Source organism: Coregonus lavaretus, assembly GCF_964263955.1.
Source record: "Coregonus lavaretus genome assembly, chromosome: 3".
In the NCBI taxonomy this organism is placed as follows: Eukaryota; Metazoa; Chordata; class Actinopteri; order Salmoniformes; family Salmonidae; genus Coregonus; species Coregonus lavaretus.
This window is the reverse complement of record NC_139990.1, coordinates 73,501,599-73,573,687: the sequence shown is the minus strand read 5'-3', so window position 1 is coordinate 73,573,687 and position 72,089 is coordinate 73,501,599. Positions and strand designations below refer to the sequence as shown.

The 72,089-nt window shown below is 43.2% G+C and overlaps 3 protein-coding genes across 4 annotated transcripts; all 3 read right to left on the bottom strand.

Annotated features, from left to right (window-relative positions):
- Positions 1–33,464: 33,464 nt before the first annotated feature.
- On the bottom strand, positions 33,465–37,979 carry LOC311115429 (alpha-N-acetylgalactosaminidase-like). Its single transcript, XM_084157307.1, has 9 exons — positions 37,846–37,979; positions 37,252–37,408; positions 36,711–36,851; positions 36,203–36,414; positions 35,917–36,011; positions 35,148–35,309; positions 34,624–34,821; positions 34,226–34,366; positions 33,465–34,039 (listed from the first exon to the last, which is right to left on the bottom strand). Exons 2-9 carry the CDS (start codon positions 37,404–37,406, stop codon positions 33,815–33,817), a joined length of 1,329 nt encoding a protein of 442 aa, XP_084013433.1. The 5' UTR covers positions 37,407–37,408; positions 37,846–37,979; the 3' UTR covers positions 33,465–33,814.
- Positions 37,980–52,951: 14,972 nt separating this feature from the next.
- On the bottom strand, positions 52,952–55,720 carry LOC311110811 (uncharacterized protein). 2 transcript variants are annotated; one of them, XM_084153378.1, is made up of 2 exons: positions 55,566–55,720; positions 52,952–55,307 (listed from the first exon to the last, which is right to left on the bottom strand). In XM_084153378.1, exon 2 carries the CDS (start codon positions 54,780–54,782, stop codon positions 53,283–53,285), a length of 1,500 nt encoding a protein of 499 aa, XP_084009504.1. In that variant the 5' UTR covers positions 54,783–55,307; positions 55,566–55,720; the 3' UTR covers positions 52,952–53,282. The 2 variants fall into 2 exon arrangements, with proteins under 2 accessions (XP_084009504.1, XP_084009503.1); XM_084153377.1 differs by having other exon boundaries at positions 52,952–54,796.
- Positions 55,721–67,474: 11,754 nt separating this feature from the next.
- LOC311123868 (uncharacterized protein) lies at positions 67,475–70,343 on the bottom strand. Its single transcript, XM_084158227.1, has 2 exons — positions 70,068–70,343; positions 67,475–69,297 (listed from the first exon to the last, which is right to left on the bottom strand). The coding sequence occupies exons 1-2, from the start codon at positions 70,084–70,086 to the stop codon at positions 67,784–67,786; spliced, it is 1,533 nt and encodes a 510-aa protein (XP_084014353.1). The 5' UTR covers positions 70,087–70,343; the 3' UTR covers positions 67,475–67,783.
- Between the last annotated feature and the right edge of the window lie 1,746 nt (positions 70,344–72,089).

The window sequence follows — 72,089 nt, the reverse complement described above, 5'->3', positions numbered from 1 at the left end:
AAATATAAAATATATTTTGATTTGTTTAACACTTTTTGGGATACTACATGATTCCATATGTGTTATTTCATAGTTTTGATGTCTTCACGATTATTCTACAATGTAGAAAATAGTAAAAATAAAGAAAAACCCTGGAATGAGTAGGTGTGTCCAAAGTTTTGACTGGTACTGTACATAAAACTTCCCCTCCAGACAGATGATATGGTTGACGTGCATTCTGTATGTATATGAGATAACTAATAAGAACCATGAAGGCACACTTTTCGGTGGGCTTGTGAGAAAATGAGCGGCAACTGGAGGAGAGTCAAATCCCAGTGATTGAGTTTACAGTCCAGACAGGGAGATCAGAGGGGTAAAGGATGGGGGGGAAATCTGCAGAGATCCTGTGCATGCGGGAGTCGTCTGCAGGATTAGGGAGTACGAGCACACTTTCATCAGCAGGTAATCCAGCACAGGCTAGAGTTTCGTCCAAATAACTGACAAACCATTCACACAGACACAGTGGAGCTCCGCTTCAGTTTCCCAGAAGGAGAGAGCGGAGAGAGCAAAGAGAGAGAGAGAGAGAGAGACAGAGAGAGAGACTAAGAGATATATACAATCAAATTTCCCTAGATCTCATGAAATCCACATAAGAACTTCTTTGGCATGTGTTTGTTAGTACAGATCAAGCATCTTACGCTTGTTCTTCAAGTTGGACCCATTAACCTATTAATTAAGTTTAAAAGCAGTAACCTTTTCTCAAACTGACTTTTTTGTCACTTGTCTGAGTGCAAGAGGAATTCAAGTAATTATTATCTGTCTTTCCAGTGGAACATGGAGTGACCAATGTGTTACACACCACAGATGGTCTAACTTGTATCACCTCAAGGCCGAGTTCCTCAGTGTGCAGAATCCCACAATACATTTTTCCACAACCTTGAAATGTTCCCTTTCAGAGCTGTTTCTTCCCCAACCAGCCTCTATAATTAGCCAGAGCGGAACACTGCAGTTCCCTTATCAAATGTCTGGAGAGAACGTGAATGGAAAACTGAATGATCGGAAAATTATTGGACATTTCTGAACTTGTCAATGTTTTCCCCGTTTTTTTCCCCATTTGTCTTAAAACATGTGGGACATACATAACATAACCACCTGCAAGTCAAGAGGTCTTGTTGTGTCATTTGCTCTTTCTCACGATCACATGATTCAACCTCACCCTCATTGTGACTCTGGTTCAAATCATGGTAAACATCTGAGTTTGTCTTAACTTTTTGGTTCAAGAGGAAAATACCACATTTCCAAATATATTCCTTTCTAATATTAAAAAGGGTTAGTAGAAGCCTCTTATTTGCCAGTGAGGGGTGTTTAGACAGTGAATATAATAAAGGTCTGACTACCTCATTCATTCATTACATTCAACAGTCAGATTCCACGCGTTAAGTGAAAACACTAGCTCTATCGCCTCTCCTCTCTCCTCAAGGGTGGTCCCTGTAAGTTGGGATGGAGTCCTGCAGCCGACGAAGCCTTCCGCCTACTGAAGGGACATTTCACATCCGTCCCGTTGCTCAAACACCCAGATCCTATGCTGCCCTTCGAGGTGGATGCAGGACGTCAATCGCTACATCAACTTATGTTGTGTATGTGCCCAAACTAAATCTCCCCGGCACGCTCCAGCAGGGCAACTCCTTCCCCTTCCCGTGCCTCAGCGTCCCTGGTCTCATCTGTCCATTAATTTTGTCACTGCTCTCCTCTCCTCTGATGGTTTCACAACCATTTTGGTGGTTGTGGACAGATTCTCGAAATCCTGCCGTTTAATCCCTCTCTCTGGTCTCCCTACCGCTCTCTGGTCTCCCTACCCAGGAGCTGGGGAGGTTCCTGGGGAGTCACTGCCAGGACCGGCAGGGGGAGTGGAACCGATTCCTTCCCTGGGTGGAGTACGCTCAGAATTCATTGCATCACTCCTCCACCGGGCTGACTCCCTTCCAGTGTGCTCTGGGTTATCAGCCAGTCCTGGCTCCATGGACCCCGAGCCAGATCAAAGCTCCTGCGCTGGACGAGTGGTTCAAGCACGCAGAAGAGGCTTGGAATAATGCCCACGTGAGGCTCCAGCGTACCGTCCGCCGCCAGAAGGAGCAGGTGGATCGCCACCACAGTGAGGCTCCCATGTTCCATCCTGGTGATCGCGTCTGGCTCTCCACCAGGAACCTCCCATTCCGCCTGTCCTGTAAGAAGCTGAGCCCCCGGTTTGTGGGGCCGTTAAAGGTCCTCCGGAGAGTAAATGAGGTGACATATACGTAGATTACAGCTCCCCACTAACTACCGGATCTCACCCTCTTTCCATGTTTTCCTCCTCAGGCTGGTGCTTCCTGGTCCCCTGGCTGAGGCCGTCCCCCACGACACCCCTCTGACTCCCCTGGACATCGAGGGAAACCCTGCCTATGCCATCAGATCCCTCCTGGACTCCCGACGTCATGGGGGTCGGCTCCAGTACCTGGTGGACTTGCAGGGGTTTGGTCCAGAGGAGCGCTGTTGGGTTCCGGTGGACAACATTCCCAACATCATCCGATATTTCCACCTTTGCCGACCGGCCCGGCCCGCTCCTCGCCCTCGGGCCGTCCCCCTGCCGGCATCGTCCTGCGGCTGGAGCCGCACGTCGGGTGGGGGATACTGTCACGTCTACTCCTGCTCCGGCACTCGATGTCGTCGGTTTACTAACCACAGGTCCTGGCAATCCATCATTATGCACACCTGGACATTATCACTATCCTGATTACTTCCCCTTTGTCTTGCACTCCCTAGCATTACTCTTCAGACAGTATTGGTTCTGTGTTCATGTCCAGATGCTTTTCTTGTTTTGTATTGCTCTATGTTCTTTATTATTAAACTCACCAACTGCAGCTGCTTCCTGACTCCCAGCGTAATTGTTACACCCGTTCAAAGACACTTTAATATTTTGTCTTGCCTATTCACTCTCTGAATGGCACACATACACAATCCATGTCTCAGTTGTCTCAAGGCTTAAAAGTCCTTCTTTAACCTCTCCTCTCCTACACTGATTGAAGTGGATTTAACAAGTGACATCAATAAGGGATCATACTTTCACCTGGATTCATCTGGTCAGTCTATGTCATGGAAATAGCAGGTGTTCTTAATGTTTTGTACACTCAGTGTGTATATATATATATATATATATATATATATATATATATATATATATATAGTTCAGTGCAGATAGTTCGGGTACCATTAATTGACTATTTAGCAGTCTTATGGCTTGGGGGTAAAAGCTGTCTCGGAGCCTGTTGGTACAAGAGACGATGCTCCTGTACCATTTGCCGGACAATAGCAGAGTGAACAGCTCTTCAATGGGTCAGGACTATTAGGATCTAAATCAGCACACTTCTCATCACCATTATGGTTGTTAGGCTCATCATTTTTCCAGAACTCTGTGGTCAGTTGGGTGCCATCCGCCCATTTCCAGGTCCACTCTTCATCTCTGTCAGTCAGACCAATCCAGACTTTGCTTTCCTTGTATAAAGACAGACAGTCCTCTTGGGCCTAATTCCAGTGGTTCACCTCAGTAGAGATTATGTACACATGCAGTTGCAGTAACATTTTACAGTTACATTTTAGTCATTTAGCAGACGCTCTTATCCAGAGCATTTTTGGATGTGTTGGTCTTCATTTCTACATCCATTGTCATAGACCTCGTGGATTTCATCATCATCTGCACTGGCAAACTTTGCCATGCCTTATACTGTAACTAGATTTGTATTTTTCACCACTGTGAAAAAGACAGTTCTCAATGTTCTTTGTCTGTTCTTTCTTGTATTCTGTATGACTTAACCACAAGAGGACAGGAAACTGTCACACCAGCAAGACAATGAAGGCACTGATGAGAGTGTGGTGGTTAGAGTGTTTCCATTTCACCTCTGATTCGCAGGTTAGCATTTTTCGGCATGGATCTTGTTCTGGTGGTCACTAGCTGGCACAGCCACAAAGTAATACAATCTAACCTTAACCCTAACCTTAACCACACTGCTAACCCTAGTACATAACCTTAAATGAAGAACAAAAAGCTATTTATGTTTTCATAACATTTTACAATATAGCCAATTTTGACATTGCAGCTGGCCCATCTAAAGGGAAATCACTCAGTTCAGCTCCAAGGCAAGATTAATGACAATAAATGTCAAACTGCCTGTCATTCCTGGACGGGAGCAGAGAGGGAAGGTGTGAGTGAGGAGGGGGGAAAGAACAGATGACAAAGCAGAAGGTTCCAGCCCTGGCAAGCCTCACCATGAATGTCAGCTGCCTCTGAATAGCTGAATGAGTTATTTTTTACATTGTTTATCAAGGTTGGCTATTTATGCATCTCACTCGCTCTCTCTATCTCTCTATCTCTCCCCGTAATGACTGTGCACATACTATCCTACAGTGACATTGGCGCAATTGGGAGCGAGTTTTTAGAGCAACGCAATATGACGTCCACACTAATTCTGCTAATAAACCCAATAGCCTACAGCATAACATATGGTATTGTCTTTCCTCTTAATTGTCCACAGGACCCCGATCTCCTCTGAATTCGGGTCTATACTATAATGGCCAGTTGGCTTAAAGTGAAGCTGAGAAGATGATTTGAAACTTGAGTTGCGGTAAATAGGCCCAGATGAAAGGCAGATGGAGGGAGAGGGGAAGTAATTGCCTCTTGTGAAGCGTGAGGAGGACACCTTCTCCTCCTGAACTCTCATATCCCAATCATTTAATGAAACAAAGCAGGCTGCAGATTACATAAAACAAGCCTTTCCCTCCATACCAGATTGAGTCTTTATTTATTTACCATGATTAAACGTAGCCACCAGGAGAGATAAGTAGTATAGACGCTCCTGTTGGCTGTTACACTGCACACTGAAGGTCAAAAGCGTTTGATATTTTTGGAAAACAACCTGAAATGTCCTCAGATAAAGTTAATGGAATTGTGTAAGGAAACATATTTCCTTGACTTTAAATGTGCCGACGTACCCATAACTCAAGTGTTAGCATAAAAACATTCAACAACCAGTGCATGGCAAGACAAGCATGTTATCATTTCCTCAGGTAATGTATAACTAGGTTTACAGTACAATTATCAGGCTCTTAACAGGGCAATAAATCGCTCACTAGCAGAAAAAAACTTCCACGTGTATTCAATTTAATTGAATACACGTGGAATGTCACAGCAGTGAAAGCTAGTTTCACATTATCCTTCATAAATCAAATCAAATCAAATGTATTCATAAAGCCCTTTTTACATCAGAGAGAGAGAGAGAGAGAGAGAGAGAGAGAGAGAGAGAGAGAGAGAGAGAGAGAGAGAGAGAGAGAGAGAGAGAGAGAGAGAGAGAGAGAGAGAGAGAGAGAGAGAGAGAGAGAGAGAGAGAGAGAGAGAGAGAGAGAGAGAGAGAGAGAGAGAGAGAGAGAGAGAGAGAGAGAGAGAGAGAGAGAGAGAGAGAGAGAGAGAGAGAGAGAGAGAGAGAGAGAGAGAGAGAGAGAGAGAGAGAGAGAGAGAGAGAGAGAGAGAGAGAGAGAGAGAGAGAGAGAGAGAGAGAGAGAGAGAGAGAGAGAGAGAGAGAGAGAGAGAGAGAGAGAGAGAGAGAGAGAGAGAGAGAGAGAGAAAGAGGAGCATTAGAGGGAGCATACTTAAGTTAACATGGGACACCAGATAAGACAGGAGAATTTCACCAGATAGGACAGACTGACCCTAGCCCCGGCACATAGACTATTGCAGCATAGATACTGGAGGCTGAGACAGGGGGGTCGGGGGACACTGTGGCCCTGTCCGACGATACACCCGGACAGGGCCAACCAGGCAGGATATAACCCCACTCACTTTCCCAAAGCACAGCCCCCACACCACTAGAGGGATATCAACAGACCACCAACTTACTACCCAGAGACAAGGCTGAGTATAGCCCATGAAGATCTCCTCCACCGCACGAGCCCGAGGGGGGCGCAAAACCGAACAGGTAGATCACGTCAGTGACTCAACCCACTCAAGTTGAGTATAGCGAAAAAAGCCTGGCATGATGTAACACACCCTTCCTAGGGACGGCATGGAAGAGCACTAGTAAGCCAGTGACTAGTAAGCCAGAGAATCCCAGTGGAGAGAGGGAAGCCGGCCAGGCAGAGACAGCAAGGGCGGTTCGTCACTCCAATGCCTTGTCGTTCACCTTCGCACCCCTGAAGAGATGAGTCTTCAGTAAAAACGTAAAGGTTGAGACCGAGTCTGCGTCTCTCACATGGATAGGCATACCATTCTACCGCCAGCTGTTTGCTTAGACATTCTAAGGACAATAAGGAGGCCTGTGTCTTGTGACCGTAGCGTACGTGTATGTATGTACGGCAGGACCAAATCGGAGCGGTAGGTAAGAGCAAGTCCATGTAATACTTTGTAGGTTAGCAGTAAAATCTTGAAATCAGCCCTAGCCTTAACAGGAAGCTAGTACTGGAGTAATATGATCAAATGTTTTGGTTCTAGTCAAGATTCTAGCAGCCGTATTTAGCACTAACTGAAATGTATTTAGTGCTTTATCTGGGTGGCCGGAGTGAACTAGCCTCTCTGTTTTGTCAGAGTTTTCAGGTTTAAAACAATTACGCCATCCACTTCCTGATGTCTGAAACACAGGCTTCCAGAGTAGGCAATTTTCAGGCTTCACCATGTTTCATCGAAATGTACAGCTGTGTGTCGTCCGCATAGCAGTGAAAGTTGACATTGTGTTTCCGAATGACATCACAAAGAGGTGGAGTATATAGTGAAAACAATAGTGGTCCTAAAATGGAACCTTGAGGAACACTGAAACTTACCATTGATTTGTCAGTGGACAAACCATCCACAGAGATGAAATGATATCTTTCCGACAGATAAGATCTAAACCAGGCAAGAACTTGTCTTTGTAGATCAATTAGGGTTTTCAATCTATTAAAAAGAATGTGGTGATCGATGGTGACAAAAGCGGCACTAAATTCAAGGAGCACGAGGACAGATGCAGAGCCTTGGTCTGATGTCATTAAAATGTAATTTACCACCTTCACGAGTGCAGTCTCAGTACTATGATGGGGTCTAAAACCAGACTGGAGCATTCCGTATACATTATTTGTCTTCAGGAAGGCAGTGAGCTGCTGCGCAACAGCTTTTCAAAAAATTTTGATTCGATATAGGCCAATAGTTTTTTACATTTTCCAGGTCAAGGTTTGGCTTTTTCAAGAGAGGCTTTATTACTGCCACTTTTAGTGAGTTTGGTACACATCCGGATGATAGGGAGACGTTTATTATGTTCAACATATGAGGGCCAAGCACAGGAAGTAGCTCTTTCAGTAGTTTAGTTGGAACTACAGTAGGCAGCTGGAAGGTTTAGAGGCTATTTTTGTGAATGTGTCGAGAGATACAGGATTAAAAACGTGAGTGTCTCCATTGATCCTAGGTTGTGGCAGTTCTGTGCAGACTTAGGACAAATACGCAGATTCAAAGAGGAGTCCATAATTTGCTTTCTAATGATCATGATCTTTTCGTTGAAGAAGTTCATGAATTCATTACTGCTGAAGTGAAGGCCATCCTCACTTGGGGAAAGCTGCTTTTGTAGTGAAAAATAACCACTATACTTAATTACAAATCAGTCCTTCCAGAGTGTTTGTGGGATTAAGAATGACTTTATTATAATGTCAACAAAGCCAGGCCAATCTGCAGATTCGCCCCCTCTCTCTCTCTCTCCCTCCTAGCTATATAGTCTCCTTCCCCCACCCTAGTTTAAAATCCCTCCATCTTAAGTTTCCCGCTCTTTATCACTCCGCCCACTTCCTTTGTCTCTGAGGGCAGCTAAATTCGACTTTCATTAAGTTCAGAATCACATAGTACTACAATCAATCAATCCTTATCTTGCAAAAACACTCATGTTTAGTTTAAACTCTGTTCAACCCCGGCTCTTTTCACTGTGTTTGAAGATAGAAACAAAAGGCCCAAGCCAGTTTCAGTCTCTGATATGATAAGACAGCCATGGATCTAAGTAAGAGCAAGCAATTTGACCCTGGGTCAGCTTCCCTCTTTCCCCCCCCACACACAGTGAAATGACCCAATTAAATTCCTGGCCCAGTAACAAATAATTCTAACTCTATGCTCGTGATTAACCCAGTTTTATCTCATAGTCCATTAAAAATACACATCACTTTTTAGTTAGCTTTGAGACAGTATCAAAAATAAATGTTGGATTGTTTTTATTCTCCTAAATTAGGTTGGAAAAGTAGGCTGATCGAGCAGCAGTGAGGGCTCTTCGATATTGCACGGTACTGTCTTTCCAATCTAGTCAGAAGACTTCCAGTTTGGTGGAGCGCCATTTCCTTTCCAATTTTCTGGAAGCTTGCTTCAGGGCTCAGGTATTTTCTGTATACCAGGGAGCTAATTTCTTGCGACAAATGTTTTTTGTTTTTAGAGGTGCGACTGCATCTAGGGTATTACGCAAGGTTAAATTTACATCCTCGGTTAGGTGGTTAGCTGATTTTTGTACTCCGACGTCCTTGGGTAGATGGAGGGAGTCTGGAAGGGCATCTAGAAATCTTTGGGTTGTCCGAGAATTTATAGAGCGGATTTTGATAATACTTGGTTGGGGTCAGAGCAGATTATTTGTTGCGATTGCAAACATAATAAGATGGATGTCATATAATCCAGGATTATGAGGAAAAACATTTAGATCCACAATATTTATTCCACGGGACAAAACTAGATCCAGGGTATGACTGTGGCAATGCCTAGGTTCGGAGACATGTTGGACAAAACCGACTGAGTCGATGATGGCTCCGAAAGCCTTTTGGAGTGGTCTGTGGACTTTTCCATGTGAATATTGAAGTCACCAAAAAATGTAATATTACGTGCCATGACTACAAGGTCCGATAGGAATTCAGGGAACTCAGTGAGGAACTCTGTATACGGCCCAGGAGGCTTGTAAACAGTAGCTATACAAAGTGATTGAGTAGGCTGCATAGATTTCATTACTAGAAGCTCAAAAGACGAAAACACTGTATTTTTTTTCTTGTTAATGGAAATTTGCTGTCGAAAATGTTAGCAACACCTCCGCCTTTGCGGGATGCGCGGGGGATATGGTCACTAGTGTAACCATAAGGAGAGGCCTCATTTAACACAGTCAATTCATCAGGCTTGAGCCATGTTTCAATGATTAGTTCATTGACTATGAATGCCTTGGAAGTGAGAGATATAACGTTAAGTAGTCCTATTTTGAGATCACAATCTCTTTCAATAATGACAGGAATGGAGGAGGTCTTTATTCCAGTGAGATTGCTAAGGTAAACACCACCATGTGTAGTTTTGCCCAACCTAGTTCGAGGCACAAACTCAATGGGGAAAGCTGTGCTGACTACACTGACTGTGCTAGTGGCAGACTCCACTAAGCTGGTAGGCTGGCTAACAGCCTGCTACCTGGCCTGCACCCTATCTCATTGTGGATCTAGAGTTAGAGCCCTGTCTATGTTGATAGATAAGATGAGAGCACCCCTCCAGCTTGGATGGAGTCCATCACTCCTTAGCAGGCCAGGCTTGGTCCTGTTTGTGGGGGAGTCCCAGAAAGAGGGCCAGTTATCTACAAATTCTATATTTTGGGAGGGGCAGAAACCAGTTTTCAACCAGCAATTGAGTTGTGCGAGTGCTGTAGAGCTCATCACTTCCCCTAATTGTGAGGGGGCCAGAGACAATTACTCGATGCCAACACATCTTTCTAGCTAAGTTACATGCTGAAGTTAAGTATGTTGCGCTTGGTGACTTCTGACTGTTTCATCCTAACATTGTTGGTGCCGACGTGGATAAGAATATCCCTATACCATCTACAATCGCCAGTTTTACATTTACATTTTAGTCATTTAGCAGACGCTCTTATCCAGAGCGACTTACAATTAGTGAGTGCATACATTATTGTTTTCATACTGGCCCCCCGTGGGAAACGAACCCACAACCCTGGCGTTGCAAGCGCCATGCTCTACCAACTGAGCTACATGTGTTTTAGCCTCAGCCAGCACCATCTTCAGATTCAGCCTTTATGTCGGTACCCTTGACCCCTGGTAAACAATGTATGATCGCTGGATGATTATTTTTAAGTCGAATATTGCGGGTAATGGAGTCGCCAGTGACTAGGGTTTTCAAATTGTCAGAGCTAATGGTGGGAGGCTTCGGCGGCTCAGATCCCGAAATGGGTCGAGGAGAGACCTGAGAAGGCTTGGGCTCTGACTCTGACTCATTGCTTAGTGGGGAAAACCAGTTGAACGTTTCTATTGGCTGAATGAGTGACACCGGTTGAGCATGCCGCCGAAAGCATTTCTTTCCAAAAGCCATGAGAAAATTGTCCGGCTGCTGGGACTGTGCAGGGGGATTAACACAACTACCTGTATTTACTGGTGGCACAGACACTGTATCATCCTTTCCTACACTTAAATTGTGGTCCTCTGTAGCTCAGCTGGTAGAGCACGGCGCTTGTAACGCAAAGGTAGTGGGTTCAATCCCCGGGACCACCCATACACAAAAATGTATGCACGCATGACTGTAAGTCGCTTTGGATAAAACCGTCTGCTAAATGATTTTCATTGTTTCGTTTTCTACGTTTTTGTTCTAGATCGTGTTGATCTATGTTGGCCAGGGTGGTTCCCAATCAGAGACAGCTGTAGCTCGTTGTCTCTGATTGGGGACCATACTTAGGCAGCCTGTTGGCACCAGTTAGTTTGTGGGATCTTGATCCGTAAAGGTTCGGTGTGTGTAACCTCAGGACTTCACGTATCGTTGGTTTATTGTTTTGGTTTTGTTCGTGTTGTGTAGTACTAATAAAGATGTACGCTTATCACGCTGCGCCTTGGTTCCACGAGTCTTCAGTCAACGAACGTGACATCTGCCTTATAGGCTGTTTCATAGGGAAAGGTCATTGCAGGCAGATTAGAAGTCAGTGCATTATGTATATGATCAAGACTGGATGCGCTCTATTCCTGTCAGGCTGATCAGATTCAATAGCAGTCTCAGAGGCTGATAAGTCAGGATACTGCCTTGTAGGCTGTTTGCAAGGAGCCTTACATATGAAACAGCCTCCAAGGAAGCATCCTGACTTATCAGCCTCTGAGGCTGAAATTGAATCTGATCAGCCTTTCAGGAATGGAGTTCACCCACTGTAAATGTAAATATGATCCACAAAACTTGAAGTGTCCCTCGGGTCTCAGAGGCCATCCTGCTGACCCTTAATAATGCGGTCATTAAAGGTAGTCATAATGGTTCTTAATCCTGTGACTGGGACCATGGAGGACAACAGAGCTTGTTGCACTCTCCAGTCATACAGTGCATTCGGAAAGTATTCAGACCCCTTGACTTTTTCCACACTTTGTTACGTTACAGCCTTATTCTAAAATGGATTAAATAAAGAATTTTCCTCATCAATCTACACACAATACCCCATAATGACAAAGCGAAAATAGGTCTTTAGAAATAAAAAACAGAAATACCTTATTTACATAAGTATTCAGACCCTTTGCTATGATACTCGAAATTAAGCTCAGGAGCATCCTGTTTCCATTGATCATCCTTGAGATGTTTCTACAACTTGATTGAAGTCCACCTGTGGTATATTCAATTGATTGGACATGTTACGTGTGACATGTTTTTCTTTCTCCCAATCTTCCTTTGTAGTGTGTGTGTGTGGTTCAGAGTGGTTGTTCTGTTTGAGTGTTCTGGTTATTACAGGTGTGCTGAGTTGCGGCTGACGATGGTGGGCATGGCTTCTGTCCGGAGTCCTGGCAGCTGTGGTTGAATGACTGATTGACTAGAGTATATAAACTGTTTGCCGTGTGAGCTCAAGAGGAGAGAGAGGGCACTTTTTGTTTGGCTGTTTGGCTGAGGATTTGGTTATTGGTTGTTTTGATTTATCTTTGTTTGTGTTCCAACCTGTCCTCCTGCTGTATTCCACCCTACCAGGATCCTGGAGAAGGGAAAGGTAGTTCTGCCCATGGGTGTACATTCACACGTAGATGACCCACTGTTTTATACACTAGGTTAGCCGGGCGGGTGTCACCCCTGTATTTGTGGTAACAGGTAGGAAAGCGGGTTAAGGCTTAGAGTGTGTTTTTATTTTTTTTATTTCACCTTTATATAACCAGGTAAGCCAGTTGAGAACAAGTTCTCATTTACAACTGCGACCTGGCCAAGAAAAAGCAAAGCAGTGCGATAAAAACAACAACACAGAGTTACATATGGGGTAAACAAAACATAAAGTCAAAAATACAACAGAAAATATATATAAAGTTAGTGAGGGGGGGGGCATGTGCAAGTTGCAGCGGAGGGTGCAGCGTTGGTGGCCGGGGTAGGGGTTGCCAGGTGGAAAGCATGGGGCTGACGAAGTGCACCACTGGCTTGGTGCGGGGAGCAGGGACGGGCCGAACCGGGCTGACGAAGCGCACCACTGGCTTGGTGCGGGGAGCAGGAACAGGCCGGACCGGGCTAACGACGCGCACCACAGGCTTGGTGCGGGGAGCAGGGACGGGCCGAACCGGGCTGATGAAGCGCACCACTGGCTTGGTGCGGTGAGCAGGAACGGACCAAAACGGGCTGACGACGCGCACCACTGGCTTGGTGCGGGAAGCAGGAACGGGCCGGACCGGGCTGGCGACACGCACCACTGGCTTGGTGCGAGGGGCAGGAACAGGCCGGACCGGGCTGGCGACGCGCACCACAGGCTTGGTGCGAGGGGCAGGAACATGCCGGACCGTACTGGGGACACACACCACTGGCCCTACGCGGGGATCAGGAACGGGCCGGACCGGACTGGCAACACACCCCAGTACCTCTCGCCGTGCCTCTACATTCTCCTTCCCCCTGGTGACCAGTGACTCCCGTAACCTGGCGGCCTCCTGCTGCCCCGTCGTCCACGGCGTGAGCCCCCCTCTAAAAATGTTCTGGGCGTCTCTCCTCCCCGTGGGCCAGGCCTCCATGGCTCTCGCCAGACTCTCGCTCCTCTGCTCCCAAGTCCAGCCTCTCTCCTCCTCCCGCGGCTTGACCCAGTCGAGGTGGATATCCGCTAGATTCACCTCTGGCGTTGGCTCCTGGACACGCTGCTTGGTCCAGTTAGGGTGGGATCTTCTGTCACGATCGTCGAATACAGTGGACCAATGCGCAGCGTGATAAGTGAACATACTTTTTTATTTGAGTCACCACACGAACAAAACAACAAACGATAACGTGACGTCCTTCGGTTACACAAACCAAAACCAACACGGAACAAGATCCCACAACACACTGTAGAAAACAGGCTGCCTAAGTATGGTTCCCAATCAGAGACAACAAGCAACAGCTGATACACGTTGCCTCTGATTGAGAACCACACCGGCCAACATAGAAACAAATGAACTAGAAAATCACCCTAGCACACAAAACACATAGAAACAACACACCCTGGCTCAACATAACAGAGTCCCAGAGCCAGGGCGTGACACCTGGTTTGTTTCTTTATGGGTGTTGTATATTATTTTGTTTAGTAGCTTACTAAACTTCGCCAGAAGGCTAACATTAAGTTCTGGTTGTTGTGTCTGGTTATTTTAGTTAGTTACACCCCACATTTCTTCCCCATCCATCTAGTTTACATTGTATGCGCAGGCACGGGCATTTACATCTCCTCCTCAGACGAACTACACCGAGGGAAGAACGTAACAGGACATGATTTGGAAAGGCACACACCTGTCTATGTAAGGTCCCACAGTTGACAGTGCATGTCAGAGCAAAAACCAAGCCATGGGGTCAAAGGAATTCTCTGTAGAGCTCCGAGACAGGATTGTGTCGAGGCACAGATCTGGGGAAGGGTACAAAACAAATTCTGTAGCATTGAAGGTCCCCAAGAACACAGTGTCCTCCATCATTCTTAAATGGAAGAAGTTTGGAACCACCAAGACTCTTCCTAGAGCTGGCCGCCTGGCCAAACCGAGCAATCAGGGAAGAAATGCCTTGGTCAGGGAGGTGACGAAGAACCCGATGGTCACTCTGGCAGAGCTCCAGAGTTCCTCTGTGGAGATGGGAGAACCATCCAGAAGGACAACCATTTCTGCAGCACTCCACCAATCAGGACTTTATGGTAGAGTGGCCTGACGGAAGCTACTCCTCAGTAAAAGACACAAGACAGCCCACTTGGAGTTTGCCAAAAGGCACCTAAAGACTCAGACCATGAGAAACAAGATTCTCTGGTCTGATGAAACCAAGATTGAACTCTTTGGCCTGAATGCCAAGCGTCACGTCTGGAGGAAACCTGGCACCATCCCTACGGTGAAGCACGGTGGTGGCAGCATCATGCTGTGGGGATGTTCTTCAGCGGCATGGACTGGGAGACTAGTCAGGATCGAGCGAAAGATGAACGGAGCGATCCTTGATGAAAACCTGCTCCAGAGCGCTCAGGACCTCAGACTGGGGGTGGTTCACCTTCCAACAGGACAACGACCCTAAGCACACAGCCAAGACAACGCAGGAGTGGCTTCGGGACAAGTCTCTGAATGTCCTTGAGTGGCCCAGCCAGAGCCCGGACTTGAACCCGATCGAACATCTCTGGAGAGACCTGAAAATAGAGAAGAATGGGACAAACACCCCAAATACAGGTGTGCCAAGCTTGTAGCGTCATACCCAAGAAGACTTGAGGCTGTAATCGCTGCCAAAGGTGCTTCAACATATTACTGAGTAAAGGGTCTGAATACTTATGTAAATATCATATTTCCGTTTTTAATTTTTAAGAAATGTCTAAAAATGTCTAAAAACCTGTTTTTGCTTTGTCATTATGGGGTACTGTGTGTAGATTGATGAGGGAAAAAAACAATTCAATCAATTTTAGAATAAGGCTGTAACGTAGGGGTCTGAATACTTTCCAAATGCACTGTATATCACCCATATCAGTCCCCATGAAGTTGATATCCTCTGCCTTTAAACATTAACCAAGCACTATCTGCCTTTATCTCAGAACCCTGTCAGAAATGTGATCTGGGGGGTTGATACAGCATTAGGACAATGTTTGGGCTTTGACATGTGACACTGGAGGGTATCCAAAGTGGCTATCACAGAACAAAATTCTGCCCTGCATCCCTGTCTGCCACAGTTACAGGGGGTGTCATTCTCTTTGTGTTACACTTCTCCTCTTAACCAATCACTGACCTTTCCAACTGCCACTCTCGGGGAAGGTTGACCAATTAGAATCAAACTTTTCGTTAACCTTTCTGTGTCTTGACTGGAATTATCACCATGTCTGCTACCCTTTCCTCAATAAGCAACAGGGACGCTCAGCTGAAATGTTGAAACGTGATCAACACGCCAAAGCACAAGAATCTCGCGGTGCAGATACATTGTGGTGAACGAGGGCATTCACGTTCGTATTTGAGTGAGTGTGTGAATTTCAGTGTCTGTGAATTACTTTACAAATGTGTAGTTAAATATCACACGGATATCAAACGCGCCTTTTCAATTACATCCCTATATTTTAGAATGTTTAAATCAGTTTTATAAACAAGGATCCATGTTAGCATTCAGACAAAAAAAAGATCACATAAATCAGGAGCCAAAAATGCACTTTTGTTCCCGTCGTTATACTGTATACATCAACTGTTTGAATACAGTACTTGTTTCTGTGTGTGACCATAGCTGAATTGGTAACTGTTTATCTCTGGCTGTAAAGTGGACATGTCTCCTATTTGGCAGAACGGCCAACTTTCCAATATTGACTCTGTCATCGTGCAGACATGTAAGGCGGCCAGAGCAGGCATCGTCAGACATTATTGTGAGAAGCTTTGGCCTCTGTCCATTGGTTTCTATGACAGCCATCATGTCAATCAAGACCTTTGGCTGTAAGGTGAGTCAATGTGTGAGTCATCCAAATGCTCATACCCCGTCCTAAAGGAGGGGTTTACGATGTATAGTGGATTCCCTCTTTAACTCCGGCCAAATGAGCTCAAAGTGAAGTCATTGTGCCCCTGAAATAATTGCTGCTCCCTGGGGAAGGCCTATGACATAACCCTTGAGATGAGTGAATTGACTGAGAGGAAACAATAATGGTCACTGGGATCTTTCTTTTTCTTTTATTGGTATGATCTCACTTGTTCTTTATGAATAGTGGTTGATCCCTGATGGCTTGTAGACTAGTTGCTGTCTCACAGTGGCACTTGTGGTCACTGGACGTCAGACGGACGGACGTCAGTAAGGTCACTGGACCTCTGCACGAAAATGAGAAGTGATGAGTCAGGAGAGGTGTGTGTGTGTGGCCTGTGATAGAAGCAATGTGGAAATATATAGTCATTAAATCATTAAACCACACTCGCACGCATACACGCACACACCTACACACACATGCACACACACACCTGGCCCCACACATACAATTCTGTATGCAGCCGTTTAACATCAGATGTTCTTATCACATCAGCTGTTATTTTTATTGGATGCCTCAAAGATTTATAAACTCTACTGTATAACTTTATAAACACCCACGTCAAAGCTGCAGTAGGACACTAATGTCAGCGTGGCAAAGCTCTGGTTAGAATGATTCATCACTGCGATGACCTAAGGGTGCAATTACTAGGGACTTGAGCATCCCAGTCCACTGTCATTCCACTGAACCTTACAGCACTAGCATCAGAACTCTGTGATCAGCACTCTGATATCATTTGGCACTTTATAGTTGACGTAACTCCTATGGCATAGAGACTCTTGTCTGGACCTGAATTTGAACCGTCCACTCCACCCATCAATTTACCAGTACTACCAACACTTTGTACTGTTTTAGGCATCCCTACCAGCAAATAGGAATCATAGCCACTGCCTCTGGTTTTTCTTTTAAATATATTATATGAAAGTCCACTGTGCTCTCACAGCATTAGCATCAGCACTCTGATGACATTGGGCACTGCATAACGGAATGTTCATGGCATTAGACTCTTACCATTATCAATTTACCAGTATCAGTCATCCCTGCTAGCAAATAGGAATCACAGCCAATATCTGTGATCAAATTAACAGTTCACGATTCTGATGAGTTTGTAACTCTATTCACTATAATGTCATTTAAAATGAGTGATATAGGTTGCCCATAGATACCTTATGGCTGATGGCAGAGCCATGAGCAGAGATGACAGTATACAGTAGGTCTATTCTACTCTAGCAATGATCAGTGATGAGGATGCACACAACAGTGTGGTCAGATCAGCCAGCAGTGGTGAGGGCAGTTTTCATTAGTGATATGGGAGCCCATTACAGGTTGGAAGTATAAACTAGCCTCGACCAGGAGGATAATCTTATCGACCTATAAAGAAAGGAGAGGACAGAGAGAGGGGAGTAAGAGGAAAGAGAAAGGAGAGTGAGAGATACAGTAGTGGAGGCAGCTTGGGGAGAAGGTAACCTTTATTCCTTATTTTGACTTCATTCTACCATTTGGGATGTGATTTACAAAAGTGTACAAAATATTAGGAACACCTGCTCTTTCCATGACAAACTGACCAGGTGAAATCAGGTGTAAGCCATGATCCCTTATTGATGTCACCTGTTAAATCCACTTCAATCAGTGTAGATGAAGGGGAAGAGACAGGTTAAATAATGATGTTTAAGCCTTGAGACAATTGAGACATGGATTGTGTATGTGTGCCATTCAGAGGGTGAATGGACAAGACAAAATAAGTGCTTTTGAATAGGGTATGGTAGTAGGTGCCAGGCGCACCAGTTTGAGTGGATCAAGAACTGCAACGCTGCTGGGTTTTTCACGCTCAACAGTTTCCTATGTGTATCAAGAATGGTCCACCACCCGAAGGACATCCAGCCAACTTAACAACTGTGGAAAGCATTGGAGTCAACATGAGCCAGCATCCCTGTGGAATGCTTTCAACACCTTATATTTATATTTATTAAGGATCCCAATTAGCTGCTGCCAGGGCAGCAGCTACTCTTGCTGGGGTCCAGAAACATTGAGGCAGTTATATATAATAAAATATATTACATGACATTACATTTCATAACACTTTTCACAACACATTAAGTGTGTGCCCTCAGGACACTACTCTACTACCACAAATCTACAATACAAAATCGATGTAGAGTTCAGGCCCTGACGAATTGAGGCTGTTCTGAGGGCAGAAGGGGGTGCAACTCAATATTAGGAAGGTGTACCTAATGTTTTGTACACTCAGTGTAGCTACATATGTACAATGTCTTTACGAAGCATTGCACAGTATGAAGTGATAGTGATGGATAAGCACCAACCACCACACAAAAAAAGTATGTTATACGTGAAGTTGGCATTTAGGAAAGCCCCTGTAGAAGTGGACCACTGTGAACATTTCTATTAACAAGGGGATGATTGTGGTATTGAGGCTAGGCGAAGCATGAAGCGTACAGTATTACGGTTGGTAGCAGTGCTGCACTGCACGTCCTCTGGACTAACGGGCCTTGCACCCCCTCTCCCCAATAGTCTACCCCCGGACTCTGTACACAAAAGTACGCCCACTACCCTGACCTATGACACACTAGCCCAGAAACCCCAATTGTACAATCTGATTATCTGATCCTCATCATTATTTTCACCTTACTTCCTGGTCATGGGTAATTCAGAGTTCAGTGTGAAATCTCGAAACTGCAACTATCAGCCTTGCATGTCCACACCCTTCCTTCATTGCCAGCTGGAACCTGAGGTCCCAGTATCAGTCTGACGGTGGATGGCATCATACAGTAAGTTCAAGGTCTGTTCCATAGGCGTACTTTAACTTCCATGCACCATATCAATGTGCTGTTTGTACTCCTGTGAGCCTACAAAGTCATTTTATGAATGGTTGAATGGTGAAATGCTGCAATTGCTTCCACTTCTTCAGATCAGATCCAATAGTTATTTTGTCACTTCATCCCTAAGAACATTACAATAACCAGATAAGAGCCAAAACTGAAATCTGCACTGCTTGTTAGCATGCTCTATGCTGCATTGCTAGCATGATCTATGCTGCTTTGCTAGTATAGGCCACCCAGCAAACATGACCCGATTGGCCCTATGTGGGTATTTGGTGGGCAAGGTGGGCACGGGCTAGCCCACAGCAATCCCACATCTGCCCAACACGGGGCTCCTACGACCACAACAAGCCCATACCAGCCCGACATGGGCTAGCCCACACCAATCCCACATCAGGCCAAAATGGGCTAGCCTACACCAATCCAACACAGGCTAGCCCACACCAGCCAAACACGGGCCAGCCCACACCAAGCCCAACATGGGCTATCCCACACCAAGCCCACACCAGCCCAACATGGGCTAGCCTACACCAATCCAACACAGGCTAGTCCACACCAGCCCGACACGGGCTGGCCTACAACAGCTCAACACAGGCTAGCCCACTCCAGCCCAAGACGGGCCAGCCTACACCAAGCCCAACACGGGCCAGCCCACACCAAGCCCAACATGGGCTATCCAACACCAAGCCCACACCAGCCCAAGATGGGCCAACCCACACCAGCCCAAGATGGGCCAACCCACACTGTTAATGATATTTGAAAAGACTTAAAGTGCATTCGGAAAGTATTCAGACCCCTTGACTTTTTTCACATTTTGTTACGTTACAGCCTTATTCTAAAATTGATTAAATTGTTTGTTTTTCCTCATCATTCTACACACAAAGCCCCATAACGACAAAGCAAAAACAGGTTGAGAAGAATGGGAGTTCGCCCCAGTTTGAGGTCCTGAGCGCTCTGGAGCAGGTTTTCATCAAGGATCTCTCTGTACTTTGCTCCATTCACCTTCCCCTTGATCCTGACTAGTCTCCCAGTCCCTGCCGCTGAAGAACATCCCCACAGCATGATGCTGCCACCACCATGCTTCACCGTAGGGATGGTGCCAGGTTTCCTCCAGACTTGACGCTTGGTATTCAATCTTGGTTTTATGAGACTAGAGAATCTTGTTTCTCATGGTCTGAGAGTCCTTTAGGTGCCTTTTGGCAAACTCCAAGAGGGCTGTCATGTGCCTTTTACTGAGGAGTGTCTTTTGTCTGGCCACTCTACTATAAAGGCCTGATTGGTGGAGTGCTACAGAGATGGTTGTCCTTCTAGATGGTTCTTCCATCTCCACAGAGGAACTCTAGAGCACTGTCAAGGCCTTTCTCCCCCGATTGCTCAGTTTGGCCGGGCGGCCAACTCTAGGAAGAGTCTTGGTGGTTCCAAACTTCTTCAATTTAAGAACGATGGAGGCCACTGTGTTCTTGGGGACCTTCAATGTTGCAGATCTGTGCCTCCACACAATCCTGTCTCGGAGCTCTACGGACAATTCCTTTGACCTCATGGCTTGGTTTTTGCTCTGACATGCACTGTCAACTGTGGGACCTTATATAGACAGGTGTGTGCCTTTCCAAATCAAGTCCAAGCAATTGAATTGACCCCAGGTGGACTCCAATCAAGTTGTAGAAACATCTAAAGGATGATCAATGGAAACAGGATGCACCTGAGCTCAATTTCGAGTCTCATAGCAAATGGTCTGAATACTTATGTAAATAAGGTATTTCTGTTTTATTTATTTGCAAACATTTCTACAAACCTGTTTTCACTTTGTCATTATGGGGAATTTAGTGAGTATTGAGGAAAAAAATTATTTCAGCAATTTTAGAATAAGGCTGTAACGTAACAAAATGTGGAAAAAGGGAAGGGGTCTGAATACTTTATGAATGCACTGTAAATAAGTGCATATTACATATGAGAAACTTAACAGTTTCTCTTGTAAAACAATATATGTATGATAGCAACAACTTAGTTGTCTTTCTGATACAATGTATCGCGTTCCCTAATTAAGGCTTGAAAATTATGAAATGTATGCATTGAATTAAACTGTAATTCATAAATCATAAATAAATACATTCCTAATAAATGGCAAAGGTGCATCGGCCCAATGTGAGCAGCCTAAATGGGGCCAATATTTTTGCCTGCATTGGGCCCACATCGTGTCAATGCTGGGAAAAGATGGGCTTATTTCAAGCAAAGTAAGGGCTGCCTTCACCGGATATGGGCTGCCCACACTGGGCCACACTGGGCAAATGCCTTGGGAGCCAATGTGGTGCCGATGAGCAAAGGTGCATTGGCCCAATGTTGGCAGCCTACATGGTTTGCTGGGTGCACTCTATGCTGCCTGATCTACATTATGCTACTTTGCTAGCATGCTACTGTATGCCCTACTTTGTTAGCATGCTCTAGGCCAGGGTTACCAAGCAGGCTCTGTGTGGTTTGGTTTTGCTAGCCTGCTCCACTCTGCACTGCTCTCTGAGCCGGTTACTGGCAGGTGGCTCTGACTTTGACCTACTCTCTCCTGCCAGAAGGCAGCTGACAGGCTGGCCCTCTGCCACCAAGGGACTTAAGCTGCTGCAACGTGCAGCCGGCCATGTAGACGCCTGGGCGCAAGCTCAGGGAAGAGGCTTGGCTGGGGTGTGAAAGGGAGGGGGGTGGGGTGGGGTGGAGTGGAGTGGTGTGGTGGGGGCGTTAACCAAGTCTGTCCTCACAGGTCAAGACAAGCCACTGCTGGGCAAACCCAGAGACCCATTCATAAAAACAGAGAATACTTACTGGACTGTATGCTGATGTGTATATGATCAACTACTGCCTCCAACCACTACCACTGCCAGCAGCTCTAGGATATTCAGGCCACCCACAGAGTGACGTCCTGCTTCACCAGAGGTTAAATGTAATGGAGTTACTTCAGCATGGTATTTATTGTGGTTGTGTGGTCGTGTTGGGTTCACCCAAGTGTGAGGACTGTATTGTGTGTTGTAATTGGTTATATAATGGGTCATTTGAGGTTGTTAATTGGTTTGGTTGTACGTGCCGGCAGTCGGGTCCAGAGTGTCAATCTGCATCACTGGGTCCTATTTGCAGTGCTCTAGTGCCAGGACGGGGTGGCACGAGTGCCACCAGGCCTGGTCAAAATGGTGAGGGACCCAGAGTTTTGGCAAAGTATTTGTCACAAAATAGGAACCAGAACTACCACAACACCACCTTCTCACCCTCCCTGCTGATCTCCAGTATGACATCAATATCTAAACATGACAGTGTAAATGGAAACAAAAAGGCCACAAGAACCGCTTCAGTCAACTTTTTTTGAAAGGAGAGTGGTAGTGGAAATCTACAGTCGTGGTCAAAAGTATTGGTCTTCACAAAGTTCGCTGCTTCAGTGTTGAGATATTTTTGTCAGATGTTACTATGGTATACTGACGTATAATTACAAGCATTCCATAAGTGTCAAAGGCTTTTATTGACAATTACATTACGTTGATGCAAAGAGTCAATATTTGCAGTGTTGACCCTTCTTTTTCAAGACCTTTGCAATCCGCCCTTGGCATGCTGTCAATTAACTTCTGGGCCACATCCTGACTGACGGCAGCCCATTCTTGGAGTTTGTCAGAATTTGTGGGTTTTTGTTTGTCCACCCGCCTCTTGAGGATCGACCACAAATTCTCAATGGGATTAAGGTCTGGGGAGTTTCCTGGCCATGGACCCAAAATGTCGATGTTTTGTTCCCTGAGTCACTTAGTTATCACTTTTGCCTTATGGCAAGGTGCTCCATCATGCTGGAAAAGGCATTGGTCGTCACCAAACTGTTCTTGGATGGTTGGGAGAAGTTGCTCTCGGAGGATGTGTTGGTACCATTCTTTATTCATGGCTGTGTTCTTAGGCAAAATTGTGAGTGAGCCCACTCCCTTGGCTTAGAAGCAACCTCACACATGAATGGTCTCAGGATGCTTTACTGTTGGCATGACACAGGACTGATAGTAGCGCTCACCTTGTCTTCTCCGGACAAGGTGTTTTCCGGATGCCCCAAACAATCGGAAAGGGGATTCATCAGAGAAAATGACTTTACCCCAGTCCTCAGCAGTCCAATCCCTGTATCTTTTGCAGAATATCAGTCTGTCCCTGATGTTTTTCCTGGAGAGAAGTGTCTTCTTTGCTGCCCTTCTTGACACCAGGCCGTCCCCCAAAAGTATTCGCCTCACTGTGCGTGCAGATGCACTCACACCTGCCTGCTGCCATTCCTGAGCAAGCTCTGCACTGGTGATGCCCCGATCCCGCAGCTGAATCAACTTTAGGAGACGGTCCTGGCGCTTGCTGGACTTTCTTGGGTGCCCTGACGCCTTCTTCACAACAATTGAACCTCTCTCCTTGAAGTTCTTGATGATCCGATAAATGGTTGATGTAGGTGCAATCTTACTAGCAGCAATATCCTTGCCTGTGAAGCCCTTTTTGTCCAAAGCAATGATGAAGGCACGTGTTTCCTTGCAGGTAACCATGGTTAACAGAGGAAGAACAAGGATTTCAAGCACCACCCTCCTTTTAAAGCTTCCAGTCTGTTATTTTAACTCAATCAGCATGACAGAGTGATCTCCAGCCTTGTCCTCATCAACACTCTCACCTGTGTTAACGAGAGAATCACTGATATGATGGCAGCTGGTCCTTTTGTGGCAGGGCTGAAATGCAGTGGAAATGTTTTTTTTAGGATTAAGTTCATTTTAATGGCAAAGAGGGACTTTGCAATTAATTGCAATTCATCTGATCACTCTTCATGACATTCTGGAGTATATGCAAATTGCCATCATCAAAACTGAGGCAGCAGACTTTGTGAAAATTTGTATTTGTGTCATTCTCAAAACTTTTGACCACGACTGTACTCTCCTTAGGTATTTTTATTGTTTTATCGACAGGGATAGACTTGAATGTAGGCCAAGAGGAGACAGATATGAGGGGAAACAGTGTAGAAGAGCAGTGGGGTCAGGATTCGATCCCATGCAGCCAAGGGATTGTATATGCGCCGAAGGCAGTGGCTTTAATCAAATGACCATCCTCTTGCACAGCTTTAGCAATAGGAGAAAAGTCCTAAACATGTTTTTTATGATCTACTGAGATAAAGCGAGATGACATGAGGCATTGCGATTCGGGATCAATTGAAAAGACATGCAATGCAGGACACCATTTTGAATTGTAAGAAATTAAGAACATAAGGAATGTTTTGAAAGTCCCAATTAAAAGAGAGGGACAGCACTAAAAAGAAAACAAATCCCCTATACGTTTATCTTGAGTTTAACACAAGGCTCCCTACAGTCAGACCTCCAACTGCCTATCCCCTCTTATATACCCCTCACCTCTCACCTCTGTCCTGCGAACACAATATTTTAACAACATAAAAGTTGTCCAATAGGAGAACGTTCAGCCTACGTGGAACTGTATGTTAGCTGTGTGTCAGCCCCGCAGCAGTGGGTTCTAGGAAAGCAAGCGTGAGATTCTTTCATCTTGCTGGTACTACTTTATCATGGTGAGTGTGACCCTTGGCCCCATCCCTGGCACCTCCCTTCCCCTACCCTTACCTCAGACAGTGGTCAGTAGTGTCAGAGGGCGGAGGGGATGGAAGGTGCAGGGGCCATATTAAGGGCAGTAAGTCAATGATGGGCTGGATTAGTGCCGACGGCAAGGTCACCCAGGTTAATCTCCGCGGGATGTTTTGGATCAGAACACAGTGATCCGGTAATCAGTATCCAAGTGCACACAGAGGCAGAAAGCATTAGAGGGGCCATACAATGCATGAGCACTAAAACAAATAGCTGCACTAAAACAAATAGCATTGCACTAACACATAATGTCACTCTCATAAAGGCACCTGGGTCTGGGTCTAGTCTCCTCATCGATTTTTCTTTTCCAGCCTCCCCGTTGACTGTAAACTATGGCAACACTGTGCCCTATAGGACGTTCTCTGTACTACAACCTCAGAGGACACAGGCACTGACCTGGGTTTTCAATTGGATATGCTCTATGGATGTCTTCAGAAAAATAACTTGAGATCACACAGTTGGAAGACCTTTTCCCTCATGTATGTAATCTGTGGAATTTGGTTCCATGCAGGTCTTGGCCGGGAAGTTTCCCAGATATATATTGAAAACCCCCAGCATCTTCAGAAATATTGTAATCCACATGAGAGGAGAGGTTTAATTTAGGAAGGCGAGCTCTGTACAGATTATTGTCTTTGGCTTATATTAAATGTCCTGTACAAGCTACAGGAGAGGATACATTTGAATGCTGTGAGGTCAGGGATGCGCTCTACCCTGGCATGTTTATTTCCCCAGGGAAAGATTCCTTATGGAAAGCGCCCACTCTTCCAAACTACTTAAGGCTGTCATTTAGCACACACACACACACTCACATGCACACACCCAGGCACACCCACACACATAAATACCCACACACACACCCCTTTTCAGTGATTCCAGCTAAAATAACAGCAGATTTACCTAGCAGCCTGTAGGAATTTCAGTAACAAAGCAGAAAGTTTAAGAAACACCTGAATCCTATTTGCGGAACAGTCTCCCGGTTTATTTGAACAGATGACCTTCCTTCAGGGGCCATAAATAAAAGCAGGCCAGGACGCCGTAATAGGGCAGAGATCTGCGGGAAGAAGCTGCCGGAGAAGAAGATGGGGTGGAGACGTGAGGAGACAACTAGACTGGCTCATTGTCAGATGATATATCTGGTTTTTAGTCTGACTCAGCTGCTTTGGAAGACTAGGCTATATTTGAAAAGCGCAAGATGACACGTCTGTGATTGTAGGTGCTATGATGTGGGTGTTTACATCAGGTGCTGTGATGTGGCTAGACAGCAGAAAATGGTGGTTGGGATAGTGGGCTATTTTTGTATATCCTTTCCACCATGTCAGCCATCATTGTGATGTGACTGTGAGCTGCTCCAGCCCTTTCAGTCACTCTCACTGTTCAACCTCTCCTCTCTTAACGGGCATGGCCTATTTCATCCACCTGCAGCTCCCTGAGAATGAAACAGACAGAGGAAAGAAAGAGAGGCTTTTCTTCAAAGGAGCAGTGTGAGGGAGGCAGGATAAAGCCATCTCTTCACAGCAAGGTAGCAGGCGAGAATGGCGGAGGGAGTGAGAGAGAAAGAGGGAGAAAGAGTCAGAGAGACGGAGAGAGGAGAGAGAGAGAGAGAGAGAGAGTCAGAGGAAGAAAGAGAGACAGTGTCTATGTGAGTACAGGCAGGGATACATTTCTCAATACCAGCCTGTCTCGCTCCCTCAATTCTCTCTCTCTCTCTCTATCTACACTAGCCTAATGAGACAGTGTAACAATGGGGCAAGTGTTGGATTTCTGAGACGAGATTCCGGACCTCGGAAGAGAGCGGAGGGGTTTGATTCCCACATGGGCCCTAATCAGACACTGCACATGACGAACATCACCAGTGTCATTGTATGTGTGTGCGTGTGTGTGTGTGTGTTTGTGTGTATGTGTGTATGACTGCTTCCCTTGATGACATCTACAATTCAGCATTTCGGAAACATTGAACTCAGATGAACAGATGACACCAAACACAATGGGTACCTCAAAGTCAAAGTCGACCACAGCGTTTGTGGAGCAGCTGCCCTTGCCAAGCTCCGATGGGTTCCGCAACAGAATGACAATCGGCCCCTTCATCTGTTCGCTGTCATAGATGGAGCAGGAAGGACCGGCCCATTTCACCGAAACAAAGCAGTTCACAAAGTCCCCTACTGCTCAATCTTTCCATCCTGCATCAGCAAAAAATATGATCTAATTCCTAATCATTATCCAAAAGCTTCTGAATGCAGCACTGTAATTGTTGCATGTGTCTCTTGTACGTGAGCCCATTTTGTTGGCCTTGTGTCTACTTGGCAGATGCACTGGATGATGCAATTTAGATTTCTCCCTCTCTGTGGTTTTAATTCAGTTCCACAAGGCATTCATAGATCTACTACTGCTGTGTGACAGGCTGATAACTGTTTATGAGAACTGCTCATAGCCTTATCCCATAGAATCCCCAATGTGCAGCATCCACAGAGCCCACATCACAGGGCTGTATAGGCCTGTGTGACATCCTCTATGAGACCTGGGCACTGCATGCCTCCTGTTTCATGACACAATAAAGACCTGGCTGAGCATTGGAGATGCCTGGGGCTGCAGATGGGGATGGCAGTGGATGTCATATATTGCACAGAAGCCCGGGAGACACTGTCCTACTGGGAGGCATCTGCTGTGTGACATCTGCTGTGTGACCTGGCTGTTGTGACTTTCTTCCGAGTTCAGGAGGATTTCTGTGGTAATGTATGGATGAACAGTCTAAGAGTTCAGGAGGATTTCTGTGGAAATGTATGGAGGAAAATCTGGAGGTAAAACATACAGTAGACCTACACACTTGCCACAACATGCTAAGATCTGAGCTCTGGTTGGCTAGTTTGCCTCTTCCTCCTGCCACCTCTCCCGTTTACCATTATTGCAGACCTGAAAGTTACTGAAATTAACTAAAAATGAGGCATAAGAATTCTGTTAGTTAGGATTACGGTTACGGCTAGGTTTAGGCTTAGTTAGGGTATGGGTAAAGTGGTTAAATCGCTTATTGCTGCCCAAAAACACGGTTTGCCTCTAGAATTTAGGATAATGTCTGTGGTAGTGTATGGAGGACAGTTTGAAGGCCTTCTTTGAGATCTGGACTGCAGTGTAGCACAGCCAACACATAAACCTGCTAATTTCAGTGTCATATAGACAGAGTGGAACATAATGACATGGCATGGCATGACACACACACACATGCACCAACAGTGAAACATTTTGTTCTGCTTACTGTATGGGCACAAGGAAAATAACATACACAGACACACACAGACAAAGCACTGTGGACAGAGATGCTCTGTACCAGGAGAGGATGCCAGGACTCCTGCCAGCCTTGATGCTCCCTCCTTACACGTACGCCGAAACAGAGGGGGGCCAGAGGAGGGAGAGAAGAGGACCATTTGGAAGAGAGAGAGAGGAACAGGCTAAAATAAAATTGTATGTTGACTGGAGGTGAGTAAGGGTGTGTGATGGTTTCCCTGGTATAACATGTACATGTGTGTGAGAGCCTCTGAGAGGTATAGATAAGTGAATTGGTGTCCCTTGTATAACATGTGCATATGTTCATGTGATTTGATGTGCGGGTTTGATCATGTTTAATTGAACCCATCTCAGACGGGTGGCCCATCCTCTTCTGGCTGTACCGGGTAGATGTGTGTGTGCATGTGTGCCACCTTCACAGAACTGAAATAAGGCATACCTACCTAGAGGTTATACCAACAACAAGACACCTACTGTATCGCTTATCCACAAACCCTATCAGACCGGCATTGACTGGGAAGACCAATCTCATCTCTCCATACTGACACATCACCAGCAGTTTATCCCATCACCAAATAAACATGCTTGGCCTATTCTGGAGCACAACATCTCATTTATTGTGCAACCTAATCTACAGTGAGATAGCCATGCTGGTGTTTCAAGGGTAAAGGGAACCCACTAAAGGTTGTTGTGGACCTCTGTCTACACTGCCACTCAGTGGTGGAGAGGGGGAATATTTATATTTTATTTATTTCACCTTTATTTAACCAGGTAGGCCAGTTGAGAACAAGTTCTCATTTACAACTGCGACCTGGCCAAGATAAAGCAAAGCAGTGCGTTAAAAACAACAATAACACAGAGTTACACATGGGATAAACAAAACATACAGTCAATAACACAACAGAAAATCTATATACAGTGTGTGCAAATGTAGTAAGTTATGGAGGTAAGGCAATAAATAGGCCAGAGTGCAAAATAATTACAATTTAGTATTAACACTGGAGTGATAGATGTGCAGAGGATGATGTGCAAATAGAGATACTGGGGTGCAAATGAGCAAAATAAATAACAATATGGGGATGAGGTAGTTGGGTGGGCTAATTACAGATGGGCTGTGTACAGGTGCAGTGATCGGTAAGCTGCTCTGACAACGGATGCTTAAAGTTAGTGAGGGAGATAAGCGTCTTCAGCTTCAGAGATTTTTGCAGTTCGTTCCAGTCATTAGCAGCAGAGAACGGGAAGGAATGGCGACCAAAGGAGGTGTTGGCTTTGGGGATGACCAGTGAAATATACCTGCTGGAGCGCATACTACGGGTGGGTGTTGCTATGGTGACCAATGAGCTAAGATAAGGCAGGGATTTGCCTAGCAGAGATTTATAGATGACCTGGAGCCAGTGGGTTTGGCGACGAATATGTAGTGAGGGCCAGCCAACGAGAGCGTACAGGTCACAATGGTGGGTAGTAAATGGGGCTTTGGTGACAAAACGGATGGCACTGTGATAGACTACATCCAATTTGCTGAGTAGAGTGTTGGAGGCTATTTTGTAAACGACATCGCCAAAGTCAAGGATCGGTAGGATAGTCAGTTTTACGAGGGCATGTTTGGCAGCATGAGTGAAGGAGGCTTTGTTGCGAAATAGGAAGCCGATTCTAGATTTAACTTTGGATTGGAGATGCTTAATGTGAGTCTGGAAGAAGAGTTTAAGGTCTAACCAGACACCTAGGGATTTGTAGTTGTCCACATATTCTTAGTCAGACCTGCCGAGAGTAGTGATTCTAGTCGGGCAGACGGGTGCAAGCAGCGTTCGATTGAAGAGCATGCATTTAGTTTTACTAGCGTTTAAGAGCAGTTGGAGGCTACGGAAGGAGTGTTGTATGGCATTGAAGCTCGTTTGGAGGTTTGTTAACACAGTGTCCAATGAAGGGCCAGATGTATACAAAATGGTGACGTCTGCGTAGAGGTGGATCTGAGAGTCACCAGCAGCAAGAGCTACATCATTGATATACACAGAGAATAGAGTCGGCCCGAGAATTGAACCCTGTGGCACCCCCATAGAGACTGCCAGAGGTCCAGACAACAGGCCCTCCGATAAGACACATTGAACTCTATCTGAGAAGAAGTTGGTGAACCAGGCAAGGCAGTCATTAGAGAAACCAAGGCTATTTAGAGGGGGATGACCGCAGCAGCTTTCCAATCTCTGGGGATCTCAGATGATATGAAAGAGAGGTTGAACAGGCTAGTAATAGGGTTTGCTACAAATTCTGCGGCTAATTTTAGAAAGAAAGGGTCCTGATTGTCTAGCCCAGCTGATTTGTAGTGGTCCAGATTTTACAGCACTTTCAGAACATCAGCTATCTGAATTTGGGTGAAGGAGAAGCGGGGGGGGGGGGGGGGGGGGGGCATGTGCAAGTTGCAGCGGAGGGTGCAGCGTTGGTGGCCGGGGTAGGGGTTGCCAGGTGGAAAGCATGGCCAGCCGTAGCAAAATACTTATTTAAATTCTCAATTATCGTAGATTTATTGGTGGTGACAGTGTTTCCTAGCCTCAGTGCAGTGGGCAGCTGGGAGGAGGTGCTCTTATTCTCCATGGACTTTACAGTGTCCCAAAACTTTTTGGAGTTAGTGCTACAGGATGCAAATTTCTGTTTGAAAAAGCTACCCTTTGCTTTCCTAACTGATTGTGTATATTGGTTCCTGACTTCCCTGAAAAGTTGCATATCGCGGGGGCTGTTCAATGCTAATGCATTATGCCACAGGATATTTTTGTGCTGGTCAAGGGCAGTCAAGTTTGGGAAGTCCCAGGGGCTATATCTGTTCTTAGTTCTGAATGTTTTGAATGGGGCATGCTTATTTAAGAGGGAGAGGAAAGCACTTTTAAAGAACAACCAGGCATCCTCTACTGACGGAATGAGGTCAATATCCATCCAGGATACCCGGGCCAGGTCAATTAGAAAGGCCTGCTCGCTGAAGTGTTTTAGGGAGTGTTTGACAGTGATGAGGGGTGGTCGTTTGACCGCGGACCCATTACGGACGCAGGCAATGAGGCAGGGATCGCTGAGATCCTGGTTGAAGACAGCGGAGGTGTATTTAGAGGGTAAATTAGTCAGGATGATATCTATGAAGGTGCCCATGTTTACGGATTTAGGGTTGTACCTGGTAGGTTCCTTGATAATTTGTGTGAGATTGAGGGCATCTAGTTTAGATTGTTGGACGGCCGGGGTGTTAAGCATATCCCAGTTTAGGTCACCAAGCAGTACGAACTCTGAGGATAGATGGGGGGCAATCAATTCACATATGGTGTCCAGGGCACAGCTGGGGGCTGAGGGGGGTCTGTAGCAAGCGGCAACAGTGAGAGACTTATTTCTGGAAAGGTAGATTTTTAGAAGTAGAAACTCAAACTGTTTGGGCACAGACCTGGATAGGATGATAGCCTGCAGAGCTCTATCTCTACAGGAGATTGCAACTCTGCCCCCTTTGGCAGTTCTATCTAGACGGAAAATGTTGTAGTTTGGGATGGACATTTCCGAGTTTTTGGTGGCCTTCCTAAGCCAGTATTCAGACACTGCTAGAACATCAGGGTTGGCGGACTGTGCTAACGCAGTGAATAACTCAAACTTAGGGAGGAGGCTTCTGATGTTAACATGCAAGAAACCAAGGCTTTTACAGTTACAGAAGTCAACAAATGATAGCGCCTGGGGAGTAGGAGTGATACTGAGGGCTACAGGGCCTGGGTTAACCTCTACATCACCAGAGGAACAGAGGAGGAGTAGAATAAGGCTACGGCTAAATGCTTTAAGAACTGGTCTTCTAGTGCGTTGGGTACAGAGAATAAAAGGGGCAGATTTCCGGGCGTTGTAGAATAGATTCAGGGCATTATGTACAGACAAGGATATGGAAGGATATGAGTACAGTGGAGGTAAACCTAAGCGTTGGGTAACGATGAAAGAGATAGCATCACTGGAGGCACCGATTGAGTCGGTCTCCGCGTGTATGGGGGGTGGGACAAAGGAGCTATCTGAGGCAAGTTGAGTGGGACTGGGGGCTCTACAGTGAAATTGTATAATAAGAACTAACCGAAACAGCAATAGGTAAGGCATATTGACATGGGAGAGAGGCATAAAGCAATCACAGTTGTTATTCGAGAGAGCTAAGACAACAACTGGTAATATAGAAATAAATGATGTATCATTAAGGCAAAATGTTGGGAAATGTCAAAGGTAAAATATAGTAAAGTTTTATAATCCAGATGCATGTCTAAATAAGGAATATAGCCAATACAGTGTGTAACCATGCTTTAATAAATGTATGTATATTGTTTTTTAAGAAAGTGTCTGAGTCACGCCACCAATATAAAGAGATAAGGGAAAGAGGCCTCAACTGGAAAGCGCATGTAGCCCTTGTAGAGTAAACAACATGTGTTATTGGACTTTGAAAGATAACGGTGGCGTGACAGTGAAAGATGTTAATAATTTATCTTAGGGGGAGTAACTGTATATTCTATGTAAGCATGACTATGCATTTGTATGTGTATAAAAGGAGATCTTCAAGACAAGGGCAAGCAGGTGCTCCATGGAGCAGCTCGGCTTTGTTACACAATAATAAAGTCAAATTTTTGGATTCACAAGCTCCAGTCTCTTGAGATATTTTTGAGTTGACTACTTTTGAGTCAAATATTTCTACGACAGTAATGGCAACGAAAGTTTGGGCTGCGGCTAAACAGATAAACAGGACAGATAAACAGGATGGGGTACCGTGTAAAGGAACAGTCCAGCAGGCAACAGCTGTGTAGCTGAGTGATCATAAGGTCCAGTGAACAGCAAAAGGAGAGTCCGGGAGCAGTTCGATGGCTGCTATTGCACAAGCTAGCAGGAGGCATGGCTGATGATTGCGTGTGCTAGCGGGCCGGGGCTAGCAGATGGATCTTTGTGGTCATCGCAACGGGAAGCCTGTTGAAACCACATCAGACGATTACGTCGGCAGATCAGTCATGATGGATCGGCGGGGCTCCGTGTCGACACTAGGAGGTCCCTTCCGGTAGATAGCCGGGAGATGGGCCTGGCTCGAGGCTAGCTCAAGGCTAACTGGTGCTTGTTTCGGGGCAGTGGTGATTAGCCAACAACAACATCCATTCGGTTGCAGCTAGCTTGTTGCGATGATCCGGTGTTAGGTCCAGTGATTCAGTGATTCCGGCAGAAAATCTGATATGTTCTGGGTCGATAACACGCTGTGCAGACAGTGCAGACTGGCCGATAATAGACCAGGCTAGAGCTGGCTGGTAGGTAGTGCCGATGGCCACGGACAATGGTGAAAACCACTAACGGTGGCTAATAGCAAGTAGCTAGCAAGTAGCTAGTTAGCTGGCTAGTTTCAGACGGAGGTTCTTGATAAAAAGGTATAAGAAATAATAGAATCCGTTCCACATTGGGTGAGGCGGGTTGCAGGAAAGTATATTTAGTTGAAGGATGAAAAGTGAGATTGAGAAATATATACGAAAAATACAAAAAACTAAAAAAACAGGCTATTTACACGAGCACACTACAGAAACACGACCGCACTGCTACGCCATCTTGGATTTAAAAAATGACTGCTATGGGCAAACACTTCCTCTTTTGACACAGCTCCAAACCTTGTACACTGTTGCATGACTGAAAGTGCAAACATTGAAGTCTCTTTGCATATTTAGGTCATCATCTTACTCTATGCAGTCTCAATTCTGCACCTCAATGCACCCTCCTCTTTTTAATAGATAGGTAAGATATGAACCCCTCCTTCCTGTTAGAATAAAGGTCACACAACAAAATACAAAAACTACTTTTTATCAATTTTCAAACATTACACATGGTTTGATCTCTCTTGGACAGACGCACATAACATAAATTGTTGCAGACAAAGAGGGTGATGGAGCTACCGACCTGCTTCCGCCACTGGTTCTAGTATCTTTTCTCTTACGTCTACCCCAAGAACTTAATTGAGTAGTGGGCGCAAGATTTTAGTTCTGTGTTGCCGAGTTTACACATGGGTTAAAATACAACAGTGCAAGAAAATCTATATATATTCTCCCTCATTCAAATATCTTTGATTGAATCTGGATTGATGGAGGACTTCTTAAAACAACAGATTAGTCTTCCTGCTTGCTTACTTCATGTCCCCTCAGAGCAGACTAGGAGGCACCACCCTCGGCTTGTGGAAGCGGAGCGAGGAGGACATCCTGTATTTCTGTCGGACATAGGGGTATCTACCATCGTCCTGTGGCTGCTCATAGTGCATTTTGGGATAGACGTACCACATGACGACTCCTGAGGGGTTGATGGAGACGGTGAACTCTGTATTGGCAGAGAGTCCACTCAATGTTTTCCCAGTGAACACGTCATAAGCCTGAAAGATACAGAAGAGTACAAATGAAGAGGTACAACACTGTGTCACTTACAAAAACACAGCTCACACTTCTACTTCTCTCAACAGGAATAAATACAGTCATCATGTGCTGGAAGAAATAGAGTCATCATGCGCTACAATGTGTTTGGAGAGAACTAGGAAAGGAACCAGGAAAGAGGAGCACACCTCATAGCTGCCTGCTGTGTAGTTGAACTTGGCCAGGGAGGTGTGGTAGCGATAGGGCATGTCCTGGCGACGGCTGAGGAACACCAGAGCACTGGCCGACTGGGAGAGGGGCCGCCAATACACTTCAATTTGACTCCTCTCCTGAAAAAAAGAGACAGTGACATACAGACAAAGAAAAGGAGCGTTAACAGTGAATTTCGTGCAGAGACCGTAGTCTAGCGGTAACGCTCCCTGCCAGTCACATACTCTACTCCCAATCAGAGACCAGGGTTCAATCCCCTTCCTACTGTTCTCCCACTTGCCTGTTTCCCAACTGTCTGAATAAAGTGAATTTCATACTGCCAGCATTTATCTATGTGACTCATAAACAAATGTGTAATTTTGTCAGTGAGGGTCACCTGTAGCAGGCGTCTTCCCTGGACACCCATAGGGTCCTGGTTGATGGCGATGGCGGCTCTGTTTTGCAGGATGGCCCTGGCCTCACTGCTTAGGGTTCGAAGGTTGTTAGACATAATGAGAGGTGCAGCCATGATCGCCCAAAGAGCCATCTGAGAGCGTGATTGGTCAACACTGAGGCCAAAGTTTCCTATGATCAGCTGGGAGAGAAAAAATATAAATATGTAAGGTTAATGAGTTGTACAACAATACTGATGGTGGAACAAATACACATATTAAATAAATAAAACCTAATGTGAGCGAGAGTGACGTCTTTCCAAATGCAGGAACAAGGTGAATATCGACAAGAGAGGTGGACGGGGTAAGAGTGACACTTGGCAATAAGAGGGGACAATCTGCAAGTAATGTGTACAGGCTTCAGTAAATGTAAGATACAGTAAGATACAAACCAAAGTAAACGTGAAATAGGGTGAAAACTAAGTAAGGGACAGACATTGGTCAGACATAGGAAAGACAGTTGACAGACCATGTCAGGATCGTTCCAGCGTCCAGGGCCGGCTTCAGGCTGCAGTGTCTCCTGGTTGTCAAAGAACCAGTCTGTAATGTCTTGTACACTGTCCCATGAGTCCTGAATGTCATCATAGTTACGCCACAGGTTACAGATCTCCCCCAGCAGAGTGTAATTCACCTGAAGAAGAAAGAGACATGGACTGTATGAGTGTTTGTGAGCAATAAACATACATTTACATACACCTTGATTTGTTTCTAAAAGGGTACAATACTGTAAAGACATTAGATTTGATACTGTTGCCTGCCTTTACATCTTTGGAAGACATCCTGATCCTTCAGAAAAAATACATAATTATCAAACAACTCTAATCAAGAATGATCTGAGTGATGGATTAAACGTGAAGGAGCAACAGTTTCTCATCTAACTACAGCAGTGCTGTCCCGTATTACCTGTAACCATGGGAATGAATTATTCAAAGAGAAGGGTCATCCGTTACCTTTTCCTCCAAGCCTTAACTGTAATTGTAAAACCCAAAATCTTTGCAACACATAGCTATTCACTAACTCTTATTTTTCTTCGATCTCCTTCTGTATTTTATTATTTTCATGACAGCACAGTAGGAAGCAAAGACTAGGGAGGCAGGTATGTAGAGGGAGACAGAGAGGAAGGGCACAGACAGTCAGCCGCGCCATGGCTCAAACCCCCGTTGCCAGGGGACATGCGTGGTCCCTTATTTATGTTATTGTCAAATGGGTTGTGTCACTGGTAGCATAATGAAACATACACTGGGAGGGAGTCCACCCCGATAGGCTGGCCAACTACAGGAGTACCCAATTGGACGGCCTGTTGCATTCAAAGCCTTGGACATGAGAGGGTAACCTGTATGACAGAAGAACATAGTACACGTCAATAGAAATCCACACTATACCCATCTATTTCCCTCTACCCTCTCTTGCACCCCTCTCTTTAAACACCACCTTGCCAGTCTAGCCAAAGGACCACCAATGCTGATACACTCTATATAGTAACCCCCAATGTACAGTTACAGTTCACCCTCAAGATTCACTCACCCTTCTGTTGCTCCTCTTCATTGGAGTAACAGCCGTCCAACTTCAGGAAGTCCACACCCCAACTAGCGAACGTCTGGGCATCAGTCTCAATCTTGTCCAGTGTGGTGCCAGGGTACCCTCCACAGGTGTGTGTACCCAGGTCCCCATAGATGCCCAGCTTCAGGCCGCGGTCATGGAGGTACCTCGCCAGCTTGGCAATGCCCCCAGGGAACCTGGGGTTAGAGAGATGGCAGTGAAGTCATGGGTCTCATACCTAATACTGTCCTTTCATAATGTTGTAGTAGATAAGACCTCAAACTGAAGTCAATGTCCTATGCTAAGGTATTAATTACAAGCAGCACAGTTTTAGTACACCAGATTTAGTCTTTAATTAAGGTTGAATGGGAAGAAGAGAAGGAAGAGGAATGCCAAAAATGGAGAGGGTTATGAAGCGGTAGCAGGCCAAGAAAGGAGGAAGAAAGTCAAAGATGGAGAGAGTTAGGAGGAGAAGGGTGAGAGAGAGGCTAACCTTTGTGGGTCAGGCTGCAGCCGTCCATCTTTATCCCGAAGCATGGAGGACCAACAGTCATCTATCATGACATGATCATATCCCATCTCTTTCCACCCATCCTCAGCCAGTCTGTCTGCCATGTCTCTGAAGAGATTCTCACTGTAGGGAGAGGGACAAGTTTATAATATTAATATATTCATATTTATGCAATTATATTATTCGATCAATGTAAAATGTTCAGCATCCTATTAATATCAGAGTCAGAATCTACAAGTAACCCAGGCCTATATACACCTCAATAGTCTCGTCCACCAGCTTGGTCACTCTGTCGAGTTATACTCTATTGGCCAGTTTACCGGACAAAGATTAAGCCTAGTCCTAGACTAAAAAGAGATTCTCGATTGAAAGTGCTTATTAGCCCAAGACTAATCTTAATCTGTATACATGGAAGCTGCCTGATATGCGGTTGCAATTAGCCTGGGGATGAGGTTAATAGCTCTACAATAGGAGTGACTGCAGAGTCAGTCTGTAAAACTTTGCATAATCTACCATTATGTACCTGATGCAGTTCTTGGGGTCATTCTCACAGTCGATATTACAGCGAAAACGCTCCCAAGACATCCATCCCATGGGTGGGGTCCTCATCAAACCATTGTCCAGAGCAGAGGTAGCTGAGGTTAATGCCAGCAGGAAAATCACTGGCAACAGCTTCATCTCTGAGGAGAAATAGTGATATGCAAAGCTACTGTAAGGTTTGTCCTAGATGTTTATATTTAGGTCACAGAACAAACTCTGCAAAACAAACAACAAATTGTATTGCCCAGCAAAGAGAAACTGAAACACCACCCATATTTGATGCATAAATAATTTTTTGTGGTGTCTACAATACTGATCTTGGTTTACTGGGAAAGTGAAAAAACTGTTTAGCCAGAAAGCAGGATACTTTGCCCTGAGTCTGCACATGGGTTGTTAATTACATACCATAATAACAGATTTATGCATAGTTCCTAATAATGGAATTATGAAGCCTGCATGATTCTGGTCAATCAAGGACCAGATCACCAACAACACTGAAGCAGTAAAAGGAAATAAGTCCTTATTCAATAACGTTGTATTACAAATGATATTACAAAGATAAATTGGGGTACAATACCTGCTCAATGTTTCACTTTTGCAGTCAGTAAACCCACTTTATTGGTGCAAATTCCTCACTGTAGCTTTCTTTCTCTTTTCTATTGCTAGTCTCTATTTCCTGTACGCAGAGCCTGGGTCATGTGACTTCTCTCTGTCACACGGCAACCAGAGGGGGAGGGATTGCTGGCTACAAGTTTAGCAGCACATAGCAATTGAACTACTAATGCTGCTTCACACATATTTTGTGCACAGCTTCTAACGTCTCATATATCAAATTACCATTAATGAAACATGAGTGATTTTAATAACACCATATAATTAAATTAAATTAAATTAAAAAGGCTTTATTGGCATGGATATGTTTACATTGCCAAAGCAAGTGAAATAGATAAAACAAAAGTGAAATAAACAATCAAAAACTAACAGTAAACATTACACTCACAAAACTTTCAGAGGAATCAAATGTCATATTATGGCTATTATTAGGGATTTATTATTCTTCTAAACTGATAGGATGACTAACTTAGAAAGAATGCATTCTTGACTGGGCTAATGTAGGCTGTGACACCTGGCAAGGCTGTGATTGATATGAAGAGAAGATAAGGATTGTGTCTTCAAATACAAGACTATAATGGTTCATTGTGATCTATGAGTCTTCCTTTGACATGGGAATGATGTCTAAGGGAGCTGGCTCTGCTCACTATGACAGGTTGTTATGATAATCTTGTGTCTGCCTGGAGTGTGTAACAAAGGGCGCCGAAGAGATGAGACCAACCCCCTGCATCAACGTATTGGCTGAGATAGTTTAAACTGCTCAAGTCTTTACTCTAATTGGCCAGCAGAGAAGTGGGAAACTTTCTCTGTCAGTGTATTTGAGTATTGTTTTCTGGAACAAGGAGTTAGTTGTCTGGAATGTCCTGCGAGACATATCAGAGAGCCCGTATATACGAAACATCATATTTACCATTGAAGGTTTTTGCATTAATTAAAATAACTAGTATACCTTAGAAGTCGTGTTGACCTCTTTTGTTCCTAATACCAGATTTGAATTGACGCGACTTTGACAATTGGTGATACCCGTCGTGATCTGGTAGAAGGGACTTCGCTGGGTAAATGTCCGGCCCATTTGGTCAACTCTTTAATCGAACCGTGTGTTTCACAAACTGCCCGGGCTTCTACAAAGGTAAGCAGATACCTGTTGTTAAATAACCAAAGATCTGCAAATTGGCTTTATCCAAATTAATTTTGTGAAACACCTGTCTGATGTAAGTGAACTAAATTATGAAACTATTATGAGTAGATAAGCACAATATTGTGACATGTAAACCTCTGGTGAATGTGATGTTAAAACATTGGTACCATTGAGTATTGTTTCTTTGACACATATCCAGAAGAGATATGGCTAGGTTCTGAGAAAATACTGAAGTCTCCAGGCTAGGATCACCAGGGGTGAGAACTGGAGATACAGGGAATTATTGGCTAAGGGCGTTGACTGCTGACACATATCCATCAGAGATATGGCTAGGATCAGAGGAACGCCAAAAATTTTAGTTGAGTATTGTTTCTTTGACACATATCCAGAAGAGATATGGCTAGGTTCTGAGGAAAATACTGAAGTCTCCAGGCTAGGATCACCAGGGGTGAGAACTGGAGATACAGGGAATTATTGGCTAAGGGCGTTGACTGCTGACACATATCCATCAGAGATATGGCTAGGATCAGAGGAACGCCAAAAATTTTAGTTGAGTATTGTTTCTGAGACACATATCCAGAAGAGATATGGCTAGGTTCTGAGAAAAATACTGAAATCTCTGGAGCACAAATGGTGTAACTGTGAGATACAGGGGTTAATTGATCAAAGTGTAACGTTGTGGCACATATCCACTGAGATACGGCTACGATCATAACGGGCACTTAAATTTTAGATAGTGTTACACTACTGACAAGTATCAGAGGGCGAGATACAGCTAGAATCAGGGGGACACTGGGTGTTGTTGTATGCATGAGTGCGCGAATGATCACAGACTAAATAAAATAGTGAATAGGGGTTATTAAAAAATAATAAACCTGTATATTAAGACGTCTGTGGCTGTCCAAACGGTATAATTTGGGAATAACTGTTGGATTTGTGGTTGCTTAAACCATATAACCCGTTAAAAACAATTGGGAACATAAAGCTAAAGTGATGAATTGTGTGACTGAACTAAAACGGTTGAATTGATATATTGAAATATAACGTTTGGTGTTTGAAATAGCATAATACTGCTTTTGAATAGTTGTGTCGAAACAATTCGGTTTAGTATTTGATTTGAGGTTTGATGTTTGACATAGAATAATACTGGTTTTAGGTGCTTGGTTTGGGCTATTTGGTTTATTATTTGATTTAACGTTTGATGTTTGACCGTGCAAAATACTGGTTAAACAATTAGACCGAAATAATTCAGTTTATAAACGTGCACCAACTTTAACTAATTAGGTGGGAATTATTTGATTTAAATAAATAGACTGGAGTACTTTGAGTAACGGCGGAATATTGGAGGCGCGCTGGGACGAGAAGCAGCTCCTCACAGCTCCTCAAAAAGGTAGAGTTGCGAGGGGAGGGGCTGGAGAGAGCGAAAGTGTGGCTTTTGGAGCCATGAAAAGACTGGGAGATGGCTGGGAACGCATGTGGGTTTCTGATGAGAGAGTGTTCTAAACTTGCTCACCGAGCGTAGACGTGCGTTTGGTGAGAGAGTAGAGAATATTCACATTTGCGTTTTTGGTAATTTGGCAGACGCTCTTGTCTAGAGCGATTTATGGGAACAATTGGGGTTGAGTGCCTTGCTCGAGGGCACATCGGCAGATTTTTCGCCTGGTCGGCTCGGGGATTGTAACCGGCGACCTCTCGGTTGTTGGCGCGGCGCTATTGGTCACTAAACTGCCAGCCGCCCCATATGAGTTTAAGATTGTGGCGTTGTTGGATAATATGATGGCGGATTAAACTGACCATAAGTAATGTTGTTTTAGACGTAATGTATAATATAGTACAAAACAAATAGAGGGTTAAATTGAACTAATTATCATGGTAGAGCTAACGTAGTACAGTGAGGGAACTTCATTTTGTGTCAGAGGGTAAGATGAGATCATTAATGGTACTATTAGTGGAAATCTATTTATCATTTCAAGGTATGGAGTAATAATCTGCATTTATGAGTGTGAATTCCACGGCTGATGTGTTGATTGAATGGGTACGATGGAGTATTTGGTTTGGTAATGTTGAATGGACTATTTGTAGCGAGCGTGTTTAGGGGGTAAATAGAAAAACTAAATTATACAATAGGGAATCAAAGAGAGAGATAGTTTTTTGCTGAGGTGAAAGCTACTGCGATTTTCATTTGGTGACGTCACTTGCTCTATGAACTGGAAGTAGTTACTTTGAGAGCATCGCAGATGGTGTGAAGTGACTGGCGTTGTCCCTGGTTCGAACACAGGTAGGGACAGTAGACAAAGCTTTCGCAATGGGGCTATATACCTAAATTACTATGTGGATTGAGAAATGTGAAAGATTGAATTAGATAGCTTAAATAGAACTATTCTAGAAAAGTCTATGAAAATATGTAATAAGGTTACCATGCGCTCTCCCCGAAGGAGCAAGGGGAGGGTGAGAGACAGTATAGTTCAGATGATAAGAATGTCATTAAGCGTATGCTGACCAACGATAGCAAGTATTTGTTTTATTAATTAGGGCATAATCAGAGAGAACAGTTAAATACATTGAATAGCGAACTGAAATGGGTTAGCGGGGAAATACAAGATAGATGGACCATTTTGAAACGATAATTTATTTTGGTTAGGATGAAAGTATGCATTGGCTGTTGTGCTGGGGAATGGCGCCAGCCTGTAGTGGGTTATGGATTTGTTACATAAACTTATATTTTGGACTGGGGTGATAAAATAGGCTACAATTGTAGCATAATCAGAAAAAGGACACAATTTAATGTGAATTAGTTATTACAATTGTTGTTGATAGTTGTTACGGTTATTATCATTGATCCAGTAATGATATAAGGATAGTAGAGGAAGACAGGGGATTTAATCTCATTTAGGGAAGTTATATTAGGAAGAAAATACCATTAAATGAGGGAACATTTGATGTAACTGTGATTGTATTGGCTAAAAACTCAAATATGACATATACAGGGAGGACAGGAACAATGAAAGGGAAGACAGGTTTTCCTAGGGAGTTGAATAAATAATTGATAAATGGATCATTTGAGATGAGATCACATGTAGCAGAGTTAGGGTAATCAATTAAATAATCATAGTATACTCGAGGAATTTTGAGTGGTTTAATGGATTAGTTAGGAGGAATTAGAATGATACAAACAATTATTAATGGGTTAAGACTGGGAATATCTATCATGTTTTGTGTGTACTACCATCTTTAGAATATAACTAGGAGAAAGAGATTAGCTCATCTCAGTTAGGCAGAATTTAGGTCATAAAAGTGAGCTATCAAATTGAGTGAGGCCTGGCTATTTGTGATTGTTGTTTTTTCAAATTGGGTTAAAATGGGTTCACAGAGCCAGAGGCTGTACAGAGAAAGGTGGAGCCCCCATGTTGTCCTAGTGAAAGAACATTCAGAGGAATGTTTATCACTAGGTAAATATATAAAACAAGGGAAGAACATTACTGACTGGCAGAATACACAAAATGGGGATCAGTATGGCCACTCCACTGGGAGATATAGAATAAAGTAGAATGGGAGAGCAAAAACCCAGCCCAGTGTCCATCTGGAGATAAGTTTTAACGGATGACAGGAAGAGATTTTCTTAACTCAGGAACAGGAGGCTGAGTTAGCAGCAATTCTGTTCAAATTATGGTCACAAGGACAACAGATGTAGGACTAATAAAGGGGGTAGCTCCAGTACAAGTGATTCCTCGATTCGATAATAGACCATACCAAAAATGATACTATGAAACCAGAAGCAATAAAAGGGATAACACCTACATTTGAGCATTTACTTAAGGGAGGGGTGATAATTCCTGGAGATGTGGTACAATGCAACTCTCCATTATTTCCTGTTAGAAAGGAGGCACCTAGCGCCGACTGGAGGATGGTCATGGACTTACAGTTAGTTTCAGAAAGTCTTACAATCTTTGCCCAGGCTATAACTAATAATTTGGGAAAGTTTGAACATAGGGAAGGATGCAAATGTTAGTTTATATAGATGATATTCTATTGGCTAATCCCACTCAGGAGGGATGTAAGAGGGATACAATCCAATTGTTAACCTTCCTGGAAGAACAGGGACACAAAGTGAGCAGAAAGAAACTTAAACTTTGGTAGATCGAGGTCATTTACCTAGGACACACTATAACACAGGAGGGGAGAATGTTAAACTCATCCATAAAAACTGCTATATTTGGAGCGCCAAAACCGTTAAAACAAAAAACAAATGATGAGCTTATTGGTAATGATAAAGTGCTGTAAAGTTTGCGTACTCCATTATGTACTGCATACGGGTAAATTAAGTGATCTTATCTATGGGAAGGCAATGGTAGCCCATGGTAAAGTAATTTGGAACTCTAAGGAGACATACATACATCAGGGATGTTATCCAAATGGTAGAGAGTAACGAGGGATATGACATTGGTAGTGATTTAAAGATGATGAGGTTTTTTGGTGGGCTATTAGATATAACTGGGTTAATCATGAACATAGATATTTTATTCTTTGTTGCTAGACAGAAGACTTAGGTGACTTAAAAAATAGACTTGTCATGTCCAACAATTAGTCTTCAGGTCAAGCCCGGGAGAGCCTGGGTAGAACAGAGTTTGAACTAAACATAAGTGTTTTTATAAGATAAGAGATTGATTGATTGGATTACTAATTGATTCTGACCTGGATGAAAGTTGAATTTAGCTTCCATAAAAGACAAAGGAAGTGGGAGGAGCAATAAAGGAGCAAAAGATAATCTAAAAAATGAAAGGCATGGCAATAGGATGATAAATTACATAAGAAATGGTTTAGAAAGGTGGTAATATTGACACTTGGGCAAATCATGTGTCAAAAAGGGGGATGGTTGGATTAAATATTAAATATATACGAAGGAGAGGACAAAATACTTTAAAAAAAAACATGTATGATAGTTTATTAACCACACCTGTATGTCAGAGGTTTTGTGCCCCACAGGTGAACTAAAGGAGAAGGTGACCCACTCTATCACACCAGGAGACTGGGTGTGGATCCAGTCCCTAAAAAGAAGAAAAACTGGAAGCAGGCCTGTTGGGAAGGGCCCTATCAAGTCCTATTAGATCAATCTGGGTGCATGTCACACACTGCAAAAAGGTAAACCCAGTTACACCTGATGAACAAACACAGAGTTAGGAGAAAGATCCGATCACCACTATGGTCCGGGGGTTGCCTCCTTAACGAAGATTCCCTTACCCTGTCTGATCATCCCTGTGTGAGTTTGGTAGAAGGTAAAGTAATGGGTTGGCGTCTGACATGTTCTCAGGGCAAGGGTGGGGATTCACAGGTCTCCTGACGGTAGGTAGCTGTCTGATTGTGGGGGCCATAGTCCTAACACACACGGACCCTCCTGTTTCAGCCGAAAGTAGTAGTTAACCTAAAACAAGTTGATAGAATAATACCGGAGCACAGTCTATGAAGGCATAGGAGACAGCTAGACGTAGGGAAAGGGGAAGATTAAGGACTTTAGGGGAGGACATCACTATATGTGTGTCGCCGTGTACATCCTGGGACTATGTAGTTGCTCATATCGAGAGCGTGGGGGATATGTAAATCTCCATACACAGTTTGGGGACAGGTGTAGTGTTGTGAGGGTAGGGAATTACCAGAAATGGCAGTGCGACCCATAGAAGGGTAGGTACTGTCTGAATGTCTGAAGTACGCAAAAACAGGTTTTTCCTCCACGCAAACCACCTGGGAATGTGGTGAAAGAGTCTTGTAGTAACTTGAACTATCAGTATCCCCGATAACAAACTCATTCCGACCTAGGTTGCCTACGTTTGAAGTCTCAGGGGATTCTAATCGTTTTTCTAGGACTAGTAAGATAGGATACAGAGTAGGGCATCTTAGCTCTGCTCCTACACAGAGAATATCACAACTGAAAGAAAACATGACTAATATTTCCTTTTTGTTGCAGCCAGAGGATTGTAGGAACTAAAGCCAGGCCCATGCTGACATCTGATTGGTTGTGTGGTGATAACTGATTGTGAACTCACCTACATACGCAAACAATCAAATGTGTCAGAGACTGGTGAGTTGTCAAATAGAAAGTAGGACCTCCTCCTGGGATCCTTTGATGAAAGGATCCTGTGATGGGATAGGAGTACCTCGAGAGGTTACAGAACAATTCAAAGCTAGGAATCAGACCACAGTTGAGTTTGAATCAAGTATTTTTTGTTGGTCAACAATTAATAAAAACTTAGATTGGATAAATTATATTTACTATAACCAGCAAAGATTTATAAACCACACTTGTGATGCAATAAAGGGATTAGATGAGCAGACAGCGGCAACTATCTTAATGACAAAGCAGAATAGAATAGCGTTAGATATGCTTTTGGCTGAGAGGGGCGGAGTTTGTGTTCTGTTTGGATCTATGTGCTGTATTTTCATCCTCAAACAATATAGCACCGGACGGGTCAGTGACAAAAGAGCTTCATGGGAGTAACTACACTGACAAACAAACTGGCTGAGAGATCTGATATTGATAGCTCCATAAACGGTTGGTTTGATAACATATTTGGTAAATGGAAAACTATTGTTGTAACTATTCTGGGTGAAGTTATAGCTTCTATGGGTATACTTGTTCTTTGTGGATGTTGTCTTATTTCCTGTGTCTGAGGTTTGGTGAGAAAGGAGATGGAGAAGGTGATTTCCCACAGATGGTGAGATAAGGCCCAATCCTGGACTCCAACCTAGGAATGGAGGATATGACCTACCAGGCTTGGTGGAGTGACACTAGAGGGTGTCTAAAGGGGGCCAAAATATACTTCTCTGTTTGTGTTTTATGTTTTAATAGTCTTATGTTTTGTGTTCTATTAATCCTGTGTTTTATGCTTTATTAATCAAGTTAACCATGTGAATGTTTGTCTTTTCTTATGTGATGGTTTGAAGTTCCTTGGTGACTGGTAACAATTTGCAAGTGGGGTGTAGATGAACTGAGGGTTTGCATTTTTAGTAACATTATGGCCTATTAATAAAAGTGTGATTTTTTTGTTTGTTTTGTATTATAATGAATGAAGATCTGTGTTTTCCTATTTTTGAATCACACCTTATTTGGTGTGAAAAGGGGGACTATTAGGGATTTATTATTCTTCTAAACTGATAGGATGACTAACTTAGAAAGAATGCATTCTTGACTGGGCTAATGTAGGCTGTGACACCTGGCAAGGCTGTGATTGATATGAAGAGAAGATAAGGATTGTGTCTTCAAATACAAGACTATAATGGTTCATTGTGATCTATGAGTCTTCCTTTGACATGGGAATGATGTCTAAGGGAGCTGGCTCTGCTCACTATGACAGGTTGTTATGATAATCTTGTGTCTGCCTGGAGTGTGTAACAAAGGGCGCCGAAGAGATGAGACCAACCCCCTGCATCAACGTATTGGCTGAGATAGTTTAAACTGCTCAAGTCTTTACTCTAATTGGCCAGCAGAGAAGTGGGAAACTTTCTCTGTCAGTGTATTTGAGTATTGTTTTCTGGAACAAGGAGTTAGTTGTCTGGAATGTCCTGCGAGACATATCAGAGAGCCCGTATATACGAAACATCATATTTACCATTGAAGGTTTTTGCATTAATTAAAATAACTAGTATACCTTAGAAGTCGTGTTGACCTCTTTTGTTCCTAATACCAGATTTGAATTGACGCGACTTTGACACTATGTACCGTGTTATAACGATGTGCAAATAGTGATAGTACAAAAGGGAAAATAAATGTACACACTGTAAATATGGGTTGTATTTACAATGGTGTTTTTTTCTTCACTGGTTGCCCTTTTCTTGTGGCAACAGGTCACAAATCTTGCTGCTGTGATGGCCAGTGGTGGAAAAAGTACTCAATTGTCATACTTGAGTAAAAGTAAAGATATCTTAATAGAAAATGACTCAAGTAAAAGTGAAAGTCACCCAGTATAATACTACTTGAATAGAAGTCTAAAAGTATTTAGTTTTAAATATACTTAAGTATCAAAAGTAAATGTAATTGCTAAAATGTGCTTAAGTATCAAAGTAAAAGTAAAAGTATAAACCATTTCAAATTCGTTATATGAAGCAAACCAGACGGCACAATTTTCTTGATTTTTTTTAATTGACGGATAGCCAGGGGCACACTCCAACACTCCAACATAATTCACAAATGAAGCATTTGTGTTTAGTGAGTCCGCCAGATTAGCGGCAGTAGGGATGACCAGGGATGTTCTCTTGATAAGTGTGTGAATTGGACCATTTTCCTGTCAAAATGTAATGGGTACTTTTGGGTGTCAGTGAAAATGTATGGAGTAAAAAGTACACTATTTTCTTTAGGAATGTAGTGAAGTAAAAGTAAAAGTGCAGAAACCCCAAAAACTACTTAAGTAGTACTTTAAAGTATTTTTACTTAATTACTTTACACCACTGGTGATGGCACACTGTGGTATTTCACCCAATAGATATGGGAGTTCATCACAATTCGATTTGTTTTCGAATTCTTTGTGGGTCTGTGTAATCTGAGGGAAATATGTGTCTCTAATATGGTCATACAAGGAGGTTAGGAAGTGCAGCTCAGTTTCCACCTCATTTTGTGAGGAGTGTGCACATAGTCTGTCTTCTCTTGAGAGCCAGGTCTCTCTAAATACCAATGCTATGCTCACTGAGTATGTTCAGTTGAAGTCGGAAGTTTACATACACTTAGGTTGGAGTCATTAAAACATGTTTTTCAACCACTCCACACATTTCTTGCTAACAAACTATATTTTTAGCAAGTCGGTTTGGACATCTACTTTGTGCATGACACAAGTAATTTTTCCAACAATTGTTTACACTGTTTACATTATTTCATTTATAATTCAATGTATCACAATTCCAGGGGGTCAGAAGTTTACATACACTAAATTGACTGTGCCTTTAAACAGCTTGGAAAATTCCAGAAAATGATGTCATGGCTTTAGAAGCTTCTGATAGGCTAATTGACATAATTTGAGTCAATTGGAGGTGTACCTGTGGATCTGTTTCAAGGCTTACCTTCAAACTCAGTGCCTCTTTGCTTGACATCATGGGAAAATCTAAAGAAATCAGCCAAGACCTCAGAAAAACAATTATAGACCTCCACAAGTCTGGCTCATCCTTGGGAGCAATTTCCAAACGCCTGAAGGTACCATGTTCATCTGTACAAACAATAGTACGCAGTGGTCTAAGGCACCGCATCGCAGTGCTAACTGTGCCACTAGAGATCCTGGTTCGAATCCAGGCTCTGTCGCAGCCGGCCGCGACCGGGAGACTCATGGGCGGCGCACAATTGGCCCAGCGTCGTCCAGGGTAGGGGAGGGAATGGCCGGCAGGGATGTAGCTCAGTTGATAGAGCATGGCGTTTGCAATGCCAGGGTTGTGGGTCAGATTCCCACGGGGGGCCAGTATGAAAAGTAAAAAAAAGAATGTATGCACTAACTAACTGTAAGTTGCTCTGGATAAGAGCATCTGCTAAATGTAAAAATGTAAATATCGTTTTGTTTTCTCATGATTTGGTTGGGTCTAAATTTGTTGCTGTTGCTTTCCTGGACTCTGTGGGGTCTGTTTGTGTTTGTGAGCCCCAGGACCAGCTTGCTTAGGGGACTCTTCTCTAGGTTAATCTCTCTGTAGGTCATGGCTTTGTTATGGAAGGTTTGGGAATCGTTTCCTTTTAGGTGGTTGTAGAATTTAACGGCTCTTTTCTGGATTTTGATAATTAGCGGGTATCGGCATAATTCTGCTCAGCGTGCATTTTTTGGTGTTTTACGTTGTACACAGAGGATGTTTTTGTAGAATTCTGCATGCAGAGTCTCAATGTGTTTGTTTTGTCCCATTTTGTGAATTATTGGTTGTTTAGCAGACCCTAGACCTCACAACCATAAAGGGTAATGTGTTCTATAACTGATTCAAGTATTTTTAGCCAGATCCTAATTGGGATGTCGAATTTCATGTTCCTTTTGATGGCGTAGAAGGTCCTTCTTGCCTTGCCTCTCAGATCGTTCACAGCTTTGTGGAAGTTACCTGTGATGCTGATGTTTAGGCCGAGGTAAGTATAGTTTTTTGTGTGCCCTAGGGCAACGGTGTCTAGATGGAATTTGTATTTGTGGTCCTGACAACTGGACCTTTTTTTTAAAACCATTATTTTTGTCTTACTGAGATTTACTGTCAGGGCCAGGTCTGACAGCATCTGTGGAGAAGATCTAGGTGCTGCTCTAGGCCCTCCTTGGTTGGGGACAGAAGCACCAGATCATCAGCAAACAGTAGACATTTGACTTCAGATTTTAGTAGGGTGAGGCCGGGTGCTGCAGACTGTTCTAGTGCCCTCACCAATTCATTGATATATATGTTGAAGAGGGTGGGGCTCAAGCTGCATCCCTGTCTCACCCCACGGCCCTGTGGAAAGAAAATGGTGTGTTTTTCGTCAAGTTTAACTGCACACTTATTGTTTGTGTACATGGATTTTATAATGTCATATGTTTTTCCCCGAACACCACTTTCCATCAATTTGTATAGCAGACCCTCATGCCAAATTGAGTCAAAAGCTTTTTTGAAATCAACAAAGCATGAGAAGACATGTTTTGGTTTGTTTGTTTGTCACTTAGGGTGTGCAGGGTGAATACGTGGTCTGTCGTACAGTAATTTGGTAAAAAGCCAATTGGACATTTGCTCAGTACATTGTTTTCACTGAAGAAATGTATGAGTCTGCTGTTAATGATAATGCAGATAATTTTCCCAAGGTTGCTGTTGATGCATATCCATTCTCATATGAGAATGTTGCCAAGCTCCACTGCACAGTTTAGCTTCAGTGAAAAACTGTCCCATGCTTGTAACCTCGGTCTACACTAGACTCTATATTCGGTCAAAACAGCCTCTCCCATATGTGCTAGAGCTATTATGAATTTTGATCATCATAGATCTTCAAGCCGATATGGACATTTGGGATCTACACTTCCTTAGTGAAAACATGATGATGTTTCTGGATATTTTGCTTCCATCAATAATTACATATCTACTGTGCATGGACAACTCTAAAGTCCCAAGTTACCTGGGACATGATACAGCTGATCCTGGAATAAAGGTTGTTATGATTTTCTATTTACATTGAGGGATATTGAATTGAGAAATGGGACCAGGCTAGGAATCACTGTGATGACATGATCAGTATGGGATGATTCCTGGTGCTAAATCTTTCATCTGTATTCAGCTTTTTGAGTACACGAAGAGACATCCACTGGATTGATCATTAAGGTAAGGATTCATGTTTGAAATTGTAATGTTATTGAGCTTGGTAAAACTATTTGAAAACAAATCTTAAACTCCCACTGTAAGATTGTTCATAGTTTATAACAAATCAATAGAAATGTAATCTATCTCACTAAAAAGAGTTACAAAAAATTATGATAAACAATTGAATAGTTACATTAAATGATGGATAATTTGTATGATACTGTAGAGGTTGATATTTCTTTTTAAATTCTGTCAACTAGTGCCATTCATGGACCAGTGAGCTTAGTGGGGGAGAGGTTTTTGTACAACCTCCTCATCTGTTTAAATCACTGTGGTACATGTTTGGGCAAAGGACCAAACTGATCATTAAGAGTAAGTTGCAAAGAATTTCTACAATGTTTCTAATCAATAGACTATACTGTTTATAGACATTTCTGTTATTACTATTTTAAAAAAAATAATTTAAAGTTAAACTGACTTTTTGAAATGACTAGTGAAACCCTGGGATTATTGTAAGTGGAACCATCATGGTGTAATTATGAACAGATATTTTACTGTAACAAACAACAACTAATTTAATTAAAAACAAGAGTTTATTATTCTTTCAGAGACATTTTTATTTTGATATTGCCCTCTCTATGCTGCTGAATTTGAATGGGTCCATCAAAACACTGCAGTTGTGTAGACTGCTTAATGATTTTCTTTTTTTAATCAATTTCATAAATCTAATGTTTTGGTAACACTTTGTATTTCATCCTATCATATAATAACTTTTATGAAGCCTTCATAAATGCTTATAAATGCTGTATAAATTATTATAAATGTTCTAAATTATTATGGAATGGAAGGCTTATAATGCTTATAAATGTTTACACATTTATTCATGATAGTTATTATAATAAAGTCTTACCAATATTTCTGTTAATAATTATGTTGTATTTTACAAATTTACAAAATATATTTTATTATTATGTAAATCAAGAATAGATATATTCATATTGTCTATCTGCATGTATACATATTTCATTCTGTTTATGCTGGAGGCTACGAAAATACTAAGGGGGGAGGGGGGGTTCTACTAAGCTAACATATGGAATTGTTTTAAGATGGTCATACCATGGATCATTTAGCTATTTGATATTGAATTTTAGGACCCCTGTAGGTATCAACATTTTAAATGTTTTATTATTTGATAAAATATCAAATTTGGCCTTTACTACTATAGCCCATAAAAACACATTGAATAACACATTCATGAATGGCAAAACAACAAATAAATAATAAGGAATAAGGTTTTGAAGTGTCTGTCCTATATCTAGAAGATAAGAAAGCTCAGGAAATATATAAATATTTTTTGGAAACCCCTTTTATTTGTTGGCACAAAACTACTTGAATACTTCTATTTTTTTAAATATCCGGTACCGGGTTACCTTCAGACGAGTCCCGTGACACTAGTCAGGGTCGGAGAGCAAAACGGAGAACACCATCATCTTCGTGCGTGGGAGTCTCCCCTTTCCAAAGAGTGGTTAAACCGTTCGGATGCTACAAACGTTTTCGTGAGAAGACTGATTTTCGGGAGGTCTCCTGGTCTGACAAACAGCGATGTAGCTCTGCCACTTTCCACCGCAGATGCGGAAGGCCAACATAGGCGGATGCGGTGGATTGAGACGCAGCCCATACAAAATAACAGATATCTCTAGCTTAAACAGACGGATTTTGATGGGGATGTTTTATTACGTTAATTAATTAATTAAATACATGCTAGTTTGATTTTCAGGTTGTATAATGTCTTACCTTTTTTATTCAGAGAGAATTGTAAAAAACAAACAAACAAAAAACATAATGTAGTATATTCCCAGATGCTGATGGTTGGATTTCCATTTATTCATTAATATGTTTTCCACAGGTCGTGCCACATCCGCCCCTCAGGTCGGTGTGTTTGCCCCAACTGGTAAGGACCAGAACTGGTGGTCAGACCACGCTGCTCTGTCTGATCAACAACTTCTACCCTGATCAAGTCACTGTGAGCTGGACAATGGATGGGAAGGGTGTCTCCGGAGACCAACAGGACAGCCAGTCCGTACGTAGCCCTGATGGGACTTACAGCACAAGCAGCACTCGTACTTTACACCGCTCCACCTGGGAGTCTGGAGAGAAGTACGTCTGCCAGGTCCAGCATGAGAGCCAGACTGAACCCATCACTGGAACCCTTCTGAGGAACCAGTGTGTGATGGAGGAGTAGCATCTCTATCTCTATACTTTCATGAAGTGTAGACATACAGCTGGTGTTTTCACTTCTGCTTTTCAATAGAATGGTTCTGTTACTATAGCTATAAGTGAATTTGATTACTTTGACTACAACTAACAATGTTTCACTTCAGTAGTCTATTTGAGAATAAATTGAGAGATCATATTTCAATAAAGTGTGTTTGTTGTAATTACTGTTTCGTCTGAAAATGAAAGTTATTAAGAGGCATTTCTCTATTTTCACTTACATTAAATTAAACGTTAACACACTAATGAATCATTACAATCTATGATGAAATGAAATGGTGTACATTTGTTAGATAGTATCGTCTTTGCTTGACAATAAACATTTCATTAAAAAAAGATAAATGCCTCAGCGTTACTATTTGATGGGCTGTTTGATTAGCTTATCGAGACAAGTGGGAATGCTGGCATGAAACAGGTTCTACTTTATTGCTCATGATTGCGACACATACCACAAAGCCACATTTATATTTATTTTGGGCATTCTTCAGGTTGTCAAGTAGGCTTATAATAAAACAACAAAAACACAGCATTATGAAAAAGGACCAAAAAAGTTGTATTTTTCACAGACATTTGTTTTTCCTTTCAGAATTGATGTACAGCAAGAGCCTCTCCTTATGGCAAGACATGAAATCAAGAACATGAAATCAACATATAGAATACCGTACAGTTTTGTCCTTGAATGTCCTTCACTGTGTGTCCACCCAACACCATACCTCATTCTCCCGTTGAATGCTCTGTCAAAAAAGATTGGTCATAGAAAATATATAAGCCACCGGCATCTGCAATCCAATGTTGACAAAGTGCCACTTACCCATCCCCAAAGCTCCTAAAACCATCCCTGCTGTAGTCCCTATCGTACCTGCCCATGTGGACCACCCCACTGCCACTGCTGCTGTTGCCCCAACAGACACCCCTGCTGCCCCTACCACCCCTAACAGTGCCCCTGAGGTCCCTCCCGCTCCCAGCACCACAGGGGAAGAGACCCTCACTACTATCAGAATGACCACTGCCAACCCAGCTGATCCTGCTATAACCCTCCCTTTATCTTCCCCCCTGCCCAAAGGGCCTCCTACGGTCGCCCCTAAGCCTAGCTGACATAGCTTTGACACAAAAAATCCTGCGCCCAAGGCCTCTAGAGAAGATCTGTGGTTCATCCGGGTGCTAATGTTCCCTCTTGATATATACTGACCAACCCTGCGCATTTTGATCGATTCCGACACCACTTCCTGCCCTGCGTGCACAGTGAGCACCGCTATGGCAAATGTGGCAAACATTCCCATGCACCCTGCGAACATCCAGAAGTTAACATTTGATGATTTGATGAACATGAAGGACATGAACAGGACCAAAGCTAAAAGGACCACAAACACAAACCGGTAGTCCCCGAATCCAAACACCCCAAATCCTGCTGTGATCATGGCGGTCATAGTCATGGGTATCCCCGAAAACGCCAGGAAATCCACGTATTTCACCACCATTTTGTTGATCTGCTCTTGAATGGTCCTTTGCTCATTTACCTCCTCCATCCATTCTCTCCTCTTTCTCTCCATCTCCTCTCTCTCTCTGCGCTGTGCCTCCCAGGTTCCTCTGTGCTCCAGGTCCTCTGTCCTCTCTCCCTCCTTCTCCAATGTGACAATCCTCTGCTCCATCTCCACTGTCACTCTGTCTCTCTTCTTATCCTCCCTCGCCTCCATCTCTCTCAGCTCTCTCTCCCTGGCCTCCAGAGTGCTCTGTCCCAGGCGGACACAGGACTCTCCTTGTCTCCATTTGAACTTGAGAAGGAGGTGCAAAGCAAGTTTGAGCAGGGTGAATATGCTCAGTGCCCAGAGAAGTCCCACCATCCCTGAGTCCACCACGATTGCCTCAATCACTACGCCAAGTGTTGCTCCACTGGCTGTGGTCCCGAAAGCGCCAGCCAGTCCAACTGCGATCCACACAACCACAGATTCTGCCTGGGATGCTCCACCACCACTGCTCCTGGCACCCAGCAATATGGAAGCCATAGCCGCTGCGACTATGACCCCAGCCACCACTGAGGTCATGACTGTGGTTAGTGCCGTTGCTCCCAGGAGGGTACCCAGTCCCAAGGGCCCCACAGTCTGGACTCCGTCAGACACAGGCTTCAGCAGGGCCCCTGAGGTCATCACTGACATAGCCTCATTCACTGGCTCCTCGGTGGCCCCCAGCACACAGCCTCCCACCACTCCCAGGACAAAGCCCAGAGCTGCTTCCAACATGGGGCTCCTGGCCTCTGAAACACAGCAGGAAAAGAGAGAGTTACTGACATAAACACTGGATGTGGTATAACAGCTTTGTGGTATAGTTTCTATATATTGCCTAAAGATGTGTAATAAGTAAATATCGATGAAGTAAGTAAAGACATCTAATCATCCCTGATATTTAATTGTTGGCAATTTGAGTACATTAATCATATTCCTCTATTGTACTTACTGTATTGACAGTATTTAACTGTAGGCCTATGTATTTGTATTGTACTATGCAACTGAATGAAACCACCATTTGCCACCTCAACCGTGAAGTGCCTGTAGCAAGTGACTCTCAATAGACTTGCTGATCGGGTTTAACCAGCAGAGCTGCCAAGCATGGTGCTATGATATTTATATATTGTTCACATTGCTCACATGGTTCTAACTCTTGCAATACTAGGACTTAGCTCATGTTCAAGCACGTTACTGGATATACTGTAGATGTCCCAATGCCTTCTCTCTGAAGCAACAAAGTTGTTCTCCAATACTTGTTTGCTATAAGATGTCACAAAATAAGTACATGGTCAACATTATTCACAGTGTGCTGTCTGCACATGTATGTCAAGGCAAAACATGAGTTTCCATCTCATTGATAAATAGAATCAGCCAAACATGTCAATTCAAAACCACCTATCAAACAATTTGCCTCATATGCAAAGGTTGTTGCACACTACCTTATACAGCATAGGGAAATCATTCACCACCACCCCCACTATCTGAAATTAATGGTTCAGTAAAATGCAGGTGACTTACTCAGCTTTGATGGAACCATGATGATACAGGAAGCTCAGTGAACAGTAGATGAGATCCCTCTTCTTCCAGAGATTACAGTGCAGCCTCTCCTCCAGCTCTTTGTTTCAGGTGAGCTCTGTCTGTGTGTGATACAGGTGAAAGTACTCCTCTGCTCCCTATTTGAGAGCCTGACCAGAACAGGATATACCCGTTACCTCTTTCACGAATTCTCCCTATCATTCTGTTCATACTAATCTCCAGAATCTCTACTACATCAAATGAGTATCAACACCCACATGAGCATCGATGGTCTTCCTTTGTCTGGCATCTGACCTGACTCCTCCCTGTCCCTGTCCTGTCATTCATCCGCACGCTATTGTCTTGGTGGGGGCAAGTTGAGTTGAACTATTATGTAGTTTGGTATGTGAAGGTAAAATAAGAGAAAGATATACACACATGCTAGTAATGTATTCATCTTTATTTATTAATTGCTTTCTTTAGTAGCGTGGAACCCCGTATTATCGGCATATTCAACAGCGTTTAAAAAATACATTAGCTTCAACAGTGTTATCTTGTGATCAAGCCATCAATGTTATGTAAATATGGGTTGTATTTACAATGGTGTTTTTTTCTTCACTGGTTGCCCTTTTCTTGTGGCAACAGGTCACAAATCTTGCTGCTGTGATGGCCAGTGGTGGAAAAAGTACTCAATTGTCATACTTGAGTAAAAGTAAAGATATCTTAATAGAAAATGACTCAAGTAAAAGTGAAAGTCACCCAGTAAAATACTACTTGAATAGAAGTCTAAAAGTATTTAGTTTTAAATATACTTAAGTATCAAAAGTAAATGTAATTGCTAAAATGTGCTTAAGTATCAAAGTAAAAGTAAAAGTATAAACCATTTCAAATTCGTTATATGAAGCAAACCAGACGGCACAATTTTCTTGATTTTTTTTAATTGACGGATAGCCAGGGGCACACTCCAACACTCCAACATAATTCACAAATGAAGCATTTGTGTTTAGTGAGTCCGCCAGATTAGCGGCAGTAGGGATGACCAGGGATGTTCTCTTGATAAGTGTGTGAATTGGACCATTTTCCTGTCAAAATGTAATGGGTACTTTTGGGTGTCAGTGAAAATGTATGGAGTAAAAAGTACACTATTTTCTTTAGGAATGTAGTGAAGTAAAAGTAAAAGTGCAGAAACCCCAAAAACTACTTAAGTAGTACTTTAAAGTATTTTTACTTAATTACTTTACACCACTGGTGATGGCACACTGTGGTATTTCACCCAATAGATATGGGAGTTCATCACAATTCGATTTGTTTTCGAATTCTTTGTGGGTCTGTGTAATCTGAGGGAAATATGTGTCTCTAATATGGTCATACAAGGAGGTTAGGAAGTGCAGCTCAGTTTCCACCTCATTTTGTGAGGAGTGTGCACATAGTCTGTCTTCTCTTGAGAGCCAGGTCTCTCTAAATACCAATGCTACGCTCACTGAGTATGTTCAGTTGAAGTCGGAAGTTTACATACACTTAGGTTGGAGTCATTAAAACATGTTTTTCAACCACTCCACAAATTTCTTGCTAACAAACCAGGGGCGGTGTGTTCAATAGGCCGATATGGGCGACGCACTGCCAAACGGGAAAAGGAAGGGATTTTTTTTCTAATCAATTATATCACGGCAACAGTAGTTATCAGTGTTGTAATCTAGACGTCTGATCTGCCACAGTGCCACACTGCCACTAAATGTCCAATCAGGCTAAAGTCGTGCTTCAAATGGCTCCCCCCCCTTTTGGGGCGATTTCAGTCAGGTTGAAAATCGCCCAGAAGTCTGTCATAGACTCCCATGTAAAATCTATTTTTTTCAAATTTCAGAGCTTTCAATACAATCTCTATGGGTGTCTGAGGGCTTGCACTTACGCGCTTTCGTCATACGTAACGTAACCATGAACGTAACTAAGAAAAGAGCGGGTAGCCTCATCAATCAATTCACGTACTACTATCAAGATGGCTATAGCGTTCAGAGCAACTCGATTGTGTCTTTGAAAGAAGTTCCTTTTTGTCGGCGAACAAATGAAGATAAATTGGCAACGAAACAATTAGGACCTCCCAGACCAAATTTAATAATTCAACAGGTTTCTACTAAAGGCGGAAAGTCCTACACCCGAGGATTTTCCAAAAATTGGTACGAACGAAAAAAGACATTGCCACTCAACTGGATGAGGGATACAGGCTAGCTGTCCGCCGCCACAACGATGAGGTTAGTGTTGATAATCACAAGTTTACTGGAGAACTGAGACCAAGTAGAGACTTTGGACAGGGTGGATATGGTATAATAAAGGCAGTTTATTCAGAGGTAAAGATATCTGGAATCGCGTGCACGGACCCGTTCGTCAAACTCTTAGGGAGCTATACATTAAGCCCCATTACTTACCATATCAGATAAGAGAAATTGCTGCAGCTACATATATTTTACATCCTGGCCCTACATAGTTCACTATTTGCATCACTTACCAAAATATTACATGTGGTCATATATGCTTGGAAAGTGGAGATGCCATAGAACGTCAAAAAAGTAAACATTGCTGGAGACACATTGCCGTTTTGGAGAAGACATCGCGTTTGCTAGCGAAGAGATTTGTTGTGGCAAATGAACTTGGGCTGGGAATTGCCAGGAACCTCACGATAAGATATATGCATTGCGAGTCTCATGATTCTATACGTATTGCGATTCGATACTGTGATTTTATTGCACACCATATGTCTGTTGCAGAGGGATCAGAAAGCCATGAGAACGAGTTTTGATCAGTCATGGAAATAAAAGTGCTGAAAACAAATTGGCTCCCAATGTGAAAAGATTGAGAACAAGCTATGAAGGAACAATAATGGTGTTTTGGTGCAGGTACAGCCAACTAGCGCTAAAATATTGCGATATTGTCAATACAGTATATCGTAAAGTATCACTATGTAACTCGATTTCTTTCACCCCAATCCCTCAAATTAACGGTAAATAACTGAATTGTTTGCCCCACATTTAGCTAAGATGATTAGCTAGCCAGCTAAAATGTTTTATTTAGTTAGCAGTCGCATCTACAATAGTTTACTGTCAATAACATGTCTCCAAAAATGACGTGGTGTCTCCAATTGTGTTGACATTTTACAATTGCGATGCGCATCCATGAGTATCCACTTTCTGTAGCTCAGCTGGTAGAGCACTGCGCTTGTAACGCCAAGGTAGTGGGTTCGATCCCCGGGACCACCCATACACAAAAATGTATGCACGCATGACTGTAAGTCGCTTTGGATAAAAGCGTCTGCTAAATGGCATATTATTATTATTATTATTATTATTATTATTATTATTATTATTATTATTATTATTATCTGAAGAGAGCCCCGAAACATTGTGTGCAGACATTTTATGCAATAAATGAAGTAGGTTGAATCTAGTAGTTCTGATCTTCTGATTGGTCCTGATGAGTTGGGCGAGGTCCCCTCCAGGCTAGTGTCACTGTTGCATTGGCTCTGAGTCGGGTTCTCTGTCTTCAAATGTTCAGCCTAAGAGAGGGGATTTTTGTGTGTGTGTGTGTGTGTGTGTTTAACAGTGATGATGTGTGTGTGTGTGTGTGTGTGTGTGTGTTTAACAGTGATGATGTGTGTGTGTGTGTGTGTTTGTGTGTGTGTGTGTGTGTGTCCTCAGAGCAAGAACTCGTGAGTTGGAAGAACTGAGAGGCCTATGGCGTGGGTGTTGTCCTTGGCCACCTGCTGACAAGGCTGACAAGATAGGACCCTTTTGTCCATTGTTATTGGATAGGAACAGAACTTGACCTAAATAGATCTTAGCACAACATTTTACTCAACATATCATATTCCATATTCACTATAACAAATATATTTACTACGACATTAGCAAGAACCGCCACATCCTCAGCCGGCTAATCCAGTGTGTGAAGTTTTGCGGAGTGTTTGAGTTAGCTTTGCGAGGCAAAGATGAAACTGAGGGCTCCACCAACCCTGGTAAGCCAACACTTTTGAGATCAGTCAATAAATGCTTCTGGTATTGACTTATATGCTGCCCCTGTCTTCATGTTGTTGCTGGACATATCTTTTTTAAAATGTGTATAGGTCACCTAAATCATCAGAAAAATTGCCCCCCCTGAGAATTTTTTCAGGAGCCGCCACTGTAACAAACTATATTTTTAGCAAGTCGGTTTGGACATCTACTTTGTGCATGACACAAGTAATTTTTCCAACAATTGTTTACACTGTTTACATTATTTCATTTATAATTCAATGTATCACAATTCCAGGGGGTCAGAAGTTTACATACACTAAATTGACTGTGCCTTTAAACAGCTTGGGAAATTCCAGAAAATGATGTCATGGCTTTAGAAGCTTCTGATAGGCTAATTGACATCATTTGAGTCAATTGGAGGTGTACCTGTGGATCTGTTTCAAGGCTTACCTTCAAACTCAGTGCCTCTTTGCTTGACATCATGGGAAAATCTAAAGAAATCAGCCAAGACCTCAGAAAAACAATTATAGACCTCCACAAGTCTGGTTCATCCTTGGGAGCAATTTCCAAACGCCTGAAGGTACCATGTTCATCCCGCTCAGACGCGTTCTGTTTCCTAGAGATGGACGTACTTTGGTGTGAAAAGTGCAAATCAATCCCAGAACAACAGCAAAGGACCTTGTGAAGATGCTGGAGGAAACAGGTACAAAAGTATCTGTATCCACAGTAAAACGAGCCCTATATCAACATAACCTGAAAGGCCGCTCAGCAAGGAAGAAGTCACTGCTCCAAAACCACCATAAAAAAGCCATACAACGGTTTGCAACTGCACATGGGGACAAAGATCGTACTTTTTGGAGAAATGTCCTCTGGTCTGATGAAACAAAAATAGAACTGTTTGGCCATAATGACCATCGTTATGTTTGGAGGAAAAAGGGGGGGCTTGCAAGCCGAAGAACACCATCCCAACCGTGAAGCACGGGAGTGGCAGCATCATGCTGTGGGGGTGCTTTGCTGCAGGAGCGACTGGTGCACTTCACAAAATAGATGGCATCACGAGGAAGGAAAATTATGTGGATATATTGAAGCAACATCTCAAGACATCAGTCAGGAAGTTAATGCTTGGTCGCAAATGGGTCTTCCAAATGGACAATGACCCCAAGCATACTTCCAAACTTGTGGCAAAATGGCTTAAGGACAACAAAGTCAAGGTATTGGAGTGGCCATCACAAAGCCCTAACTTATTCCTATAGAACATTTGTGGGCAGAACTGAAAAAGTGTGTGCAAGTAAGGAGGCCTACAAACCTGACTCAGTTACACCAGCTCTGTCAGGAGGAATGGGCCAAAATTCACCCAACTTATTTTGGGAAGCTTGTGGAAGGCTACCCGAAACATTTGACCCAAGTTAAGCAATTTAAAGGCAATGCTACCGACCCACTGGGAATGTGATGAAATAAATCATTCTCTCTACTATTATTCTGACATTTCACATGCTTCAAGTAAAGTGGTGATCCTAACTGACCTAAAACAGGGATCTTTTTCTAGGATTAAATGTCAGGAATTGTGAAAAATAGAGTTTAAATGTATTTGGCTAAGGTGTATGTAAACTTCCGACTTCAACTGTACATAGTAAAAGCTTTCCTTAATTTTGTGCCAGTCACAGTGGTCAGGTATTTTGCCACTGTGTACTCTCTATTTAGGGCCAAATAGCATTCCAGTTTGCTCAGTTTTTTGGTAAATTCCTTCCAATGTGTCAAGTAATTCCTCCCGAGTGGCGCAGTGGTCTAAGGCACTGCATTGCAGCGCTAGCTGTGCCACAAGAGATCCTGGTTTGAATCCAGGCTCTGTCATAGCCGGCCGTGACCGGGAGACCCAGGGGGACGCACAATTGGCCCAGCGTCGTCCAGGATAGGTGAGGGAATGGCTGGCAGGGATGTAGACTGGTCATTCAACTGAGACTGCTCTTCTCTGTGTCACGGAGGCTCTCCGCACTGCTAAAGCTAACTCTCTCTCCTCTGCTCTTGTCCTTCTAGACCTGTCTGCTGCCTTTGATACTGTGAACCATCAGATCCTCCTCTCCACCCTCTCCGAGCTGGGCATCTCCGGCGCGGCTCACTCTTGGATTGCGTCCTACCTGACCGGTCGCTCCTACCAAGTGGCGTGGCGAGAAGCTGTCTCCGCACCACGTGCTCTCACCACTGGTGTCCCCCAGGGCTCAGTTCTAGGCCCTCTCCTATTCTCGCTATACACCAAGTCACTTGGCTCTGTCATATCCTCACATGGCCTCTCCTATCATTGCTACGCTGACGATACACAACTAATCTTCTCCTTTCCCCCTTCTGATAACCAGGTGGCGAATCGCATCTCTGCATGTCTGGCAGACATATCAGTATGGATGACGGATCACCACCTCAAGCTGAACCTTGGCAAGACGGAGCTGCTCTTCCTCCCGGGGAAGGACTGCCCGTTCCATGATCTCGCCATCACGGTTGACAACTCCGTTGTGTCCTCCTCCCAGAGTGCGAAGAGCCTTGGCGTGACCCTGGACAACACCCTGTCGTTCTCCGCTAACATCAAGGCGGTGACCCGATCCTGTAGGTTCATGCTCTACAACATTCGGAGAGTACGACCCTGCCTTACACAGGAAGCGGCACAGGTCCTAATCCAGGCACTTGTCATCTCCCGTCTGGATTACTGCAACTCGCTGTTGGCTGGGCTCCCTGCCTGTGCCATTAAACCCCTACAACTCATCCAGAATGCCGCAGCCCATCTGGTGTTCAACCTTCCCAAGTTCTCTCACGTCACCCCGCTCCTCCGCACACTCCACTGGCTTCCAGTTGAAGCTCGCATCTGTTACAAGACCATGGTGCTTGCCTATGGAGCTGTGAGGGGAACGGCACCTCCGTACCTTCAGGCTATGATCAGTCCCTACACCCAAACGAGGGCATTGCGTTCATCCACCTCTGGCCTGCTGGCTCCCCTTCCTCTGCGGAAGCATAGTTCCCGCTCAGCCCAGTCAAAACTGTTCGCTGCTCTGGCACCCCAATGGTGGAACAAGCTCCCTCACGACGCCAGGACAGCGGAGTCACTCACCACCTTCCGGAGACATTTGAAACCCCACCTCTTTAAGGAATACCTGGGATAGGATAAAGTAATCCTTTTTTTTTTTTTTTTTATTAAAATTAAAATAAATTTGGAAAGTGGTTATCCCATTGGCTATAAGGTGAATGCACCAATTTGTAAGTCGCTCTGTATAAGAGCGTCTGCTAAATGACGTAAATGTACGTAAATGTAATGTAGCCCTGTAGGTAGAGCATGGCGTTTGCAATGCCAGGGTTGTGGGTCAGATTCCCACGGGGGGCCAGTATGAAAAGTAAAAAAAAGAATGTATGCACTAACTAACTGTAAGTCGCTCTGGATAAGAGCATCTGCTAAATGTAAAAATGTAAATATCGTTTTGTTTTCTCATGATTTGGTTGGGTCTAAATTTGTTGCTGTTGCTTTCCTGGGCTCTGTTGGGTCTGTTTTGTTTGTGAGCCCCAGGACCAGCTTGTTTAGGGGACTCTTCTCTAGGTTAATCTCTCTGTAGGTCATGGCTTTGTTATGGAAGGTTTGGGAATCGTTTCCTTTTAGGTGGTTGTAGAATTTAACGGCTCTTTTCTGGATTTTGATAATTAGCGGGTATCAGCATAATTCTGCTCAGCGTGCATTTTTTGGTGTTTTACGTTGTACACGGAGGATGTTTTTGCAGAATTCTGCATGCAGAGTCTCAATGTGTTTTTTTGTCACATTTTGTGAATTATTGGTTGTTTAGCAGACCCTAGACCTCACAACCATAAAGGCCAATGTGTTCTATAACTGATTCAAGTATTTTTAGCCAGATCCTAATTGGGATGTCGAATTTCATGTTCCTTTTGATGGCGTAGAAGGTCCTTCTTGCCTTGCCTCTCAGATCGTTCACAGCTTTGTGGAAGTTACCTGTGATGCTGATGTTTAGGCCGAGGTAAGTATAGTTTTTTGTGTGCCCTAGGGCAACGGTGTCTAGATGGAATTTGTATTTGTGGTCCTGGCAACTGGACCTTTTTTTGAACACCATTATTTTTGTCTTACTGAGATTTACTGTCAGGGCCCAGGTCTGACAGCATCTGTGGAGAAGATCTAGGTGCTGCTCTAGGCCCTCCTTGGTTGGGGACAGAAGCACCAGATCATCAGAAAACAGTAGACATTTGACTTCAGATTTTAGTAGGGTGAGGCCGGGTGCTGCAGACTGTTCTAGTGCCCTCACCAATTCATTGATATATATGTTGAAGAGGGTGGGGCTCAAGCTGCATCCCTGTCTCACCCCACGGCCCTGTGGAAAGAAAATTGTGTGTTTTTCGTCAAGTTTAACTGCACACTTATTGTTTGTGTACATGGATTTTATAATGTCATATGTTTTTCCCCGAACACCACTTTCCATCAATTTGTATAGCAGACCCTCATGCCAAATTGAGTCAAAAGCTTTTTTGAAATCAACAAAGCATGAGAAGACATGTTTTGGTTTGTTTGTTTGTCACTTAGGGTGTGCAGGGTGAATACGTGGTCTGTCGTACAGTAATTTGGTAAAAAGCCAATTGGACATTTGCTCAGTACGTTGTTTTCACTGAAGAAAATTATGAGTCTGCTGTTAATGATAATGCAGATAATTTTCCCAAGGTTGCTGTTGATGCATATCCATTCTCATATGAGAATGTTGCCAAGCTCCAGTGCACAGTTTAGCTTCAGTGAAAAACTGTCCCATGCTTGTAACCTCGGTCTACACTAGACTCTATATTCGGTCAAAACAGCCTCTCCCGTATGTGCTAGAGCTCTTATGAATTTTGATCATCATAGATCTTCAAGCCGATATGGACATTTGGGATCTACACTACTTAGTGAAAACATGATGATGTTTCTGGATATTTTGCTTCCATCAATAATTACATATCTACTGTGCATGGACAACCTCTCAGACTCCTTATGCAGGAGCTATAAAGTCCCAAGTTACCTGGGACATGATACAGCTGATCCTGGAATAAAGGTTGTTATGATTTTCTATTTACATTGAGGGATATTGAATTGAGAAATGGGACCACGCTAGGAATCACTGTGATGACATGATCAGTATGGGATGATTCCTGGTGCTAAATCTTTCATCTGTATTCAGCTTTTTGAGTACACGAAGAGACATCCACTGGATTGATCATTAAGGTAAGGATTCATGTTTGAAATTGTAATGTTATTGAGCTTGGTAAAACTATTTGAAAACAAATCTTAAACTCCCACTGTAAGATTGTTCATAGTTTATAACAAATCAATAGAAATGTAATCTCTCTCACTAAAAAGAGTTACAAAAAATTATGATAAACAATTGAATAGTTACATTAAATGATGGATAATTTGTATGATACTGTAGAGGTTGATATTTATTTTTAAATTCTGTCAACTAGTGCCATTCATGGACCAGTGAGCTTAGTGGAGGAGAGGTTTTTGTACAACCTCCTCATCTGTTTAAATCACTGTGGTACATGTTTGGGCAAAGGACCAAACTGATCATTAAGAGTAAGTTGCAAAGAATTTCTACAATGTTTCTAATCAATAGACTATACTGTTTATAGACATTTCTGTTATTACTATTTTTTTAAAATAATTAAATAATAAGTTAAGAAGTTAAACTGACTTTTTGAAATGACTAGTGAAACCCTGGGATTATTGTAAGTGGAACCATCATGGTGTAATTATGAACAGATATTTTACTGTAACAAACAACAACTAATTTAATTAAAAACAAGAGTTTATTATTCTTTCAGAGACATTTTTATTTTGATATTGCCCTCTCTATGCTGCTGAATTTGAATGGGTCCATCAAAACACTGCAGTTGTGTAGACTGCTTAATGATTTTCTTTTTTTAATCAATTTCATAAATCTAATGTTTTGGTAACACTTTGTATTTCATCCTATCATATAATAACTTTTATGAAGCCTTCATAAATGCTTTATAAATTATTATAAATGTTCTAAATTATTATGGAATGGAAGGCTTTTAATGCTTATAAATGTTTACACATTTATTCATGATAGTTATTATAATAAAGTCTTACCAATATTTCTGTTAATAATTATGTTGTATTTTACAAATTTACAAAATATATTTTATTATTATGTAAATCAAGACTATATATATTCATATTGTCTATCTGCATGGATACATATTTCATTCTGTTTATGCTGGAGGCTACGAAAATACTAAGAGGGGGGGGGGGGGGGGGGGGATGTGGGGGTTCTACTAAGCTAACATATGGAATTGTTTTAAGATGGTCATACCATGGATCATTTAGCTATTTGATATTGAATTTTAGGACCCCTGTAGGTATTAACATTTTAAATGTTTTATTATTTGATAAAATATCAAATTTGGCCTTTACTACTATAGCCCATAAAAACACATTGAATAACACATTCATAAATGGCAAAACAACAAATAAATATAAAGGAATAAGGTTTTGAAGTGTCTGTCCTATATCTAGAAGATAAGAAAGCTCAGGAAATATATAAATATTTTTGGAAACCCCTTTTTTTTGTTGGCACAAAACTACTTGAATACTTCTATTTTTAAAAATATCCGGTACCGGGTTACCTTCAGACGAGTCCCGTGACACTAGTCAGGGTCGGAGAGCAAAACGGAGAACACCATCATCTTCGTGCGTGGGAGTCTCCCCTTTCCAAAGAGTGGTTAAACCGTTCGGATGCTACAAAAGTTTTCGTGAGAAGACTGATTTTCGGGAGGTCTCCTGGTCTGACAAACAGCGATGTAGCTCTGCCACTTTCCACCGCAGATGCGGAAGGCCAACATAGGCGGATGCCGTGGATTGAGACGCAGCCCATACAAAATAACAGATATCTCTAGCTTAAACAGACGGATTTTGATGGGGATGTTTTATTACGTTAATTAATTAATTAAATACATGCTAGTTTGATTTTCAGGTTGTATAATGTCTTACCTTTTTTATTCAGAGAGAATTGTAAAAAACAAACAAACAAAAAACATAATGTAGTATATTCCCAGATGCTGATGCTTTGTATTTCCATTTATTCATTAATATGTTTTCCACAGGTCGTGCCACATCCGCCCCTCAGGTCGGTGTGTTTGCCCCAACTGGTAAGGACCAGAACTGGTGGTCAGACCACGCTGCTCTGTCTGATCAACAACTTCTACCCTGATCAAGTCACTGTGAGCTGGACCATGGATGGGAAGGGTGTCTCCGGAGACCAACAGGACAGCCAGTCCGTACGTAGCCCTGATGGGACTTACAGCACAAGCAGCACTCGTACTTTACACCGCTCCACCTGGGAGTCTGGAGAGAAGTACGTCTGCCAGGTCCAGCATGAGAGCCAGACTGAACCCATCACTGGAACCCTTATGAGGAACCAGTGTGTGATGGAGGAGTAGCATCTCTATCTCTATACTTTCATGAAGTGTAGACATACAGCTGGTGTTTTCACTTCTGCTTTTCAATAGAATGGTTCTGTTACTATAGCTATAAGTGAATTTGATTACTTTGACTACAACTAACAATGTTTCACTTCAGTAGTCTATTTGAGAATAAATTGAGAGATCATATTTCAATAAAGTGTGTTTGTTGTAATTACTGTTTCGTCTGAAAATGAAAGTTATTAAGAGGCATTTCTCTATTTTCACTTACATTAAATTAAACGTTAACACACTAATGAATCATTACAATCTATGATGAAATGAAATGGTGTACATTTGTTAGATAGTATCGTCTTTGCTTGACAATAAACATTTCATTAAAAAAAGATAAATGCCTCAGCGTGACTATTTGATGGGCTGTTTGATTAGCTTATCGAGACAAGTGGGAATGCTGGCATGAAACAGGTTCTACTTTATTGCTCATGATTGCGACACATACCACAAAGCCACATTTATATTTATTTTGGGCATTCTTCAGGTTGTCAAGTAGGCTTATAGTACAACAACAAAAACACAGCATTATGAAAAAGGACCAAAAAAGTTGTATTTTTCACAGACATTGTTTTTCCTTTCAGAATTGATGTACAGCAAGAGCCTCTCCTTATGGCAAGACATGAAATCAAGAACATGAAATCAACATATAGAATACCGTACAGTTTTGTCCTTGAATGTCCTTCACAGTACCTCATTCTCCCGTTGAATGCTCTGTCAAAAAAGATTGGTCATAGAAAATATATAAGCCACCGGCATCTGCAATCCAATGTTGACAAAGTGCCACTTACCCATCCCCAAAGCTCCTAAAACCATCCCTGCTGTAGTCCCTATCGTACCTGCCCATGTGGACCACCCCACTGCCACTGCTGCTGTTGCCCCAACAGACACCCCTGCTGCCCCTACCACCCCTAACAGTGCCCCTGAGGTCCCTCCCGCTCCCAGCACCACAGGGGAAGAGACCCTCACTACTATCAGAATGACCACTGCCAACCCAGCTGATCCTGCTATAACCCTCCCTTTATCTTCCCCCCTGCCCAAAGGGCCTCCTACGGTCGCCCCTAAGCCTAGCTGACATAGCTTTGACACAAAAAATCCTGCGCCCAAGGCCTCTAGAGAAGATCTGTGGTTCATCCGGGTGCTAATGTTCCCTCTTGATATATACTGACCAACCCTGCGCATTTTGATCGATTCCGACACCACTTCCTGCCCTGCGTGCACAGTGAGCACCGCTATGGCAAATGTGGCAAACATTCCCATGCACCCTGCGAACATCCAGAAGTTAACATTTGATGATTTGATGAACATGAAGGACATGAACAGGACCAAAGCTAAAAGGACCACAAACACAAACCGGTAGTCCCCGAATCCAAACACCCCAAATCCTGCTGTGATCATGGCGGTCATAGTCATGGGTATCCCCGAAAACGCCAGGAAATCCACGTATTTCACCACCATTTTGTTGATCTGCTCTTGAATGGTCCTTTGCTCATTTACCTCCTCCATCCATTCTCTCCTCTTTCTCTCCATCTCCTCTCTCTCTCTGCGCTGTGCCTCCCAGGTTCCTCTGTGCTCCAGGTCCTCTGTCCTCTCTCCCTCCTTCTCCAATGTGACAATCCTCTGCTCCATCTCCACTGTCACTCTGTCTCTCTTCTTATCCTCCCTCGCCTCCATCTCTCTCAGCTCTCTCTCCCTGGCCTCCAGAGTGCTCTGTCCCAGGCGGACACAGGACTCTCCTTGTCTCCATTTGAACTTGAGAAGGAGGTGCAAAGCAAGTTTGAGCAGGGTGAATATGCTCAGTGCCCAGAGAAGTCCCACCATCCCTGAGTCCACCACGATTGCCTCAATCACTACGCCAAGTGTTGCTCCACTGGCTGTGGTCCCGAAAGCGCCAGCCAGTCCAACTGCGATCCACACAACCACAGATTCTGCCTGGGATGCTCCATCACCACTGCTCCTGGCACCCAGTAATATGGAAGCCATAGCCGCTGCGACTATGACCCCAGCCACCACTGAGGTCATGACTGTGGTTAGTGCCGTTGCTCCCAGGAGGGTACCCAGTCCCAAGGGCCCCACAGTCTGGACTCCGTCAGACACAGGCTTCAGCAGGGCCCCTGAGGTCATCACTGACATAGCCTCATTCACTGGCTCCTCGGTGGCCCCCAGCACACAGCCTCCCACCACTCCCAGGACAAAGCCCAGAGCTGCTTCCAACATGGGGCTCCTGGCCTCTGAAACACAGCAGGAAAAGAGAGAGTTACTGACATAAACACTGGATGTGGTATAACAGCTTTGTGGTATAGTTTCTATATATTGCCTAAAGATGTGTAATAAGTAAATATCGATGAAGTAAGTAAAGACATCTAATCATCCCTGATATTTAATTGTTGGCAATTTGAGTACATTAATCATATTCCTCTATTGTACTTACTGTATTGACAGTATTTATACTGTAGGCCTATGTATTTGTATTGTACCATGCAACTGAATGAAACCACCATTTGCCACATCAACCGTGAAGTGCCTGTAGCAAGTGACTCTCAATAGACTTGCTGATCGGGTTTAACCAGCAGAGCTGCCAAGCATGGTGCTATGATATTTATATATTGTTCACATTGCTCACATGGTTCTAACTCTTGCAATACTAGGATTTAGCTCATGTTCAAGCACGTTACTGGATATACTGTAGATGTCCCAATGCCTTCTCTCTGAAGCAACAAAGTTGTTCTCCAATACTTGTTTGCTATAAGATGTCACAAAATAAGTACATGGTCAACATTATTCACAGTGTGCTGTCTGCACATGTATGTCAAGGCAAAACATGAGTTTCCATCTCATTGATAAATAGAATCAGCCAAATATGTCAATTCAAAACCACCTATCAAACAAGTTGCCTCATATGCAAAGGTTGTTGCACACTACCTTATACAGCATAGGGAAATCATTCACCACCACCCCCACTATCTGAAATTAAAGGTTCAGTAAAATGCAGGCGACTTACTCAGCTTTGATGGAACCATGATGATACAGGAAGCTCAGTGAACAGTAGATGAGATCCCTCTTCTTCCAGAGATTACAGTGCAGCCTCTCCTCCAGCTCTTTGTTTCAGATGAGACCCTAGCTTTGTCTGTGTGTGATACAGGTAAAAGTACTCCTCTGCTCCCTATTTGAGAGCCTGACCAGAACAGGATATACCCGTTACCTGTTTCACGAATTCTCCCTATCATTCTGTTCATACTAATCTCCAGAATCTCTACTACATCAAATGAGTATCAACACCCACATGAGCATCGATGGTCTTCCTTTGTCTGGCATCTGACCTGACTCCTCCCTGTCCCTGTCCTGTCATTCATCCGCACGCTATTGTCTTGGTGGGGGCAAGTTGAGTTGAACTATTATGTAGTTTGGTATGTGAAGGTAAAATAAGAGAAAGATATACACACATGCTAGTAATGTATTCATCTTTATTTATTAATTGCTTTCTTTAGTAGCGTGGAACCCCGTATTATCGCCATATTCAACAGCGTTTAAAAAATACATTAGCTTCAACAGTGTTATCTTGTGATCAAGCCATCAATGTTATGTGATTATTGGTGTCGTAAAAATGTTAGCTAACGGGTTAGCAATTAGCAAGTTTGACATTTCAGTTGAAATACTACTATTATCAGCTTTTTGATAAGCGGTTTAGCAAAAAAATACGTCCCGTATTATCGGCATACGGCCCCCAGTTATTGGCCACCTTACTATTCTGTTCAATTACAAGATATATCCGTTTAATTTTGTTCAAAAAAGAGACACCAACCACGTACCCGAAGTGTTTACTAGATAGTTGACTAGTTGGCTAGCCTTCCGGTAAAAAATAATGACTTGCCTGTCAACTTTTCATTACGTAGCCCGGTGCGCCCTCCTGTGGACTCTTAAAAAATGGTTCTTCACCAACATATTCAGTGTTGTAACCAAATAATGTGTCATCATTTGTTTTACAGATTCATCTTATGTTTTGAGAAAGTATATAAGTTGAATTCTAAAATATGAGTATTAATAATTTACATCAAATAAAACTTTAATTTCAGTTATGTGCATTGACATAAACAATGAAAACACTGTTGGAGTTTGTTGCAGAGATGCACTTGGAAAGTAAAGGAAGAAATACACAAGATGGGTTCAATAAATATATATATTATATTTTAGACATTAATTTTTTTGTACAAATAAATAATTTCATATGAACACAAACAAAACAAACAATTAAATCTCGACCTCCATCCCTATATTGTCCCAAAAAAAATCACAATAATAATCCAGTCCCACTGCTACCTCTTGATCCCACTGCACACACCTGCAGTGGAACCAGTGCTGACAGAAGTCACAGCACACCCATGGCACCTCGGATCTACACTCCTGAGTGGAGCTTGCAGGCGGATCATGCTCCCCGCAGCGAGCACAGCAGGTGGTGTCTTCTTTTATAAAAAATAAAATAATAAAAATTGATTAATATGGTTTTGCAAAATGTAGAAGTTCTTCAGCAACAATAGTAATTGATACAACTGAGAGAGAGAGAAAAACAGATGAAGTACCTGAGAGTGGTGCCATAGGTGGCGTGACCAACGTGACCGGTGGAGCTTTTCTCTTCCTTTTCTGTGCTGCAGTTTGAGAAAAAGTACTGTTAGACAGAGCATGTTTCATGAAAACCCTTTTCAACTTTTTTACATCAATACCTCTGGAGGAAGCTGCAGAGGTTTTGGAGGAGGTGGAGATGACTTGAGGGCTGGTGCTATGTACTGTAGATATGTAAAGAGAGATTATTTTTTTTACATTGCTGTTTTATAACAAACAGTAATTTTTTCGTAATTTAACATGTGTTTACCTGTGGAGGTGGCGGTATTCAAATTGCAGGGGGCAGGGACACCAGACGAGGCTGCTATGGTGGTGTGACCAGGGGAGACTGAGGAGGCAGTTGGTCCAGAGGAGGCCGTGTTGGTGGTGACAGACAGGGTGGGTGGTGTGCATCGTGGTGGTGGTG

Excerpts from the sequence above, each read along its gene's own strand:
- LOC311115429 (XM_084157307.1), bottom strand. The coding sequence starts at position 37,406 with ATGAAGCTGTTGCCAGTGATTTTCCTGCTGGCATTAACCTCAGCTACC. Across the intron at positions 36,415-36,710 it reads CTGCAGCCTGACCCACAAAG|GTTCCCTGGGGGCATTGCCA; the intron begins GTTAGCCTCTCT and ends CTCTAACCCCAG. Across the intron at positions 36,012-36,202 it reads TGAAGAGGAGCAACAGAAGG|GTTACCCTCTCATGTCCAAG; the intron begins GTGAGTGAATCT and ends TCTGTCATACAG.